Below are 70,086 nucleotides of genomic sequence, written 5' to 3'. Positions count from 1 at the left end.
GAACCATGGTGAAAAGTTATCATAAACATTTATCACCTCAGTTATGATTCCAACTGTGGTGAGAAGCACGTCTTGTAAATTCCAAAATGTTGTCATTCTGTTTCAAACCCATGATCAATCATTTTTCTCCTCGATCGGTATTCCTAGCATGGTGAATAGTAGCACGCTTTCTATCATACCATTCATGTTGAAATCCTTATTTCAATTGTGGTGATAATAAGGGCATAAATGTTATATGGTTTATTAAAATATTTGGAACATGTTAAACTATAGGATTACTTCTTCATTTTAGTTTGTTATTCCAGTTACCATATTTTTCTCATTAGTTTTCTTACATGTGTATAAATAAGTGGTTGATCAAGTTTTCAATTTAATCCAATTAGAATAATTGAAATTTATTTATTTCATCTTCTGTTTTACTCATGGAAGACGTGATAATGAAATTCACATCTTAACATGGTATCTAGAGATGGCCCCACCATTTTACACTTCTATTTAGCAGTCTTCCACCACTGTCCTTATTTATGCATGTTCCCTTATCCTATAGCCTTTCAAATTACACTATACTCATTCTCCTTAAAATTATCATCTTCGTTCAAATTATCAAATGTGTGTCAGCGCATCATTGGCTAATTCCTAATTTTCCTTTATCTCTTTCATTCTTGAGATACGCAAAATTGCTGATATTCTATTTATTTTTTACAAACTTTATCTATCTACATTTTCATTTTTCTCTCGGCTCTCTCTTAACACTCATACCACCCATTCCACCACATTCTTACATTCAACCATTTTTTCCAGAAACCTTCATATCTTCATATCGATACAAATACCAATATTCCTAGAAACCCACTTTCATTTATACATTCAACTTTTTTTCCAAAAAAATTTATATATTCATATCAACACCAAGAATAATATTCCTAGAAATCCACCTTCATTCATACATTCATACCGAATATTACCTCTCACCCAGAAAAACCCATATCCTCATACTACATTCAAGAACATCATCATCAAATACCTAGATTAACTCGTATCTTCATAATATCACCATACACCAGAAAAATAATTATCTTCATAAAAGTGTTTTACATACTTGAACTTTCATTGTGAATTTTCTGCACATTGTCTCATATCAATTTCTCATATTGTGAAGTACATACCCATTCAAATGTTGCTTGCCATGGTGGAACTGCAACAGATGGATGTGAAGACTGCGTTCTGGTATGATGATATAAATGAAACGATCTTGATGAGACAACATGAAGGGTCTGTCAAAAAGCGGAAGGAATATTATGTGTGCAAGCTGAATATATCCTTATATGGACTGAAAAAATCTCCTCGACAGTGGAATAAGAGATTCGACAAGTTCATGACACACATAAGTTTCGTTAGAAGCCGGTTCGGCCAATGTGTTTACTTTCGACTTCGACCTAGTAATTCATTTGTTATTTTGTTGCTTTATGTGGATGATATTCTTATAGCAAGCAACAATGTAGAAGGTGTAATAAGGGTGAAGGCTAAACTCAATAAGGAGTTTGATATGAAAGATTTGGGTGCTTCTTCCAAGATTCTTGGGATTGACATTCGAAGAGATATAAAGCTGTCGAAATTATGCTTATCTCAAGAGGCATACCTACGGAAGATTCTCAAAAAGTTTGGTATGTCGAATTCAAAGCCTGTTGTGACTCCAACAAACCCTCAATTCAAGTTGAGTATTGATCAGTGTCCCAGTGTTGATGTCGAAAGAACTTATATGAATAAAATCTCATATGCTAATACAGTAGGTTCTTTGATGTATGCTATGGTCTGTACTAGACCAGACATAACATATGCAGTAAGTCTTGTAAGCAGGTACATGGAGAATCCTAGAAAGGCTCACTGGAAAGCATTGAAGTGGATTCTAAGGTACATAAATGGATCTCTAAACAGAGTTCTAATTTATGGTGGAGCCTTGGGTGAAGATAGTAAAGCAATAATTGAAGGATATGTTGACTCTGACTATGCAGGTTGTGTGGATTCCAGAAAATCTATTTCTAGAAATGTTTTCACTATGTGTGGCACAACAATTAGTTGGAAAACAACACTTCTGAAGGTTGTTGATTTATCAACCACTGAAGCGGAGTATATTGTCCTAATTGAAGCTTTGAAAGAAGCATTGTGGCTTGAAGGTTTTGTGAAGGAGCTGAAACTTCAAGGTTGTGGTATCATTGTTAAATGTGATAGTCAAAGTGCATTACACATGTCGAAGAACTCAGTATATCATGAACGAACTAAGCACAATGATGTGAGTTTGCATTTCGTCAGAAGGGTAATCGGCCGTGGAGAGTCCAAGTGCTGAAGGTTTCAACAAATCACAATGTTGTTGATATGATCACCAAAACATTACAAAGTTGTAAGTTTTTCCACTCTATGCAGTTGATAAAGCTGCATGAAGAAAGCTAGTTTGTTCTTTGATGTTATAGAGTTTGACCCAAGGTAGAGATTTGTGATAATTGAGTCGAACTCTAGTGGGTCGAAGAGTAGTTTCGTGTTTCGATAGAGAATGTGTCAAAGCTCTACATACTATAGTCGAAGTGTGTTCTAGTATGTGGGTGTAGAAATGCTAGGGTTATTAGTATTTCGAACTGGGACTGTTTGTTATGTCCAATTGTTTAAGTTAACTTGTACCCTAAGTTGGCTTGTAATGGATATTTTTGAAAAAACCCATTAGTTTAGTATGTTAGGTTTTATTATAAATAACATACTAGTCTCTCATCATTGCATACTGTAAATCTTAATTTAGAGTGAGAGGGTTAGTTGTTATCCTTGTAATCTTGATTGAAAGAGAAAGGAATGAATAACAGTTATAATCAATCCTTGTTGTTCTTCTTATTTATCATCTTTTCTGTCCTTGTGTGCTTCTTGATCACAAAGAAATTTTTTATCGTTTGTTCATCGAGATATCCTTTTCACAACAACCTCATATATATATATATATATATATATATATATTAGAAAGGTTTTTATACTAATATTAAAAAAAGTTAAATATGTTTGAAATCTTTATAAATATCTTATAATTCAATTTTAATTTCTATAAAAATTTTCTTGAAAGAATAGTTCTCATAAAAAAAATTTGTCCAAAATTATTAGATTATGAAAGTTACAAACCTCCTAAAATTTAGTGATTTTATTAATGTTCATCGTGCTCTTCTTCTTTTTTTCATACACATTCCCTCTTACAATCATTTCATCAAACAATTGGTGTGCACTACGAATTAAACTGAAACCATAGCTTTGGCATTATCCATCCACAAATTTCCGATAAGCTCAGCCATGAAACACATCTTACAACTCCGATTTGTTCAAGTCAATCAACAAGCTCTTCCAAACTACTTTATTGTACTCTTCCATGATTAAAGCTACGAGAATTTTGTTTGGGTACTCATCTTTCAGTTGCTTAAATTCTTGTACATGGTTTCAAGTGGTCTATCACTGATAAGTTCACAAGAAAGAAATCAGCCCAATAAGTCACGGTATTGAAACAAGGTAAGTTAACAACTTTGAAACTAGGTACGTTAGCTGGAAACGAAGTAACGAGTTGTAAATTCTTTAAGTGACTAGCTTTGTATATATAATTTCAAAATATACGTTTCAATGTTTATTGAAAATTTCATGTTCTGCTTATATTGGACCTTATAGATTGCATGGAACTAGTCAGAGGCTACCATACACATTTGGTGTGATCAAAAAAATCATTTAATTTTATACTTGAACCTGCATTTGGATTTTTCTCCCTTATCTTTTTCAAAACTTTTATTCATCCCCTTTTAAAAATTAACTTTTTCTATAACCAAGAGTAGTGTTCAGATCCATTTTTCTCCTTTTTTTTTTCTTCAAAAAATCACAACAGAGTTAATAACTGTCCATATTTTAAGTATTTCAAACATAATAAATTTCTCATCATGTTTAAAAATACGCCATAGTGTTGACAAGAAAAATTAGAGGAGGTCTTAAATTTTTTTTTAGAGGATTGAAGTTATAAACAACTTTTAGAAGCTAATCATGAAACTTCAACGACACAATTTTTCTCTCTGCGGCAATGTTATGGTATGACTTTGTAAAAGCCTTTCACTTTATTTGTCCCTTTTGATGTTTAATCTTAAAAAGATAAGTTTGCTTAAATGTTATCTTATGGGCTGAACATTGCTGTTGGAAATTCCACTCTTATTTTGATCAAACTAAGATAGCCAGAGCTGTGTAATACTAGTTTTTTATGAGTGCAGAAATATTGTGAACATTGTATTTGATGCAAAATCTTTTGACCATTGTTGTTGGAAATTCATACTTTATTTGCCTTTATCATTGGCACTCAACTTAGAAGATACATTGCATAATCCGTGTGAAAAGCATAAAGTAGAGAATCTGATTCTTATTTTCAGTAGGAAGAAAGAGGTACCGAATTTGTGCTTGTGAAGGAGTTTCCTATTGTTAGGAAATATGAGGATGAGACCATATAGTCATTGTTTGAGATAGAGAAAGAGATGCAGTTTGTGTGAGATAGGGAAAGAGATGCAGTTTGTTCCTTTGAGGCATTTTGCCAAACAGTTTACGTTCACGTTTAAACTAAGAGAACCAAAAAGAAAAAGTCATGGTGAGAAGGCAAAGAACCTTTCCATTCACTTTCAAAGAATTCTAAAATCTAAATTCATGGTAAGGATGCAAAGAATCTGTTAAGTTTTTTAGTTTTTATTGTTTTTCAGCTATTTAACGAGGTTCAAACCCCCGCAATCTACCTATTTTTGTAGTGTTGATTTTAAGTGATATGACGTATCACTTCAGCTTCATTGTACTAAATAGAGACAAAATCAAAAATATGGATAGAAAAATTTATGGAAAATGACTAAAATTGAATTTTAGATTATTATAGGGAAGAAAAACATATTTAATCTTAATAAAAAAATGTAACAAAAGAAAAGAATTGTTCTTTGAATAAAAGAAGGGAAAATATTTTTAAATACAAAAATCAAGGAAAAATATTTGGATCTAATCAAAGAAGCAATGAATCAGGACAGTTTCTAGGACCAAGTTCATGGAAAATTAAAAATAAATATAAAAATCTAGCAATGAAGTTTGAAAGTATGAAACCTCTTTAATAGGTGGAACCAGAAGTTGAAACAATCCTTTAAACATTCAAAATTAAATTATAAAATACATATAATATAATTAAAGAAAAGTATTTTATTTTGAATGAAAGAAGGAAACGTTTTTTGTAATAAAGAACCAAGGAAAAGTATTTGGACCTACAATGAATGGGGTCAGTTTCTAGGACCAAGTTCATGGAAAATATCTAGCAATGAAGTTTGAAAGTACGAAACCGGTAGTTGAAACAAACCTTCAAAAATTCAAAATTAAATTAAATTATATATAATTGCCTAGTTTAGACATTGTTCTTTCTCACAATACAGAGAGAAAGAAATGGTTCCATGGAATTCATTTGCATTAGAAATAATCTATCAAGTATTTGGTTGGTTAGCATTTCTTTCATGGTCTCTTGCTGGTTACCCTCAACTCATTTCCAATTTTCGTAGAAAAAGGTAACAATTATTGTATTTTTCATGTTTTTATTTTAATTTCATTTTGTATTTTCTTGTTTCTAACTTATAAGTGATTTTGGAAACAGTGTGGTTGGTTTAAGCTTAGATTTTACAATCTTGAACTTCACAAAGTTCTGGTCATATCTCATTTACAATGCTTCCCTCTTCTTTAGCCCTGTCATTCAGAAACAATATTTTGAGAAATATGGCTATGGACAGGTAAATATATTTTTCTTTTTTACTTATGGTTTTTAATTTTATGCAACATTGAAAAAAAAAAAGTGATTTTATATTTGTGATACCGGCTGCGATAACAGTTTTGGTCGGTAGCATCTAGAATGCTGGCGTTCAAATCTGCGCTCTTGTATCTAATGTATCTCAGATGCAAGCCTTAATCACTACGCTAACCCGTGGGAGTTGAAATGTTTTGTATTGATTCAATTATAAGATATTTATTACAATAAATATATGATACATTATATAAAATAACCACGGCCTATTAACAAATCTTAACTAATTTGTCACAAAATTAACTACCTTATAATTAACTATAACCGAATATAACAACTGATACAACTAACTCTAACAGATCTAGTTTAATTAACAGATACTGATATTGTTAGGCTGAATATTTTGATTTGTTAATTGCAGATGATTCCTGTAGCTGCTAATGATGTTGCTTTCTCTACTCATGCAGTTATAATCAATTTGATTGTATTGTTTCAATTTGCAATTTATGGAGTAAGTTTAATCATCTTCTTGTTGAGTGCTTATAATTCGAAGTTATAGCGTTTGTTTTCAATTTTGAGTACACTTTGGTTCAGGGCTTGTTCTGTTTTCTTGAACCAAACAAAACCTAATAGAAAATAAGTTGCTGATTTTTGTGGCTGACTTATGCAGAAGGGAAACCTGAAGTTATCCAAGTATACAATTGCGATATTTGTTGGTGTGTGGTTCATTGCTGCTGTTTGTTTTTTCATAGCATTGCCTACCAAATCTTGGCTTTGGCTTATCTCCATTTTCAAGCAAGTTTCTTTCTTATCACTCAATTTTTTAAAATTACCTGTGTTAACATCTTAGATTGATGAAATCAAACTTTGTTTCGGTGAACCTCAATTCCGCCACTGCGGCTATTAGGTATTGTCTGTTTTACTATGTAAGCACCCTCACGGTTTTGTCTTTGAGAAAAAACATCTCGTTGGATTGAAGTGTATGAGTATTTCTAAGCAATGTGAGACTATTTTGTCCAGCTCAAGCAGTTGACCTTAATTCCGCGTCACTGTGGGTACGAGGTATTTTCTGCTTTGAGTGTGAGAACCTTCACGGCTTTGTTCTTTAGAAAAGGTGCTTCGTTGAGTTGAGGTGTATGGATGTTGTATATAAAATATTCTTAATCGCGATTCTTAAACAATGTGAGACTATTTTGTTCAGTCCAGAACAAATTTCATGACTTTGCATCAGCACTCTAATTTTGATATAATTGTTAATATTATCGTAGCTGTCATTTGTACTATGCTATGATTACTTCTAATAACATGTGGAAATCATTGTATTGCAGTTCAATTCAAGTGTTTATGACCCTCATCAAATACTTTCCCCAGGTTTTAAGCCTTACCCTATATATTCTTTTATATCATCATCTTCAATTTTTACTATACATATCTTCACAATTTCATACTTATTTATTTGATAATAAACTCATGTATTAATTGTGTTTTCATATAAAAAAAATCGACACAAACAGAGACACAACACTTACAATAGACTAGATGCATATACTAGTTATCATGTGCTATGATCAATTAGATTGAATGACACGAAAATTTCTATGTCATGTACGTCATCTTTGAATACTGACACGTATCAGACATGAATTGCTGGTATATATCGATTCTACTTAATTTACTTTACAAAAGATTTGTTCCTTAATTCTGGAAATGTTTGTTATGAAATGTAGGCATTAATGAACTTCATGAGAAAGAGCACAGATGGATTTAGCATTGGCAGCATTCTGCTTGATTTTTCAGGAGGTGTCTTAAATTATTCACAAATGGTTGTGCAATCTATAGGTCAAGGTTTGTAATTTTAATTACTAGTAAAATTAATCAAATTATTATTTCGCCATTAATATTAGTACTAATTTATGACTTATGACTTTCAATTTTTTTTACATATTTAGATTCATGGATGAATTTCTATGGTAACATTGGTAAAGTAATGATATCTTTGGTATGTAATTTTCTTTACCTCATCATTTTAACGTTGTTGTTGTTGTTGTTGTTGTTATTATTATTATTATTATTATTATTATTATTATTATTATTATTATTATTATTAGATTCAGATAATAATAATTATGTTTTTTAATCACCATTGCAGGTATCTATAGTCTATGATACAATTTTAATGTGTCAACATTATGTACTATATCCTCACAAGAAAGTGCTTACTACTTCTGAAAATTCTGAAGAAATCAAGAAACCATTGATTAGTTCAAGTCCAATAGATGAACAAATTAATGATTCTGTATGAATCTTATCATTCTTTTGTAGAGGTTGGAGGTTCTTTGAGTATATAGTGTGCAAAACCAAAATCAGTCAATTCATGTATCATATGTATAAATGCTTTTTGAATACTACTTTCAAATATGACCACTATGTATATAGTTTTGTATAATTTTGATTCTAATTAATTTTAATATTTTGTATGATAAACAATCTTCTTCTTTTTTTTTTTGTTAAAGACAAAATATATATTAAAATATGGAGAACAGAAAACAAAAATTGGGAAATTAGGCCAAAATCTAAAGTAAAGATATAGAGGCATATACAATATATGGCTTTGCTCGCGGTGCGGTTTGGGCGGTTTTGACGAAAAAAATCATCCGAACCGCAAGAGAAAAAATAGTGCGGTTTGGTTTGGTTCGGTTGGCTTTTAAAAAAAAATCCAAACCAAACCAAACCAAACTAATGCGGTTTGGTTCGGTTTGGTTGGTTCGGTTTTTTACAAATATTTTATTGAGCCATACATACACATATAGATGACAACATAATTTTGTAATTAGACATTCATACACTATCAAATAACAACAAAACTCGTCATATTTTGACAATAATTTTCCATTTAATATGTAAAAATTAAATTAGACAAAAGTGGAATATTAAACATAAAATAATAGCATAAAATAATATAAAAATTATTATAATGAAACAAAAAATAAAAGAGACGAAAGATTAGTGAAGGTGAAAAAGAAGAAAAAAAAGTGTTGAGAGATTAGAGAAGAAGATGTGCGATAAAAACGAAACTGAAATACGGAACATTTACATAAAAATGAGAAAGTGAAAAAGAAAGAATATAAGAGAGTAGAGATTATAGAAGAGGAGGGAAAATGTATGTGGCAAAGAAGGTGCGATAATGTTATTAGATATTTGAGAAGATCGGGACTGAAATTATATGTGTAAGGATGAAAAAATTGTTCGTAATCATAAGGCTAATGTATAATAGGTTTAAGTTTGGGTTGGATGTGAGTTAAGTAAAATTTAGGTTGTAACATAATGCGGTTTGATTCGGTTTGGTTCGGTTTATAAAATACAAACCGCAAACTGAACCGAACTGTGCGGTTTTGTTAAAAAATGACTCAAACTAATCCGAACCAAATGCGGTTTTTTGCGGTTTCGGTTTGGTTTGGTTTGGTTTGCGGTTTTCTATTGGGTTGGTTTGGTTTTGATCACCCCTAGGCTTATTATTAGAAAAACTAGTAACTAACTCGTGCGTGTGCACGGGTTCTGGTATGTGACGCGCATTTGTTTCAGATATATATTTTTTAATAGAAAAATGTCTGGTACCCATTAAAAAATAATAATTGAATGTATAGAAATATGTCTGGTACCCGTGAAAAAATAATAATTAAATGTATAGAAAAGTGTCTGGTACCCGTGAAAAAATAATAATTGAATGTATAGAAAAATGTCTGGTACCCGTAAAAAAAATTAGTTAAATGTATAGAAAAATATCAGGTACTCGTAAAAACATTTAGATCAATAAAAAATTGTAATATAAAATATGTGAATAATAGAAGATAAAAAAATATAATAAAAAATAAAAGCTAAAAAAATTATGAAGAAAAATTAAAGAGAAATCTTATGAAATCTTACCCGTGAAAAATAATAATTGAATGTATAGTTAAAAAAAAATATTTTGAACAGTAACTTCATGTCCCGTTAATAATCAATATTTTGATCAATAACTTCATGTTCTCATGTACAAATATTAGTTTTATCAATAACTTCATGTACTCGTGTACCTTAAAAAATATTTTGATCAGTAACTTCATGTCCCGTTAACAATCAATATTTTGATCTGTAATTTCATGTCCCATTAATAATCAATATTTTGATCAATAACTTCATGTTTCATGTACAAAAGGTTTAGTAAAACATTATCTTATTTTTGCATCACATTTTATACACAAAAACTAACTTAAAAATATTATTAATTTTATTTTAGAAGCATAAACTTTCTTATTTAATTGATTATTAATTTGATTTATTTAATTGATTATAAGTCTTTGAAAGTAATATCTTTTCAATCTTTATTTTTAAAATTATTAAATTTTATTGCATTGGAATGTGTTTTGAACCTTAAAATAAACTTTAACATTAAAATTATTTACTACCAAAATCATTAAAATGACTATTATGATAGTAAATGATATTGAATAATAAGAAATTAAATGATAATTAAATTAATCAAATTAATTGAAATTCATTAGCTACCATAAATTAATACAAAATAATTGAAATTTATTGTCATCTCATCTCATCAAATTCTCCTAATCAATCTTTTTTACGGATGCGAGGAATATGAAAATTAAAATTTCTAACTATACTTACATAAATTGTAATAAGAAGAAAAAAACTAAACTACAAATATAAAATAAAATACATTTACATCAACTACAATGATCCAAGAAATACTGAACATAGTGATTTACGCATGATTTATTTACATTCATATCCTATCTCTCTCCATGACATAGATGCATCTCATATAATTTGCAACATAATGTTCATCCAAGACATTGTGTCTTTGCTAAAAGGAGAGACAGATACAAAAAGAAGTTTTCTACATCACCATATTAAGAGTCATCCACTATTTTAAAAATTGTTTTCTTTTCTATAATTTCTTATATCAATATTTAAATATATATAAATAAATTTTTTTAAAAATAGTTTTATTTCATTAAAAGATTTTTATATTGCCTTAACTATATTCGTATGATTTAGAATTTAGAAAATAAAATCAAGATATTTTCTCTTTTCATATAATGTCATGCCTTAGAATTTATAAACTAAAATCAAGGTATTTTCTATTTATTATCAAAATGGTTTTATATGAATAATATATAGTTCAACATGAATAAGATATGAATGTTCTCCTGTTAAAATCATTTATTTTATTTTTTAATACATTAAAAAATTCTTTTTAGATTTTTTTAGTATTAGTGATATAAAAACTAACTAAAAAAAGAAATCATAAATACTGAGATTCACTATTAATAAAATCCTAAATTTTAATTAAACATTATATTTTTGTTCCTATCATGACTTTTATATTTTCAAATACTTTTAAAAATGGTCAATAAATTTCAAATTTTTTCCATAAATTAAAAGATTGATTAATTAGTAACGATCAATAAATTTCAAATATCAAAATTTTTAATATTAAATATGTCTCACATAGTTTAAGGGTGTTTATAGAAGTCTATCACATATGTAGTTTATTTACTATTATAGTACATAGTTACTTCTTTAAAAATAAAAATATCAAAAAAATATACTTAAAGTTTAAATTGTATATACAATTTTTATAAAATTATTACTTATAAAATTTCCAGTGTGATTAAAAGTGTAAAAGTGTGACTAATGATCATTTATTATCTCTTATCCGGTGCTCCGGGGCACTGGTTAGCAGCTCCCAAATATATATAGTATTATCATTAATACTGATATCATAAAATATTAAAATAAACACAAACAAAAAAATTCAAAAAAAAACAATTAAACAAATATGAAAACTTGAAATTAAAATTAATAAAAAAGTTAAATAATCAAATTTTAATTTTTGTGATAATTTTGAAGACACTGTCTTCATTGTAACAATTAATATAAAAAAGTTAATTTTCAAATTTTGTATTTTTGTGTCTCATCTTTAATTAAAATGGTATTTAATTGAATTGAAATGTTTTCCAATTATAACACTCTCATTACATTACATTACATTACATTAAAATGCTTTTAAATTTTTCTAACATCTTTGTGTAACTGATATATTAAAAAATATTATGTTGTTTATCTTTGTAGATAATAATTGATATGATTCAATAATTTAGATTGTGGTGTTAATATTCCAATTAGCAAATGCAGTGTAAAGAAGGCATTTGTTATATTATTTTTCAATAGTTCTGGAATATTGTGAAATGGTGTCTATAGCTCAATTGTGCACCAAAATTCAAAGAAACTAAAAATTCATGAGATCTGCAATGTATCCATCTCAGTATCAGGCTGGTATCCACCACCTCAGTCAAACAATCAGATCTGAACAAATTTACATTGATATGATTATTGTTACAGACTCCACAGTTGTTATAGAAGCCAATTCCACAGCTGAAGTAAAAAATGAAGAAAACTCAAACATGAATTTACAAATTTTCAATATGTTTCAAAGGAAACAACTAAATCCACCATAATCGTATGCATGAAATTTGTGCTTTAGGAATTAACAGGAGAACATAATAAAGGGAATTCATAATTACTTGTCTCCTGCAACTTTCTTTGAATCTGTATAACCAATATAAAATATCAAAACATGTGAAACCATACAAACTCATTGGTGTTTGGCGAATCCGTAATGTACCTCAAGCTGTTCGTGAAGCCTTTTTTGGAGTTCCAGCTGAAATATGTACTTCAGCCGCATTATCGCGCAACAGCCGTTCTCGAGAAACCAGACCATTATCGCGCAACAACCGTGAACAGTCGAGCACCAGGCCAAACACTTTTATTAAACCTCTTAACATCACATACCATTGGCCCTGCATATAACCAAATCACCCTTAAACAATAAAACAACAAAAACACAAACCGACAATTAGAAAAACCACTTTCATAAAACTCAAAAGTGTAGTAAAAATGAAAACTTTATGTTGAAATATGCAGTCCAAATATTATACCAACCAACTAAAACATAGATCTAAAAAAATCAAATAAATAATGCAAATTTAAAGAGGAGTTACTCAAACCCAACCAACCTGTTTTTCAGTTTTCTAAAAGAAATGCAACAGCTACACAAAAGCTTGTGATGCTTTTGGATGACGGGTTACAACCACAACAGTTTTGCAGAAAAAAGAGTAACTCACGGTGGATCTAGGCGGATCTAAAACAGGAGCTTCGGTGATTAACGGTAATAAAAAGTGGTGAGCAAACTGCCAAGAGGATGGTGATGATGTGACTGAAAACGAAATCCCATTGATAGCGGCGATTGTGGAATCCCGTTGATATCATTCAACATTGATCTCCAAAGGAATAAAGAAAACCCATGATTCAAAATCCAAAAAGATTGAATTTTTCCAACAATGATACGAAAATAAAGAAAACCCTAAAATCAAAATCTAAACTTAAAGGGATGTAGTTAAGAACATGTGTAACTCACATTTTTTCCGAAAACCACCATCTCAAAATACTCTTTCATAGTTATCATAACCTTCTATTTGTGATGTAGTTTTACAGCAATCTTTCAAAACTCTTTTAGGTCGGTGATGTCGTTACTTCCTGAAAGAACAACAAAAAAAAGTCAGATACAAAAAGTCATTACGATTTGTAAAAATGAGGAAGAAGAATAGGAAGAATAAAGAAATTTGGGTGTGAGATGAAGGAGGAGGAGGGAGGAAGGTGGAAGGAGGAGATAATAGACAGACTAAGATAGGAAAGACATGGGAAAGAGGAAGGTGCAATGATAAGACAGGTTGAGTAAAGCAAACAGTAAATTTGGATTTTCAAGAAAGATAGGAAATGAAACAGATTTGGGTTTGTTCAACACTGCAAGTAAGATACGTTTTGAAAAAGAAAAATGAGATGGTGGAAGTCGTTTGCTGTAGCATAGAATAGAAAGAGTAGGTATTCAAAGAATTGCAAAGAACACACCCACGTGGCAAGCCATATAACCAAAGGGGCATTCTGGTCCTTTCCAGAACATCTAACTTTCTTATATTGTAGATTTAATAGGATAACATTCCAGAAAAGTAAAGAAAAAAAAAAGAGATAAGACAATAACACAAACATCTATGGTATCATCTATGTTGTATTAGATCAAGATTCGAGATGAGAATGTCATAAACCTCTTTAATCATGGGAGCATTAGAAGTGTGGATTAAAACTAAAAAGGTTTTATCAATTATTAGTTGATCTAGAAGTGATCGCTAGATTTGGTAGGGAGAACCACAGTTTCATCTCTCACAACTACGATCGGAAGAAGACTGAAACCACTTGATATCAAAATTGACCCCCAAACTGGCCTAAATCGGTGGTGAAAAACTAAAAAGGTTTTTAGAATCACAAACTCTTTCATAAATGAAAATGAGTTTTTTGTATAGTGGTTGTCAACAAGAGAAGTATTAGGGATCATCATATAAGTGAGTGACTTCTATGTGATGGACTTGTTATCAATCCTCTTACTTTTACAAAATCAAATCACATCAATTTAATTGATAATAAAAACAATAATAGCATTTTAATATTAAGGTGACTGAGATTTTCTACAAATATCAAAATCAATAAAAGAAGTGTCAGTAGAAATTATAATATCAAGGTGGGGCGTTGCGATAAGCCTGTTTGGAGGGATTCACAATCCCTCAGGCAAGTTTATATGCTGATCCTTAATTGACAAAACTCTCACTCTCTAGGGCAAGGCATTGAGCCTCTTGGACGGGACTTCTATCAAGTCTTTTAACAAGATTTTACTTAAAGTCTCTTGAGCCAAATTTTGGTTGCACCCCTAGAGCTAAACGTTTAAGTTAAACCCCGTCCAAGAAAACTCCAAATTACTCATGTTGACATTGAGATAAGTCTATTTCGGGAGACTCTCGGTCCTTCGGTCGAGTTTACACTGAGCCTTAACTGATGAGGTTTCCAGCCCCTCACACAAATATAAATAAACCTATTAATTTACTATACAAGCTCTATTCATAATTTTGATAGTAATAATTTTTTTAAATAGCTTAACTAGCTTAACTAAAGAAAAGTAATTTTGATTGAATGAAAGAAGGAAAGAAAGATTTTGAATAAAGAAATCAAGGAAAAGTATTTGGACATTAGCAACTAACGAAAGAAAGAAGCAACTAATCGGGTCAGTTTCTTAGACTAAGTTCATCCAAACTAAAGTCCAACAAAAAATCTACCAATGAAGTTTGAAAAAATATAACTTAGTACGTGGAACCGGAGATTGAAACACCCCATAAAATATCAAATAATTAAATTATAAAATAACAAAGAGAAAATAAAACATGCACGCAAAATAATTCTACCCGATTAATTTTATAATATTAATTAATAATTATCGTGTATTTTATCAAATCACACAAATATTTTTTAAACAATATTATGATATAACTAAATAGTAAATTTTTATTAAAATTAATGTAAAATAATTTTACATGGTCTCCGTGGGGCATATCATTAAACTCAGTAATAAAACTATTAATATAAATAAATTAAAGTTGTGAATAAAGGTGAATAAAAAAAGTAAATATAATTTATTTAGTCAGAGTTTGTTAATTTAGACATAGTTGTTTCTCACAAAACAGAGAGAGAAATGGTTCCATGGAATTCATTTCCACTAGAAATAGTCTATCAAGTATTTGGTTGGTTAGCATTTCTTTCATGGTCTCTTGCTGGTTACCCTCAACTCATCTCCAATTTCCGAAGAAAAAGGTAACAATTATTTTATTTTTCATGTTTTTAATTAATTTCATTCTGTATTTTTCTGGTTTCTTACTTATTATAAGTGATTTTGAAAGCAGTGTGGTTGGTTTAAGCTTAGATTATACAATCTTGAACTTCACAAAACATTGGTCATATCTCATTTACAACGCTTCCCTCTTCTTTAGTCCTGTTATTCAGAAACAGTACTTTCAAAAGTATGGTTATGAACAGGTAATATTTTTTTCTTTTTTACATTATGGTTTTTAACTTTATGCAACAATGATCGATTTTGTTTAGTAGTATCACGATTTTTGATATTGTAAAATTGGTATGTTTGATTAGTCTTGAGAAAGAGAGAAATAAAATAAGAGATAATTGAACTGTTTTAGAGTGATTCAATGATAAGACGGACATTACAATGAATACACTATACATTTTATACAGTGATTATGATTAATTAACAAATTTAGATTTATTTGTAATAAAATTAACTAAATGATAATAACTACCTATAAGCGAATATAACGATTAATACAGCTAATTCTAACATATTTAATTTAATTAACGAATGCAGATATTGTTAGGCCGAATATTTTGATCAAGTTCACATGATGAGATTATGATTTGTTAATTGCAGATGATTCCTGTAGCTGCTAATGACGTCGCTTTCTCTACTCATGCAGTCATAATCAATTTCATTGTTTTGTTTCAATTTGCAATCTATGGAGTAAGTTCGATCAACTTGTTGAGTTCTTGATAATTCAAAGAGAGAGTGCACTTTGCTTCGGATCAAAAGTCGGTTTCAAAGTGCGCTCCAACATGAAAACAAACACACCGCGTGTTGGTTTGATTTTAAAATCATTCATGATGATTCTCATAATTTTTCTTCCGCTTGTAATTAAAAGTGAGAATGGAAAATATTCTCTCAAACCAAAAAAGTTGCTGATTTTTCAAAATGAGTTGTGCAGGATGGAAGTGCAAAGTTATCAAAGTATGCAATTGCAATATTTGCTGGTGTGTGGTTCAGTGGTGCTGTTTGTTTTTTCATAGCATTGCCTACCCACTCTTGGCTTTGGTTAATCTCCATCTTCAAGTAAGTTTCTTTCTTATCACTCAATTCCTTAACCATTTTATATGTATTAGTTAAAACCTTAGGTTTTAGAACAACAGACCTCTCTGAAAAAATTGTGTGTCCGTATCAGAGTCGTACATAACATCGACATTTGTAATTTACTTATTTATTTGTTTTTAAATTATTATTGATGCCAACGTGTCAGTATTGATGTCTTGTCCGGTATTCGTGTCGGTACTTCATACACCTTGGCTGATGAAATTGAATTTCATGACTTTGTAGCAGCACTTAAATTTTGATACAATTGTTAATACTTTTGTAGCTATCTTTTGTATTGTATTGTGATTACTTCTAATAACATGTGGAAATCAATTATATTGCAATTTGCAGCTCAATTCAAGTGTGTATGACCCTCATCAAATATTTTCCCCAGGTTTTAATGCCTTACCCTATAGTATATTGTCTTATATCATCATCTTCAATTTTTTACTATACATATCTTCTTCACAGTTTCTTACTTGTTTAGTTGTTAATAGGCTCGTATATTTAATGTGTTTTCATAAAAAAACTAGTAAGTAACCCGTGCTATCGCACGGGTATGGACTGTACTTATATTACATGTATCAGAACACACTAAATTGTTTAATACAACACCATATAAACAGTTGGATAATATTAATAGAGTTATATAACTTATAATCATTTATCTAATTAGAATATCATGTGTTTGGAATGTAAAACGCAACATAATATAATTCAAATAAGTTAAAAAATTCCAAAATAAATTTCTTAAAAAAAACAATGAACTTGAATACAAATAATAATAAGATTCAGATGGCACCATTTTAACATCTTTAGTGAGTATATCTTTGTTTTTCAGATATTGTATTTATCTTCATTGTTGAACCAACCATCTCATATCAACAAAATAACATCCTAAAAGAATGAAAAGATTATGTTAGAATATGTATTACTTATTCGAGTTTGGAAACAAAACAAATTGAAGTTTCTACCAATTATATAGTAAGTTTAAATTGGATATTAAACTTGTATCACAAAGTAAAAGATAAAAGGTTTACCAACTAACAAAGTCCTTGGAAGACCTCCTTGTATACAACATTTGTAGTAGTCGAACACGGTGCATTCTCCTTGTCATGAATTAATATTTTCAGGCCACTTTTGGTCTTAACTCTTGAAATTGCAACATATAATTGTCCATGACTAAAGACAGGAGTAGGCAAGTACAATCCAACACTATCAAGAGACTGGCCTTGAGATTTATTAATAGTCATTGCATAGGAAACAATTATCGGAAATTGTCTCCTAATCAACTTGAATGGCCAAGGTGAATCAGAAGGTGACATAGACATTCGTGGAATGTAAAAAATGTTACCTATGTTCTTACCAGACATGATTTTTGCCTCTATGACATGATTTGCAAACCTTGTGACAATTAGTCTTGTTCCATTGCACAATCCATCAGCTTGGTCCAAATTTCTCATCAGCATAATAGGGGTACCAACCTTCAATTTGATTTTATGATTTGGAAGGCCTGATGTTCTTAACTTACTTAGAAATTCAGGAGTTAGAACTTCATAAGCTTCATTATAACTTGTATCTGTTCTATCAATGGAGTCAAAACTCAAAAACTCCTTCTCTTCTCCTAAAAGTAGAAGAATAAAAACAACAATATGGAGAAGAAGTAAAAATATGTTCTTAAGCGTATTGTTTCATATATATATATATATATATAAATGGTAAAGTTAAGGGATATATACCTGGTAGCAAGTCTAATACATAATTATTGATTTTGTCGACAACTTCAATTGTTGAAGCAAGAATAGCCTTTCCTTGTAAGAATTCAACATCTTGAAATTTTTCCAACAAATTGGGATATGTGTTATCAACAATTGCCCTTATAGGATCATCAAAATTTGTTATTAATAACTCTGGAGGTATTTCTATTTCAACCAATCCATCATTTGGTTCACAAATCTTACCATCCCCCACATCTAAAATCCATTTTGAAAATTCTGCAAGTTCATGGGCACTTGTACTGTCTCTTCCTTGTTGGAGTCTCATATTTTTGGTCAGTGTTAAAACCTGACAATAATCCCACACATAAGATGAGCTAATTGAAGCATGGACAATATCAGAACGCCCTGCTCTTGGAACCACTGGAAGAATCTGCCTGAAATCACCTCCAAAAATAACAACTTTTCCACCAAAAATAGTATTCTCGAGACCATATTTGCTCATGACATCTTTAAGAGTTTTATCCAATGCTTCGAAACAATTTTTATGAGACATAGGAGCTTCGTCCCATATGATGACATCTGTTGCCTCAAATAGTTTTGAATGTTCGGTGTCTTTATCAATGTTGCATGTTGAGTTGTCAAGTGTTGGGACGGGTATTTTAAACTTTGAGTGGGCTGTCCTTCCACCTGGCAATAATAAAGAAGCAATCCCGCTTGAAGCAACAGTAAGAACAATTTTTTTTTGCGAACGAAGTGCACTTGACAGTGTTCTCCACATGAAAGTTTTGCCGGTACCTCCATAACCATGTAAAAAGAACACACCTCCCTTCCGGTTGTTAACAGCCTCCATGATTTTATTAAAAATTGAACGTTGTTCATCTATAAAATATAAAAATATAATTAAAACTTTAAAAAACATAAAGGTACATCCAAATTTAATATAATCAATCAAATATATAACCTGTAAGCGCCCGAAAAAGTTCTTCAAAATTTTGTTTTTCGGTTTCGGCATTATAATCAAGTTCGTCGTAAATCAGCCGATTCCCAACATGCTTTGTAACATAGGATTCTGGATAAGGCATGCCTTTAAATTCATGCAAACTTCTTCGATTTGATTGCAACATATTCTCAATCTCAATGAGTGTCAAATTCTTTAACTCAGTGTCTGAAAGTTGCAAATCTGTGAAAAAAAGTATGTAGAGATGTTAATATAATGATAATTATTATTTTAATGCACCATTTGTTGCAGCATGTGTCACAAAATTAGAAGGGATACGTTTGTGAAAGCAGCATGAACAAATTAAAAGGACTATGACTCCAAGGCATGAGCAACTTGAATTCAGCATGAACTAAATTGAAAGAAGCATGTAGCAGCAAAAAAAGGCACAAATTTGTGAAAGTTGTGTATTGTTGTGTATCAAACAGCACATGATCTTATTTTGCAGCAAAGAGTTATTGAAACAATACAAAAATTTATACAGTTTATCGATTAATGACATAATGATTCAGTAGCAACAGGAGACGAAACATTGTGTTGTATGAACTAAACATAGAACATAAGCTTCAAATTCTGCCAACGTAAATGTCGATTAATAAATTGAATTATAATTTGACAGTATCAAAATATAATATAATTGAATAGTTCAGAATACAACCAATATGTGATAATAACAAAGTATGTAAGCTTTAAACTAATATTCATATCAACAACTTAGACTTTATATATATATATATATATATATATTTAAATTTACCTCTTCTATTTGTATTCTGCCTTTGTTGGTGGAGAATACCATCAGCTAATATCTTCCATGTTTTTGACCATACATGATGCGGTCTATTGACAGTTCCGGAAAGTAGCATAGTAACAAATAGCTTTCTCAAAAAATGACCGGAACCCCAATTCTTAGCCTCATTTATGGCTGCAACATATTCCTTGTCATCATTAAGAAATCCCATTTCGAAGCATGCATCTCTAAAACTATCTTGAACCTTTCCACCCACAAATTTAATATCCTCATAGCATGTAGGTCCTTTGACCACTGTTAGCATCATTCTCAGGTAGTACAACTCACCGGTACTCGGAGGGACCCAAATTAGTCTGCCAATGGTACGGCCTCTTTTACGCGGTTTCCATCGTCGGTATCTTTTATCATAAACAAATTTGGAAAGAAATTGGGAGTAAGTTAAATTTCTTGCCTCTTCATAAGTTTTGTTCGCTTGCATCCACGCTGTAAACATAGATTCTTTCACACTTGGTTTTTCTAGTACCTGATCAATCATTTCATGATCGGTATAATAAACACAATTATCACCCTCAAGATGGAAAAATAACCTTTCAACTGCAGGGGACCTACCATGAATAGGAAATGAAAAAAGCCTCCAGCATGCCTCGCTTGGTGACACATATCGGCAATCAAGATATTGCTTAATTTCGTCAACACTTCTAATTGCAGAAGATCCTTCGCTATCATTTTGAACAACAGCAGCTGTAATTCTATCATAACCTTTGTTAATATACTTGAATAAGTACTTAACTGAAGTACTTTGATTACACCACTCCATATTGATATGTGCTTGAAACTTCTTCAACAAATATGTATTATAAGGAACAACATATCTGTTATCAAGGAGAATGTGTTTTTTCATCACTGTATTACCGGTATCCCGTCTTCGGTACACTGGATATCCATCCTGATCAACAACGGTTTCATTTTGAAATTTCTTGGGAAAGTATTTTGAGCACTTTCCATTTTTCATGCAAGGGGAATTTTTGTTTGCTAAACCACATGGACCATGAATCATATGTGTCCTAACCAACTGATACAGTTGTGGATCATCTTGTTCTATTGGTATCTCTGCTGAAATGATCTTGTTTATATCATCTGGAGTTGGATATTTGCTTGAAGGATGCATGAACAACAGAACATGGGCATGCGGTAAACCCCGCTTTTGAAATTCAATCGTGTATATATCTGCAAATTAGCAACAAAGTATAAAGTGTTACATATTACATGTATAATAAGAATAACGAAACTAAATAAAAGCTTTATATTAAGGCATGATATTAACTTACATGCAATAACTCTACCCAAAACGTGTTTTTTTGTTAGATCGGCCAAAAACTCATCAAACTTTATTTTGAAGACTCTTGAGATGATGTCTGGGCGATCTTGAGAATTCAAGTTAATTTTGCTAAGCAACCTTTGTAATTCAGGCCAGTTTGGATTGCAAGTAAAAGTAATAAAAAGGTCTGGAAAACCAAGTTGGCTACAAATAGCCATTCCATCAAAATATAGTTGATCCATAAACCTGCGACTTCCAACATAAGTAGACGGTAAAACCACTCGTTTACCTTTGTTTGATCCTTCATTGTTTTCGTTGTGTTCTAATCCGGTCAAATTGGCATATTTAGACACACGAAGCTTTTTTTGATGCTTTCGAATATAATTTAATCTCTGTGACTCCATCATCGAAAAACCGTCAACCAAAAACTGTTGAAACAATCTTCTTGATCGCAACAGCGTATGTGCTTCATTATGTCTGCATTGAATTCTAAAAGCAAGCCATTCTCTAATGGTAAGCTTATTCCTCTTCATCTTTCCTTTTGTGTTGGATTCCCTAAGAAGCACACCAAGTCTAAAACCATCTTCCCCGTACGGAAACAATAATGGATACTGATACGCCAAATAACTTGGATGAAACTCACTTATTCTTTTCAGCCGTCCACTTTGTCTCTCAAGAATAATATCCCTTTTAGTACCTGTATCAACGTCACCAACGATAAGAGCGGCTACCTCCGATACAGTAGGATGATTATAAATCCTTCCATCTGTTGATCTATCAGATATTAACTTCAGCTTAAGATCAGGTACAGAACTATCCTTTAATCGATCGGCTGCAATCCTAAAAGTCTTAGCATGTGTGTTGAACTCGTCCAACATGATTTTCAATTTGTTAACTGTCTCGGGAATAATATTTGGGTTGCTCCTACATATAATAATAAAACATGGTATAGCTGTAAGAGGTATGGAAAATAAAGTGAGCAACTATGAAATAAGTATTCTACAAATAAATGTAAAGATTAAAATGTAACAAAGTTTTAGAATAATTACCCTATTCCTGCAATTCTATGATGTATCTCATTTTCGGTGTCGTAAATGTAAAGTTGAGCAAATTTTGGAGATTGTCCAGATAAAGGTAGCATGCTCCCAATTCTATGGCATGACTGTCCATGAATTCTTATGTTAGGTGGACCTCTCCCCCCTTGAAATCTGTTATCAACTTTTAAACCCGGCGACGTAAAAGCAAACATCATGTTGTACAATCTACAAAATTGTTGGTAATTTTTACTTTCGACTTCATTATTCTCAAACAATAGACGCTGCAGTAATAATGGCGGGGGTTTCAGAAGTGGTAACACAACTTTACCCTTTCCACAACATAGCTGGAACTTAGGCATCGCACTATGTTTTCGTTTATCCGTTTTTTCTTGATACCACATAAGTGCTCCACAATATGTGCACTCAACCATAGGATCACCAATATCAGAATAACCTTTTCAAACAAAAAATGGGATTAAGCGATTGATTTTTATACCTTAGTTTAATTGAAACGTATAAGCGAGATCATAATGTAACAGCAATGAAACTTGTGGTTTTTATAAATATATATTGACATGAAAACGATGAAATATTAACATATTTAAGGACACATACCTGTGACAGAAGAATCAAGGGATATAGAATTGTTGTCATTTGGTTCTACATCATCATAGCTGGAAGATGAGTCATAATTTTCATCTGCGACATTGAATTCACACGAGCTATCGCTGACTGAATCATCTGTCGATGTCTCATCACGAGAGTGATCACTGTCAACCATAACATTTGAAGTAGAACTGAATGTTGTAGGTTCTTGTATATTTATATTGCTTGTAGATGAAGAACCTGAATTATGGTTATTGTTACCAAAATAATTGAACAGTTTGACAGTCATCTCTTTAATAACACCCACATTTAATTGTTTTTTTGATTTGTGCCCTGAAGTAGTTGCCTGTTCAAAATAGTTCCTGTTTGCTTGATTAGACAATGAGTTGGTTATATCAGATAATGGTATATTGAAATGTGAAGATGATGCGGTATCAATCCCGGTCAGATTTTCTCTGTTTTCATCATAGTTCTCACGAAGTTTGTAAGCTTGTGACATCTTTCTTTGCATAATCACTTTTCTTCTACGGCGTGCCGACGCTGCAATATCTTTTGTTCCAACAGTATTGAAACCCTTAATTGTATGTGAGTTGTCCCTTGTAGATCCTGGTGTTTGGAAACTAATTTTTCTTTCATTAAAGAAAGAAGAAGTTGCATTTGACATTGGTGTTCTGATATTAATCCATGATGGATTATTAAGGGTTGTTGATGTTATATCAGACAATGGTGTTTTGTTATGAATCCTTGATGGAACAGCGAGTGGTGTTCTGATATCAGTGATTGGTGAAGGAACATGCATTTGATAGGATTCAATGGGGTTGATACCATTGTCACGAACTCTGAGTTTTTTCATCCTTCTATCTTTTAGTACTTCCATTCTCTTACGACGTGCTAACGCCGAGTATTGTTTTTTGGATGAGGAATCTTGCTGCATCTTGTTGGAGTTCTTCTATAACAAAACTTCTTGAAATCAGTTTACCTTATGATTAAATGAATATCCTCAAATAATCTTTAAAATTATTCTTGAATGTTGTTGATACCTGCTAATAATTTGTTTGATATTTTATCATGTGTATCCGTGTGATGTTAGCATTGGAATATTAAAAAGCACACATTCCAAAAGTATATTGATGATATATTAGATATGCATTAATATTTTTGGATGCTAATCACGTGCCTTGAAAGACAAATAGAAATATGAAGTGGTATGCCTATAAATTTATTGTATCACATTTTCCAAAAGTGTGTCCCACAGTTTCATAATGTCATTTGACAACTATTAATGATAGACTTGTCAATGGTGCAGCATAAAAGTGTATTTTAATAGCTATGTTATCAACCTATTTATCAATGAATTAAATATGATAAAATTAACTTTGGAAACTGAATGCAAACAGAGCCATGAATAGTAACATCTAATGCATGCAAATGGAGTAACTTACACGTTTTGACAATACCATGTCATAAAGATTTCTTCAATCTTTATATATCACATGATATTGAAAGAAAGTAACAACTACATTGGTCCACTAAAATATAATAGAAATGGAGTAACTTACGTGTTGTTTTCCCTATTTCTTTACAAATCCAAGTAAACAAAAGTGATTCAATACTCCATCAACTCATTGAACTGCTTATTTTTCCATCCAACAATGTCTTCTTCTACTTCAAATACTCATGGGTAACATATAGCCGTGCATTTACCATGTTTTTTTTATTTGTTTTACGTTGGTATGAAAGATTTGAATTAAAACTTCATAATATATACTGATGTAAAACTGCATGTACTACATAACAGGTTCTTGTCATCTGATAGTGAGGAAGCTTACGTTGTAATAGATGCATTTGTTAGAGAAGAGAAGCAACCAAGGAACATCATTGACGTTGAACGGTTGTTTCCAGAAATTAACACGAATCAGACGGATGTCCAGACAGATGAGGTGAATCAGGAGGTGGTAAGCAACAATCCTATTGTGATGAAAGAAGTCAAAGTGGAAAGCGATATTGGTGAATATTCACAGGCCTCGAAAAATGATGGAGGTATTTTGAAAGAAATATTTTTGGAAAAGGATATCACGCGTTCACAGAAACGTGGGGACCAAGTGTTGGTAAGATTAAAACCCTTTCTTATTGAGAAAAAAATACAACTTCATGTACGTAAAATGGTATTTATTCTTTTATTATAATGTTAACTTATGTATGAAAATTTGTGATTATGAAGCAATTTCCTCAAGAAGTTATCAAGAAGGCTTTAAGACCTGACATCACTCAATGCTTACTGATCGACCTGGATACACATGTTGTTTATGAATGTAAGATAATTAAATCAAAGAGAAAATATGTAGAGATGTATGTGGGAGATGGATGGTACGCATATGCGAAAGAAAAAAAGCTAATGGTGGGAGATAAGATGTTCTTTCACTATAACTCTGAAAAAGAAATATTGTATGTGAGGTTGTCTCGTCGTCGCCGAAAGAACAACGTTTGAAGGCCATAGGAATGTAATGCGTATTGTTTGTGATATTTACTTTCCTTGTTATGAGTTGTACGTTCTTCATTTGGTTTGTAATGTTATCCAGCTTGTTATTAATATAATGAAGCCAACTTTGTTTCCAAATGTTTTGATTATGGTTATTAGTTAAGTATGTTTGAAGTTCTGCAGTTCATAAGTGTTATTCATATTCTATTTTTAGATGTTATATGTGAAATAAAAAAAAGGTGTGTATAAGTAGAAGTAACATTGTAAAATCCAGAGGTTTAGTTTGGTTATAAAATACAGAAATCCAGATATTCAGTTAGGTTGAGTATGAGTTTTCAATGAAGAACAATATAATTAAATTGTTTGCTAAGTGAAACAATTATAAAGCAGTGTAACATATTGTCCTTTGATATAGACCGACAACATGCATAAATATTAATAATAAAATTATTAAGAGTAAGATTATTACATTGAGTACATGCATACATATTTTAGAATAAAGTTCTTAATTTAAGAAGAGGAATATAAAGTTAAGAAGAGATACAATGTAACAAAGATAACTGAAAATCAAAGATGAGAAATTATATTGAAGTAGGAATTGATAATAAATAGTAATTCTGAAACATAAATCTTAAACAGCCTCAGCATAACATGTCTGCATCAACGTGAATGAAATGAAAATAAAGACACTAAATAAAGATGACATAAAATAATGCAAATGAAAATATATAGCTTCAGTCAGCAGTTTCATCGACGTTCCTACTTCTCCTGTTTGATTGATTTGGTCATCTTGGTTGAGGACAGTTGCACACTTTCAACATCTTCTACAGCATCAGGTAATGTCCTTTTCGACGGAGTGATTGCCGAATTCTCGGCTGAAGGATCGTAATCTGCAGATGCAGAAAATGGTTCCTGCAACCATAATTTGAATAATTCACTGACTTATATATACATATATCAGGGTGAAATATTAAACTGAGTCTAATTTGAAATAGAAACAATGTACGTACAGAAAAACTCCGGTTATCGTCTTGTGACGAAGTCTCCGAAACTCCAAGCTTCGATGTATGCTGCCAATAGTTTCCCGTTCAATTAAAATCAGCCATTTGTCATAAGGTAATGTTTTCAATGAAAAAACTAAAATAGAATGCAAATAAAACACACCTCTTCACATTTGAAGTTGTCACGTATTTTGTTACGTGTTTCATCATCATCTTTGAAACCAATTACTGATAGCCTGTTAAACTTTGGCTGAAAAACAGCTCTAATAGCCAACTTTTTTGTCAACATTGCATCAAGTTGAATCGGGAATTCAAAGGGATTGTCTTCACCGGCCTAAAATAAATAATCGATTTTAATAACAGGTATCAAGCCAACTAAAAAATTGTAGGCTGAATAAACTATACCTCAATTAGTTCAGTTTTAATTTCTAAAGCAGATTTTCCAATTAACTTCACACAATCAACGTCCCAAAAGACAAATCGTGCCTTGAACTTCCCATCAGTTCCCATTACTTCAAGCTTAAACCTATAACAAATGTGGTTTAAAGAACATAGTTTCAAGCAGCACATAAACAAAATAATTTTTTGGAAAAAGCTATAAAAAAATGTAATTTTGATACCTGGGAACCGGTTTGTAGGTTATGTGATTCGCATAGCACTTCAATTTTCCATCTTTAAGAGATACACTCTTTGTACACTCACCACACCCATCGTAATACCACCCAGCCTGGCCAACCTCAAATTTTTCCAACTCAGCAACAGTTACACAGGTTGCCTCCTATGGAATGAAGAATTGAAAAATTGTTAAAATAATGAAGATATCAAATAAAGAAAATAAATTCCAAGGTTATTTTACATGTTGAAGAGTGTTGATTTCAGCAAGACTAAGAATATCAGCCTTCCATATGAACTTATCAAAGTCAGAATACTGTGAATTCTGAGTCGTTTCAACTTGCAAGCTTGACGAAGACAACTTTGGTAATATTTCCTTCAGACTGTAATATATATAATGAACGAAAATCAATGATGTTTGAGATTGAAATAGTTTCTAAAGCATGATGAATGAAAAATAGTTCAGATAATAGGTTTGTATTGATTATAAACACACCTACCTTTCTTTTAGTTTACTTATCTCAGGAAAGCTAACATCATTTATAGTTAGCTTAGTGCCATTCCATGCATTAGAGACATTCAACGGATAACCCCCTGCCACATGTTAATATTTTTACTATCAATATATAACAGTTATGTAATATTGTGATCAGTATACAACAAACCTTAAATTTTAAGATTACCTGTTGCGCCCTTTATCCTTGCATTCTCTATAAGGACAACAACGTTTCCTTCATCGTTTAATGTCTTGTAATAGTCATTAAACTGAATAGCTAGCTGGCCCCATAGGGTACATTGAACCAAAGACTTGCTGCAATGAAACAAATTTCAGCAATTAAAGGAAATAAAACGTGAAAAGGAAAACAGAGCCTGGATTCTCAAATGTCACTACAGTTATACATTTAATAAAACAGAGCACATACCTAACGTCTGTTATTATAAATACAACCTTACTTTTGATGTTATCAACATTGACTTGAGTCTGAATAATTTCAGTAACTCCTCCAACAACATCTGAAAACAAAGAAATTGCAACAGATACTCAAACAACTCATGGTAAAAAAAAAAGTTAACGGATAATTTAGGAATAAACTTACCAACTAACAAATTAGATTGAAACTTCCCATCAACTATAGAAGCCAAATCGAGAACTTTAACATAATTCAAAGGAATGTTGGACAACTCTGATTTTTTGACAAAAGTTGAACCACAAAAGACTAATTTGAAAGCATGTGTTGTAGCTTTAAAAGAAAAATCGTTAGTTGAAACCTTGAAATTCTGCATGACATATGAACCTCCAACAGCAAGCTCAGCCTGATATTTTGACACCAAATGGGGTGGGATAATGGCTTGAATCATGTCAAGCTAAATGTGAAAAATCAACAACATGAAAATGAACAACAAACACGTTAACACAGATAAACATTTTATCATATATGTAAACAAAGAAAAAATTAAACTTTGTTGGAATTTATCTTACATTGGAATCAACCAAAATCAGCTCCAAATGAACTTTGTTGGAAGCACTTGTCACAGTCCACATGTGCTTACAACGAACAGCAACCTTCCACAAATCTTTTGAATCGTTGATGTCCTTGACTGCTTCAATTGGCCGAGCCATTGGAAGGATCGAATTTTGGTACCTGAAAAGCGACATGAAATACAGTCAATGGGTATTTTTCAGTAGCAAAAATAGTTACAGAAGCTATGAAAAGAATTAGGGTTTCATAATTTTTTGACCAAACCTAAGAGATATTTGAATGCAAAAAGAGATGAACTGGAAATTTCTCGTTGAAGTCTGAATAGTTCAGCCCCAACCATTTTCTTATATAACATGAGAAGAAGAAAGGGTTATGAATAGGGTTTTGAATGCAGAGTTAATGGAAGATGGAAAGGGTTTTGAAATGATGAATGAACATCGTTGGAAAATGTTTCAATTTTGAAAATAATTATTGAATTTGTGGGAGAGAATATGGAAGGCTGCATATCAGAAAGAGAGTGAATTATTCGTGCATTTAAGTTTAGGGCCGGTTGCATTATCATATGAAAGAGAAGGAATAGGGTAATCAATTAGTGGGGTTGAAAAATGTGTATTTAAGTTAATGCTGATTAATAATTAATAATTAATTATAAAATAAATAAAATTGCTATCAGTTTTTTTAGGAGAAGCTACGTATATGAAAGAGAAGGAATAGGGTAATTAGTTAGTGGGGTTGAAAAAGGTGTATTTAAGTTAATGCTGATTAATAATTAATAATATTATAAAATAAATAAAATTGCTATCAGTTTTTTTAGGAGAAGCCACGTAAGCAATATTAAATGCCAAAACAATGTGGTGTTAGTATGGTGCAAAAAAGTCAGATTTATCCTTTTAATTAGTGTAATTAAATTTGGATTAGAGGGGTATAATTTTGATTTCCAGGTACTTAGTTTTTAATAGTTAGATATTAGATATTGAAATAAACACGCACACAAGACTTAAAATAGATTAGACGCATAAAGTAGTTATTATCGGATATGATTAATTAGATTGAATGACACGTGTCATCTTTAGACACGGACATTTATTAGACACTAATCGCTTGTATATTATCAATTCTACTTAGTTATCTTAATGAATGATTTGTAGTTTAAATCTGGACATTTTTGTTATGAAATGTAGGCATTCATGAACTTCATGAGAAAGAGCACAGATGGATTTAGCATTGGCAGTATTCTCCTTGATTTTTCAGGAGGTGTCTTTAATTATTCACAAATGGTTGTGCAATCTATAGACCAAGGTTTGTGATTTTAATTACTAGTAAAACTAATCAAATTATTTGACCATTAATACTAGTACTAATTATGACTTATGAATTTCAACCTTTTTTATATATTTAGATTCATGGGTGAATTTCTATGGCAACATTGGTAAAGTAATGATATCCTTGGTATGTAATTTTCTTTACGTCACAATTTTAACTTTATTATTATTATATTCTAAAAAATAATAATTATAGTAATAAAAAAAATTATATTTTTTTAATCACTATTGCAGGTAACTATATTCTATGATTCAATTTTAATGTGTCAACATTATGTACTATATCCTCACAAGAAAGTGCTTATTACTTGTGAAAATTCAGAAGAAATCAAGAAACCATTGATTAGTTCAAGTCCATTAGATGAACAAATTCATGATTCTGTGTGAATATTATCATTCTCTAGCTGAAGTTTGAGGTTCTTTGAGTATATTTGTACAAAATCAAAATCAATCAAGTTATGTATCATGTATAAATGCTTGATTGAATGCTACTGTAAAATATGACCATTGTGTATATATAATATAATAGTTTTCATTCTAATCTTAATATGTCATATGATAAATAATTTTTTTTTAAGTTAAAGACAGAATATATATCATGTCTTCTAAAGAGGAAGTCATTTTTACAAACAAAAAACTCTTCAAAGATTTGATAATTTGGAGAATGAGGCGGTTTTTTATTGTTGACGCACGTCTTTGCTTTGCCATGAAGCAACCTAATTTTATCGCCCCCGTTGCCTAAATCATCCCTGATCATCATGTCGATATACAATATTTTGTGACCTTACTTGAGTGACACCCCCAACGCCCTCCCTAAACAGCTTAGATCAATCAAATAATACCAAATCTTTTGCTCATGCATTCTCTAATGTGTGTGATATACTCTTGTCACAATTACCTTCGACATGTGTCAAGGGTGATAGATTAGCCATTGAAATCCTTAGAGATGAATGTGTCGCAGGTGTGGAGGCTTGTAAGTACAATTTGCATGGAAGAATCATTTGATCCAAAGGGGTACGCCATTGACGGTGGTTGTCTTGAAGAACAAGTTAGCATCTAAGTGGAAGGATCATGCAAGATGGGGCATCCCTTCCTTAGGTGAATGTTTTTATGAGTTTTTATTCATAGAAGACGCGAGGAGACTGAGGTCTTCTCCATCGTGGAATCTGGATATGGGATACTTGAAACTTTTTGTTTGGACTAACGACTTCAATCCTAGTTTGTAGAAGAATACGTCGACACGAGTCTAGGTGAGACTATATGGTCTATCTCAAGAGTATTGGAGACTTTAAATCTTATTTGCTATGACTAGTAGCACTGGCACCCAATTTGCATTGATGTCATTGCTTCTAAGCCGATGTATGACAGAACCTTTGGTCCCTTTCTCAGAGTTTTAGTTAAAATGGACCTAACACCTAACACGACAACTAAGGCTTAAGGTGCTCTTGCATTCTTTGTCGAGCTTGACTATAAAAATATCCCTATGTTTTGCACTCATTGCAAGATGTAAGGAAATGGATTGGATATTTGCAACAAAGTGAATGTTACAGAAGGAGATGAGAACAATAGGAATAAGAGTAAGCAACAAGTGGCAGCAATAAAAATATTCATCTAAGTTAATGATGGAAGTTAATGATAAAAGGGTGGAAGTAATTAATGTGGAAAAGGCTAGTCATTCAAGTTTGAAGAGTGTATCCATAAGGATCCTGTGATACACAATGTGAAAGATATTAGCCAGCCAGGTTCGTTGAATGGTGTCCAACAAAGAAGCTTGAGAAGATAACATCGGAAAAAACATGGTCCAGATTTAAATCGAATCTGAACCATTTAAGATTTTTCGGTTCTATAGCGTATCGACATGTTCTGGGGTAGCTTAGAAAAAAGATAGGCGATAAGGGAGAATTGATGATACATCTTTGGTATCACTCTACCAGAGATTACAAGTTGTATGATGCAACAAATAGAAGGGTTGTGTCAGCCGAGACCTCGTTTTCGACGAAATTAAAGAGCTGCAACAGTCTATAATCGGTTACGTAAAAGCTGTAACCGGTTACAACAATGAAAATTGTGTTCCAATAGAATTTGATAGTGCTAAAAAGCCCCTCGTCAAAGTTCAAATTATAGAAAATGTGAGAAGACCAACAAGGAAAAGAGGTTTGCCTCCAAAACTCCAAGATTGTGAGAAGTTCAAAGACAACGAAGTCAATGGTGATGGTGATTTCGTCCATTTTTCACTTATGACCGAATCCGAATTTGTTAAGACGAAAAAGACCTTGAGTTATCCAAAATGGTTTTGTGCTATAAAGGAGGAGCTGAAATCAATTGAGGAAAACAATACTTGAGAGTTACCTTATCTACCAGAAGGAAAGAAGTCGATTGGTGTAAGATTGGTCTATAAGGTGAAGGCAAATTCTAATGGTGAAATAATCAAGCATAAGGCTCGATTAGTTGCAAAAGGATTTTTGCAAAGAGAATGCATAGACTTTGAAGAGGTATTTGCAGCGGTTGCGAGAATTGAAACCATAAGGCTAGTTGTTGGTATTGCGAATAAAAATAATTGGTCCATCTATCAAATGAATGTGAAATCTATGTTTTTGAACGGACCACTTGAAGAGGAGATTTATGTAGAGTAGCCCCCTTATTTTGTTATGAAGAACCAAAAGTTAATGTTCTACAAGTTGAAGAAAGCGTTGCACGATTTGAAACAAGTTCCAAGAGATTGGAACAAGAGGATAAATAGTTTCTTAAAGGATATTGGCTTCAAGAAGTGTGTATCCGAGCATGGTGTGTATATGAAAATGGATACAAGTGAGGGGTGATCATCCTTTGTCTATACATACACAATCTGTTGATCATAGGCAGCGACAAAAAGTGCATTTCTAAGCTAGTGAGCTTTTGAAAGAATTTGAGACGACCAACCTTGTTCTCATGACATACTTCCTTGGTATTGAGTTTTACAAATTCAAAAGGGACTACTCATGCACCAAAGAAGGTATGCTCTTGAGATATTGAAGAAGTTTGAAATGAAACATTGTAATGCTTCCATTACTCCAGCTGAACCAATGTTAAAATTGTCTAAGAATAAGGATGAGCAAGAGGTAAATCCAACTCATTATAGGAGGCTGAATTGATCCTTGTGTTACTTGTGCAATACACGGCCAAATTTGGCGTTTAGTGTCAGTATTGTGAGTCGATTATTGGAGAGACCGAAAGTGTCTCACTTGGCAGCATTCAAGAGGATTCTAAGATACGTCAAATGATCTATTAGATACGGATTTCTATACCTGCGGTGGACACAAGCAGAAAATGCAATTTACTCGGTTTTACCGATTCCAATTGCTGCGATGATTGAAAGTCTATAGTTAGATACATCTTTATGTTCGATGGAACACCAATCTCATGGTGTTTGAAGAAGAAACTTGTAGTAGCCCTCTCATCTTGTGAAGCCGAGTATATTGTCGCTTCGTTGTATATATGTCAGACCCGCAGACCATGTTGTTGATGAATCTATTGAAGGAGCTAGGCGGCGATGAGGGTGATGTTGTAACGCTCATGGTTGATAACGTTTTCGTTATTAATATTGTTAAGAACTCAATTACATGTGGGAGAAACAAGCATATTAAGACGAGGTTTCACTACTTGAAGGAACTTGTTAGTGAAGGAAATTTGATATTGAGATATTTTAGAAATGAAGACCAAGTGGCTGATTTACTAACTAATGGAGTCACAATTGAAGTGTTCAAAAGGTTGAAGATGAACATATGTATGAAAGACTTGGAGAATTTAAATTAAAGTGGTGTGTTAAGAGTTTTTTATAATTCAAGTTGGTGTAACCGGTTAACACGAGTGTGTAACCGCTTACATGTATCAAAATAAGTCAAATAAATCGTAGAAAAGTGCTTGTCCTCTAGAATTTCAAAATGATCCACCATAAAAAAGTTAATCCAATATTAAAACCTAATAAATTAACAATTCAAAATTTCCTTCCGGGTGTAAATGTAATAGAACTAACACAAATAGTAGATTTTGGTTTATTGATAATCTAACTATAAACATCTCTATAGTCCAAAAAAAAATAAAAAATTTTAAGGGTTGTTACCTGTTCGGTGCGTACTATTAGAACAGCACTCTTTGTTGTCTCTCCGTCCGGTTCACTATTCATGTCTCTGCAACCAAAACAACAGTTCCGAATATCACAAATTTTACGGTTCTTCCAATTCCCCCTCACATTCCAGGTTCTCTTCTCACTCTCTTCCCTTTCCATTTTCTGAAAATCAATCAATCTATTTACTTAATTAATTCATTCGTTAAATTTATCATTTTTAATTTCCCTCTGAACTCTGTTATGTAATATTCTCGTTAATTTTTCACAATAATGAAATTATGTGTAATTCTTTTGATTAATTATATGTTATTAGGAAATCCTAACCCTAATACCTTGTTCATATTTTTTATGATTTTCATGAGCTGTTTATGGGAACTGCACTTTTCAATCTGTAGTTTTTTTTGGTTAAAAAGTGTGTTCTGAGATTCTTATTAATGCGACAGAATCATGGTCAAGTACAGCTGATGTAACTACAATCACGGTTGTAGAGATATCAATAACCTTGATAGATACTGCTGTGTTCCCAATCGTTGTCGCGTTGAGGTTGCAAAGTCATTAAAATATTTGATGTTGTAACCACAATTGTTGTCGCATTGAGGTTGGGTAACCATAAAAAATCTTGATGTCATGACCATAACTGTCGCCATGTTATACAAAACCTAAATGCCTCGGCCACAATCGCTACGGGATTATTTAAAACTTTTACGCATTTGTTCATATCAAAGATACACAATCTGTTTTAGCTTTTAACTTGTGGGAGTTTCTCAATTGTAACAAGTATATAATTCTTCTCAATTAAAATAAACATGTAGAAAGATAGATGCTCATGAAGGGTTGAAGAACAAATTTTAGAGTGATGTATATTGTTCAAATGCAATGATTACTCCATTTTCCCAGAATTTTGTACCGCTTTTAGTTTCTTATACATTGCCCTATTAAATACTGTTTTAAGTTATTTCTTTCCATCATATTCTGCAACAGAGATATTGTGTGTGCTTCTTTTTAATATAATTATCCCTTGTCGTATTTATTTCCGTTGTCTTCTGTCACTATTGTATTTTCCCCTGATTTGTTTGCCTTTTTGTATATTTAGGACACAAGTTTCAAAGGATGTTGAACCTGATACAAAAGGCACCTTAAGGAAAATGATGCAGAAACTAAATGTCTTATAGCACCACTTCGGATAGTGGTTGATATGGGGCAGGAGAGTCTGAGCCCCGAGGATTCATCTGTTGCAGACAGTAACGTGGTTGTCGGTAAAGAAAATGATTGTCTAAGCGCAAATGCTTCTCCTGTTGGCCCTACTCAGATGGAAATTAATGATGAATGTCAGACCTCAAATATTTCCAATGAAGACCATTTTCGTATTGACGTTGGTAGAGGACAGCAGTGTCAGAACCCCGACTCAACCTCTATATCCGTGACCAATACTGATGTAACGAACGAGGAGGAAACATACGTGGCACCAAATATCGACATGGAGTTTGAATCAGAAGACCATGCTTACAAATGTTATAACAAGTACGCTATTCTGAAAGGTTTCAGCGTAAGAAAGGATTTCATCAACAAGAGTCGGATAGATGGTTCTGTGGTGTCCAGAAGATTCACCTGCCATAGACAGGGTTTTCGTCCTAACAAAGATTATATAAATCCAAAGAAATCTCAACAAGAAACAAGGACCGGTTGCTTGGCACACATGACTATTTCTCGTCAAACAAATGGCAAGTTTCGTGTCACGAGTTTCGAAGCAGAACACAATCACGAGTTTGTAACACCCGGTATTGCTTATATGCTGCCATCACAGAAAAAACTGAGTTTTTCTCACGCTGTTGAAGTGAACGTAACCGAGTCCAGGTTGGATGGAGTACCGAAACTGGGAATGGGATTTTATTCAGAGGAGCATGCTTATGAATTTTATAATTCATATGCTGCACAAGTAGGTTTCAGTGTGAGAAAAGATTATGTAAATAGGAGTAAAGTTGATGGTGCTGTGGCATCGAGAAGATTTACTTGCTTCAGAGAAGGTTTCCGGCAGAAAGAGAAGCGAGTCATGAATGGAAAGAGACCTCGGAAGGATACAAGGATTGGATGTTTAGCACAGATGATTATTTCTCGTCAGCCGGATGGCAAGTATCATATAACTCATTTTGAAGAAAAACACAATCACGAGCTTGTTGCTGCGTGTAGAGTTCATACGTTAAGATCACAGAAGAGACTAGCTGCAACTCGAGTTGAAGACAGTATTGTCAATGGATGCAACGTGCTGCCCAAGCCGGTTGAAGGTTTTCATGATCGGGATTACGATCCTGTGGATAGTGAATATCAACTACCTTTCAAATGCAAACGAGAAATAAAAGAGGAAGAAATCGAAAAGATTAGGCACTACTTTCAAAACAAGCAATCAAAGAATCCTCCTTTCTTTTATGCTTTCCAGCTTGATGCTGAGAATCGAATAACAAATATATTTTGGGCTGATGCAAAGATGATAGTTGATTACAGTGACTTTGGTGATGTTGTTTGTTTTGATACGAGTTATAAATTTTATAATGACTCGCGCCCGTTTGCTCCATTTCTTGGTATAAATAATCACAGGCAAATGATTATCTTTGGGGCTGCACTTCTATACGACGAATCTGTCGAATCTTTTAAGTGGCTGTTTCATGTTTTCATTGAGGCTATGTCTGGAACCAAGCCGAAGACAATCTTAAGAGATCAAGATCCAATAATAGCTGAAGCTATTAATTCCGTGTTTCCTCAAACAAATCAGCGAGTTTGTGTGTGGCATGTCTATCAAGACGCGCTCAAGCAACTTAATCATGTGTCTGTTAAATCCGATTCTTTCGTAAATGATTTGAGCAGCTGCTTTTTTAATCATGAGGAAGAGGATTTTGTTATTGCATGGAATGCTTTCATGGACAAGTATAATCTGTCAGAAAACGAATGGTTGCGTCAAATATACGAAAGCAGAAACCAATGGGCCATTGCTTACGGACGGCATATTTTTTGTGCCGACATAGTAAGCTTGCTTGTGCGAGAAAATCTTATCGGAAACCTGAAAAAACACCTCAAGAATAACGACTCTGGAGTTCTTCCATTTCTCAAGCATCTTGGGAAGCTTGTGGCTGATTGGCACTACAAAGAATTAGAAGCTAATTATGACACGAGCCGGCAAATGCCAGCTCTAATGGGCGATATCGTTACATTAAAGCGTGCAAGAGAACCATACACACCAAAGGTATTCGAGTTATTCCAGAAAGAATATGAAGCATGCTTAAACCTAGTGCTAAAGCTTTGTAGTGAGAATGGATCATTGTATAATTATAAAGTTAGTATATACGAACAAGTCCGAGAGTATACGGTTAGTTTCGATTCGTCTGATGCGACAATCTGTTGCAGCTGTATGAAGTTTGAGTGTGTGGGAGTCTTGTGCTGCCATGCATTAAAGGTTCTTGATTATAGGAACATAAGGATAGTTCCATCCAAGTATATCTTAAAGAGATGGACAAAAGATGCTAGAAGATAGAGTTTGAGCTTCTAGTTTTTGTAGGTAAATCTGATTGTATCATTAGAAAGCTTTTAATTTATAAAAGACACACAAGTCTTGTCTTTTTTTTTTCTTTTTGTAATTTATTGTAATCTCATACTGTAATACAAGGCAGCATTTTATTAGCTGAAAAACTTCAAGGTTAAGTGAAAAATCATGTGTATTATTTTCATTTGGATAATGTATATATTTTTTAATTTGAACTTCAACTTTTTCTCTCCTATCATATCACTCAAGATATGTTTAAATTACTCTTAAGTTTTTAGAGGTCCTGTGCTGGTTACCTATGGTTCAACTGTGACACTCTCAAAGATGGCTTTGGTTCAAATGACAGAAATTATATTTTTGACATTTTAAATTACAATATTAGGCTATTTGAATATATTGAGAGGGTGCAAAGTGAAAGGTACCCTGAAATGATGAAAAGAAAAATAGACAAAAGGGTTAGGAGGCTGCCAATGTGTTGCTATAGCAACTTTGGTGCCTAGTTAATGTGGTACAGCTTCATTTCTGTGAAGCTACATTTACAAGATTCTTTCTGCTCTCAACATGGTCCTTATTTGTAAATTCTACCATTTTTGTTCCAATATTGAACATTTGGTGATGTATTCTCATGAGTTGTAATCTTCATGGAGTTTGAAGTCAGAGGATGATGATGAGTCAAGGTATGATGATGACCACTCTTTCCCATGAAATTCTTGGTGCCATTGTTTTTCAGAGAAGGTTTGTTTGGAGTTGGAGAAGTTTTGCACTCTGCCATACTTGGAGTGAGATATCTTCCCATATTAGGTAGTTCGGAATGTGTTAGTGGAACCTGCGAGACAAACAAAAGACGGACTTTTACCAAATTTTTACTATTACATTTATAGACACCGAACAAGACACTAACACGTCGACATCAGTAATAATTTGATGTAATTGAATTTGTCAGTAACGTGTCAATATCCGATAATGACATGTGTCAGACACCAGATAGAGCTTCAATTTGAATTATCGGCGCTATATCGATTATTGACTTCATGATATTTACCTTTCTTGTCTCAATATTTGATGCTTTCCTTTCCTTATAAAAATCAGGTAATGGTCTGGCTTGGAAGCAAAAGCTTTGGCGTAGTTTTCTAATCTCAGTCCCCGCTTTCGCCTGCAAATAAGAGGATTGGTCATTATTTTTGTCACAATAATATACTCTCTTGTCATGTTAGTTTCTATAAAAATTTCATCCAATTTTAGTTTTTAAGTTGGTGATTTTCAGTGAAATTTTAATCTATGTTAGTCTCTGAAATCACCAAATTAGAGACTAAATATCGATTTAAGTTTTTGTAGAAACTAAACTTGAAAAAAGTGCATTTTAAAATGACTTAAAATATATATTTAACTTCATTAATTGTGAGAAACCAACCTTGAGTTTTGTATGCAGCTGCACTTTTTGTACTTCATTTGCATTGAACTTTTCTTCAAGTTTCTATAATTGAAAAAGATTAGTTGACATAATATGAAGCAAACCTCAAAATCAATTGATAGAAGAGAAACTTGAGGACTTTAGTTATACCTTCTTTCTTGATGCAGCCCTTTCTTCTGTCCTTAAGCTGAAAGGAGATGATATAATTGGTGATCTCATTTTTTTTCTGCACGCAGATAGAACATTGAATATTTTAGTGAGATCATAATGTGTTGGTTGATAATGCTTGTGTATGCATATGTAGAATCGGTGTCTTTCAGAGTGAGTTTGACGTAAAGTGATTCGTGTTTGGATTTCATCCACTCAAACATTGAATTGTTTTAGGTAGAACCGTTTCTATCAAAACTATGTTTCAAACATAAATGTTTTCAAACATCACAAAATCGCGTTTAGAGCTTTGGAATCGTAGTTTGAGTGCAATAAACATTGATGTCTTTCAGAGTGAGTTTGACGTAAAGTGATTAGTGTTTGGATTTCGTCCACTCAAACATTGAAATGTTTTAGCCTTTTAGGTAGAACGGTTTCTATCGAAACTATGTTTCAACTAGATATATTTCTAAGCATCACAAAACCGCGTTTAGAGCTTTGAAATCGTAGTTTGAGTGCAACAAACGCAATTCCAAGCAACTAATTAATCAGATACCAAGAGTTTCTATTATGGATTTTAACAAATATTCTGAAAATTCCATGACTCGTGTGATCAGAGTGAAAAATGACTTACTCTCCAGAGAGCAGGCGCCATTTCGGACCGGATGTATGGTTGCGCGATGCCGATGAATCAATGGGTGTTTTGTTCCTATGATTTTACAAAATTTATAAGCACAATATCATGATGAAAACAGCTAGAGAAAACAATTCTGCATTATAAATTATAATTAATAACTGTTGAAATCTGATACCTTCTATTTTCTGTTAATGGAGTCAACGAAGAATGCTTTTGCATCTCCTTAGAAGCCTGCAATTGGTAAAAATGACCTACTTTAGCATTGTTGACAACAATTGCAACTTCAAAGATCACACGAAATTGAAGTTGAAGGACTATTAACAGGGCCGTCTAAAGTTTTTGAAGGTGTCGGTTAGCTATGATTCAACTATGACAACACAATTGAGGGTCCTTTTTAGTCATGATTTAACCATGACAGCCCTATTATGAGGCCCTATGTTGTAATTCATCTTACACAATCTCATAGACGGTCCTGACTATTAAATAGATAGGACTCGTATGTAACATAAGAACTAATAGTAAGAAATTGAAGAAAAAAAAGCAAAGAAGCGGAATGAATACCGTGGTTGGAGTTCTCAGAGGAGTCGAGCTATCCTTCGAAACCTTGGAAGAAGAAGAACCAACTTTTGTACTTTCGAATCTCCTCATAACCGATGCAGTCAATCGATTAAATTCTCTAATTGGTGTAAAATTAACTTTCTTTGGAGTTGATCTCTTTTTATCTGCATTGCTTAATGTAGAAGGCTTGTTGCTCATTGTTGGAGTAGCAAAGTTATCTATTTTGGATGAAATAGGAGTAACAGGAATACTGGATTTAACCGGTGTAGTAGTTGTGAACTTTGAGGTTCCATGATTAGATTTTAACAACTTATAAGAAGAAACTGGTGGTTTCTTTTTGCTAGTTGATGCCAAAACTTCTTGATCATAGTTAGAGACATGCTGCAATAAAAATCACTTTGTTAGTAAATACAGTTTTGATCTCTCTAATTTATCTCATTTACAATTTTGGTTCCCTAAGAAAGGGACGAGCAAGATAATTATGTCATCAATTTAGCTTCTGTAGGGTTTGCATTCTCTGCGGACACAAATTCCATGCATTCATATTTTCGCCATATTGGTAGCCGTTGGATCAAGATTAAACAATCTAGATTTCAAGCCCGATATTTAAGAGTAAACAAATACTTGTTTTCTGACTGTCTGCTATCAATCTGCGGCCACAAATGTACTAACGGCATGAATGCATGGAATTTGTGCTTGGACTAGTCCAGATCAAATCCACATATGTTACTTGTCACATCATCAACAATCAACACCAAATGCATTGATCAGGATCGGGACAATGTCAGACATTTTGGTATCTTGGAAACTAGAATCGTGAATTTAAAAATGAAGGTACCCAAACCGAAAATAAAGCAACCCAGGAGAGAAAAACTGCAAAAATGCATTTAAGATAAAAACCTTCAATGTTGGTGTCATGATTGGAGTTGTTGCACCAAGCTTTTCACTTGGCTCTTTAAGTGTATCAACATTTTCAATCTTTTTTCGCAATTCAACCATCATTGAATCCCTTAAAACAGCTTCTTTTTCCATTTGTGCTTCAGATTCTTCTAACTTGTTACTTTCAGAAACCTTTGTGTCTTGTTCTTCCTTAACATCATAACTCAAAACCTTTGTGTCTTGTTCTTCGTTAACAACAATTTCATACTTTGGACTTCCATCGATCTTTTCATCATTTTCTTGTTTTTCTGTAACATTATTTTGCGCAGCAGCATTGTTTGCTTCTTGCGCAAGCAATGCAGCAGCTGCTTTTTGAGCTGCAAGTTTCTTGTAATGAGCTTCAAAGAAAGCTTTCTTCTGGGCAACTGAACCCGGTTTCGAATACATTTCCGCTTCTTCTACGTAGCGGTTTTGAGTGAAACTAGACCATTTTTCCCATGCTAGTGTCTCTGTCATGAACCTCCCAAATGAGATTGATTGTCCAAGTGCATGATTTGTGTTGTTCTGTCAAATTCACAAGTTTCATAAAACATAATATGTAACTTGTGGAAAATATTTCTGATGTAATTTAAAGTTGTAAAAGAAAACGCTAATTCGTCTATATAAACATAAACTACTTTAAATCTAAACCTACTTCAAATGAGCTAAATACAATTACTACATAATATAATCTATTTTCAACATAACCCAATCAAGCATCAAAGATTAACATAGAAAAATAAGTTATTGAAGTTATCAAGTCCATGAAAAATCAGTTACAAGGGTTTCCAAAAGTAGACTTCAAAAAAATAGGCAAAAATAATATTTAAAAAAAGTATTCTTATTATTATTTGCACCCCCAAAAAAACTTCAAAGATTCACAAGCATTTAATAAGCAAAATCTCAACTTCATGAAAATCACTTAAAAGGGTTCTACACATTTAAGAGATTATAGTAATTTAATGTTACCAAATCATAAATAAACACCAAATTAGGAAATTTCATTTCTCTTTACTCATATTCTTTTCATAAACTACATGCATAACTAAGCAAGGAAAATACAAAGAAAAAATCAGAAGAAAACAAATTAAAATAAAAGTGGAAGTTAAAACTTAAAGGTGACTAATGAATGAACTTTACCTCATTGACTTCATTGGAAATTCCAGAAGCATAACAAAACGGTTGCATGAGACAAGCTGAGTCTCCCATGTTGTTGCTGTTTTTTTTTTTTCACTCCAACGTTAAAAAACTTGACAAGATCCAAACTTTGTGACAATTATTATGACCCAGTTTATTTAGTTGCATTATTTTATTAGTGGGGGTATATTCATTTTATGTAGCCGTTTCATAGTGCTACAGTACACATTCAAATTTGAAATTTGAAATGTAATGAAAGACATGTGTGTGAATGATGTGGAAAACAGAACCTTTAACAGAATTCTTAAAAAGTGTGATGTTGTTGGTGGTGCTGTGTGTATCTTGTCTTGTTTCCAAAGTGTGTGGGGTCCACCAACAACAAATTGTTCAAAGGAGCCTTACTCCCTTTAATTAAATTGTTTAACTACTGTTAAATTAGTTGACTAATAGATAATTACAATTAAGATTATTAAAAAATCAAGAGAGTAAAAAAAAATTGAACATCGATCCCCGCAACTGCGATCGGGAGGAGGCTGAAATCACTTGATGTCAGAACTGACCCCTGAATCAGACTTTACCGGTGTTGATAAACTAAAAAAAAGTTGAACAACATGATATACAAATTTTTTAAGAGATGATATTTTATAAATATTAAGGACTTATTTATATTAATACATAAATATAAATAGATACTGATATGAGAGATTAAACATTGAACCAACATTGTGTGGGAAAAAAACTATTTTTAAAATTTTTACAAAATTGATTATAGAATTTTTTTTTTAACAATTTTTTTATCTCATTAACATGCGGAGTACTTAAGTTAGCATTTGTCATTTTTTTAATATTGGTTTGAGCCCACATTGTGAAAAGTGTTTGAAAAAATCTTATCACTTTTAGTTGTCGATTTGTTATGTTGGCTTGTTTGAATTGTTGAACCATCCATTTAAATTGATGTTTGTTCTTGTTGAACAACGTGGAAGAAGTTTCTTTAATAGAATTAATAGTTCTATTAATAAATAGGAGTAAAGATGAAAACAATAAGGAAGGTATGCACATGTTTTTAAAGTATATTTTCAGTGTTCAAGTGTTAAATGTTGATTAGATATCAAATAGGATCGAATTGGTCAGTCAGACTAGTTGAATTGAGAATCGAAAGTTTAATTGGTCTGGTCTGATTGTTGGATTGAATAAACTATTAAATCAATGAGAACAGGCCAGAACCAACTAAAATCGTTAAAACCGATGAAACGACCGTTTTAAAAAATCGACGGGTTAAATGCTTATTTTTCTTAAAGATAAAACGACGTGTTTTGATAATTTTTTAAAAAAAATTAAAATATGAATAGACTTTGTTCAAAACTTATTTAGAACAATTTTTCTTTCGGATTTATATTTTGTCCTATTTTATTGTGTATAATGATTATATATAAAATTTAAATTTAAGTGTAATGATTATGTCTAGAATTTAAATTTAAAAAATTACTGATATTTTGTATATGTTGTAGGTGTTATAATATTTTTTAGAGACAGAGTCTTCCGATTTGACCGATTTAATAATTATATAGCTGTTATTCACGCAGTCGAATTCGACTAATAACTTAATATTTAACCAAAAAATCAGTGACGCAATATTCTTACCGGTTTGATGACGGTCCAATTTTGTTGTGCTTTATATCCTTCGTCGGTTTTGCTCTTGTCCATCATTAAGGTGAAATCATCCCACAGACTTATATATGAACTATGAAGTAATAATAACGTGATTTGAGATATTTTCTTTCAATTATTAACTTGTTTCTTCAAAATCATAAATGTTGATCTATGACCTATCAGCTCACAACTAACACTTTGTCTTCATAACAACTTTAGGGGAAGAGTTCAATTCTCCTCAAGACCATTTAAAATCTCCAAGTTCACATGTTTTACTTTTAAGACATTCTAATAAAGTTAAAGCTCTGGTAAACAGAAAAACAAAAGCAGGATTATATGGATTGAATAGAGTAACACTATGAATTACAAATTATATTACACTTTCAAGATCAACATCCAAAGCATCACTTTTGTCTTTATGAACCATATTGTACAAAGAAATTGATGGCTTTAGTCCCAAATTTACCATATGTTGTAAAACAATCTCAGCTTCCTTCAACTTTTCATCCTTGCAAAGAAGACCTATGGTAGAACAAAAACTTGCCACATTTGGAACCATTCCTTTCCCAATCATTTCTTTAAGTAACCTAAGAGCCCTATAAGAGCTTCCTTCTTTGCAATAACCATGAATCATTATATCATATATGACACTACTTGGTTCCAAGTTTATTTCATCCAATGATTTAAACAGTTTAGATGCTTCTTTCATGCTACCATTCGTGCACAATCCATGTATTAGTACACCATATGTGTAAACATCGGAAACCAAACCAGATTTCTCCATTAAAGAATGTATCTCAAATGCTTTTTCCATATGATTTATTCTCACAAACCCATTAAGTAGAATTGTATATGTCACTTTTGTAGGAGGAATGTTTCTCTCTTCCATTTCCTTGATCACGTTAAGAGCTCCTGCTAAATTTCCAACTTTCGAGTATCCGGCGATCAGAGTATTATATGTCACAACCGTTGGCGATAGTCCGTTTGACTTTAATTCATTATATAATCTAACAGCAGTGTCAATCTTTCCAACATCACAATAACCTTTGATCAATGTGTTATATGTAAATATGTTAGGCCTTAGGCCAATCCGGCTAACACGATACACCAACTTGACTGCTTCTCCAAGCTTCTTCGTTTGACACAACCCGTTTATCAGAAGGTTGTATGTCATAATACTACATGCTATACCTTTCTCACGCATTTCTTCAAACACGTTAAAAGCTTTATCTATGTTCCCATGATTGCAATATTCACCAATCACACAACTGTAAGTATAAACATTAGGCACAATTCCACTTTGCTTCATGTTTTCATACATTTGAAATCCTTCCTCTTGAAGGCCTTGTTTGAAAAACCCATTTATTAATACGCTGTAAGTATGCTGATTGGCAACTAAATCCAATTGTTCCATCTTGCAAAACAACTTCTTTGCTAAATGAACATCACCGTTCTTGCAACAACCATCAATTATTGTAGTGTATATGACAACATTAGGAGACAAACCCATTACTTCCATCATAGCAAGAAGCTGGAAACTTTTCATTAGGTCACCGGCTTCGCAACAACCCTTGATCATGATTCCAAAACTGTAAACATCTAGAACAACCTTGTTTTTTAGCTCGTTGAAAACTAACCATGATTTGGCAAAACAATTTGATCTGATAAGTAAGTTCAAAAGATTGTTGAATGTGTTTGATATAGGAGCATGGCCCATGTGAATCATCTGGTGCAAGAAATGGAGGGCTTCATCAGGTGACTGAGAATGAACATAAGCATTTACAATTGATTCATAGAGAAGACGGCAGGTTGAACTAGAGGTGAAATGGGTTTGTGTTAGTTGGTCCATAAGTCCAGTGGTGGAGAACATAGAAGAAGAGATTTGACCTGAAATTATGCGCACAAGTACAGATTGAGCTTGGGTTTGCATGCCAGAGGAGAGGAGATGATTTAAGATGAACGACACAGATTGGGAGGTGTGTTGAAAGCTTTGACATGTTGAGGAAATGAAGAATGAGAATGCTTTTTCTGGAGGAACTTTCACCATCTTCTGAATCAAAACCAGTGCTTCGTGAGAAGGAGTCATATTTCTCTTATCGGTTCAATACTGTCACCTCTGGCATATAAATAAGTGTGTGTTGCGTTTTGCATGGTTCTTAGTCAAAGAAACCCCAACAGCAGGTTCCAAATGGTAAACCATAATTCAGTTGAAGGTTATTGGAAAACAAATTTCACACGAAGGGCTAAATACCAACCAAATCAGTTTTCCATAAAGCAAGTCGTAAATCTCATCCATCCATTAAAGTAACGATGTATTCTTCGTTTATATCACAGTAATCCACTGGGGGACCATTTCCTAACCAGTCCCCTTATTCTGAGCATACTAACTTGTTTCATTTCCTTGAAGTTTGCTTGAGAATACTTTTGTGATATGTGAGTTTCTCTATGTCAGCAGTACTTTATTCTAATCTGCACAAAAAGGTAAAGATGACGTTTTAAGAAAGGTTCCAGAGGAAATAATCAAAGTAATTAACTAGTCATTAATTACAGTTTGTTGCAAATTTGAAACCCACAAAGTACAATAACTGATGGTGGAAAATAAAACATAGTCATGAGTAAAAATAAAATGAAGCCATTAATACAGCACAAAGCAAAGAAAATGGCAGTGGTGTCTCCTCCAGCTACTTTATTAAGAATCCAAGCAATTTTAAACAACATAGATAGAATAGAACTATACTTCTAATTTGAAAAATCCAAGGAGATCCCTCAAATCAACAACATATGCATTCTACTAAAGAATAAACCCCATATTCGATCTTAAGTGATTACTATAGCATCATCAAACCCCATAAATTGGCATCACATTAACTAACCTGCCAATTTTTCAAATCCCTACTACTAAAGAATAAACTCCCGCAAATTTAAATCGAGCAAATGATACATACACATCTAAACGAATAATAAACTAATCCTTGAAGCACCTTGACTCAGAACTTGTTAAGATGAACTTTTACTCGACCAAACAAAAATAATATATTCTCAACAAACAGTATCTATTTGCAAACATGTTACAACAATTATAAACGAGTTATGCTCAAAATCAACATAAGCAAACTCACTGGCATTTCAACAAACACCTTGTTTGCAAACTCAAACCTACGCCATAAGTGTAATTCTCATCAATGGTATCAACAGAAACAAGTCAAGAAAAGAAATTAGTTGGGCATTAACAAAATTTAATTACCATTGAATTTTTACCGGGAAAATTAACATCGCTCAAACAATGAAAAAAAAAGGAGTTATAACAAGAATTCAGCAATGAATGGGTATGAGAGTTACCTTACCGTGAGGAAGATAGATATAGAGAAGTACAATGGCTTTGGTTCTATGAAGAATCTGGATGGCGGCGATTTATCGGAGTTTAACGGCTTTGAGTCGGCGAGCTTTGTTGCGCGGTTGGTGCTGCCACTGGAGGTGGGAAAATTACAGAAATCATCTAAGTTGGATTTTGAAAAATATTATTAATTAAAATAAATTAAAACCATTTTACAACGTTTTGGCCAATTTTTGATTTTATATTTGGAGCAGAATTAATTTTGAGCGAGTAAAATTGATTTTTCACTCAAATTTCTTTTTTAAGTCACTTTTGTAGAGTTTTACTAAGACTGTTTATTCAGTAACTCTGCAAAGATATAAGATACAGAGACGCAGATTCAAATTCACAACATTTCACCTATACATCTTTTTCAAGTCACTTTGTAGAGTTTTATTAAGATAGTTCATTTAGTAACTGTGCAGAGATATTAAATACAGAGACGCAAATTCAAACTCACAACATCTCACTTATACTCCTTTTTCAAATCACTCTTGTAGAGTTTTAATAAGACAGTTCATTTCAGTAACTATGCAGAGACATTAGATACAAAGACGCAGATTCAAACTCACAACATCTCACTTTTACACCTTTTTCAAGTCACTTTTGTAAAGTTTTATTAAGACAGATCATTCAGTGTGCAGAGACATTAGATACAAAGACACAGATTCAAACTCACCACATCTCACTTATACACCTTTTTCAAGTAACTTTTGTAGAGTTTTATTAAGACAGTACATTCAATAACTGTGCAGAGATATTAGATACTTATACACCTTTTTCAAGTCACTTTTGTAGAGTTTTATTAAGACAGTACATTCAATAACTGTGCAGAGATATTAGATACAGAGACGCAAATTCAAACTCGCAAAATCTCATCTATACACCTTTAAAGATTGAAATTAAGACTGAAGATCACTAAGCTACTTGATCAATAAAAACTCTAAATTAATTTTTTTCGCTATATAACCAATTGTATAACCAAACACAACCTTCAAATATGAATTTTATTCTTTGAACTCTTATCACCGAGTGACACATGAATGCAATATTTATCTGTTGTAAGAAAATCCAACACATTTAACTGTTGTGTTGTAAGAAAATAAACGTCTGCAAATCCTACATCAACGGACAAAAGACGATATTACTAACACCAAAATTCGAACACTAGAATTTGAATTTCTATTGGTTATTAACACTTCGTCTGTCTTCTTAGATGAAAAAAAGTTGAGTTTGAACTTGTAGGTATCAGCTTCTTGTTCTACATTGTTAAGACCTTATGATTCTTTGGTACAAAATAATACAAACACTCTGAAACAAAGAAAAAAAGATACATATATTCCCTTTACAAATTTCTGAATCAAGAACTCTCAAAATTACTTGCTTTGTAGAATGATGTCACACACATGCTCACTCACTCAAGAAACATGCTCTCTAAGCTCTAACCTTGTGACCTTCCATGGCAGTCGTAAAATTTGGACCAACTCGCTTTACGCCGCTAGAACGAAAAAAAAGAGCAGGACATTATTTATAAATCAACATCACGGCCGTGCCGATCGCGTCCACTGATATCCATGAATGCTGAATTTGAGCTTCTTCTCCTTCTATTATGATGTTTCATCCTTGTTCTCCCTCTTCTATGACCCGAAAACACTACATAAACTACAACTAAGAAACCGAATCCAGAGAATGCCCATAAGAACACCACCCAAAACCTGAAAGAACTCGGAATCTCATCTTTCTGAACACTTGCTAATTCCTCTGAATGGTTTGTCGAGGTGATGAGGTTAGTTTTTGAAATAATACTTGCATCGGTGTTGCCGGTTTCACTTGAAGTTCCACTTTCTTCTGTTTTCTCATCGCCTTTTGTTGTCAATAACAAATCAGCAGTAGGACACTTCTTCTTGTGATGAATTTCGAGTGCTTCGTTAAGGGTTTTTCCACATTCTATGCTGAGCATGTCTCGTCGGAAATTCTCGTTATTAGCTTGATCGACAGTTGAGGGATCTGGTGGATCTGGGAATTTGGCCCAGCATCTGTTGACCATGTCAACCTCTCGCCATTCTGCTTTGTCGAAACTCCAGTTCCCGACACTGAATCGCAATCCGTAATGAAAAACTCGATATTTGACATTCAGTGCGGGAACATATCCCGGATATATCAGTATCTCACTGCTTATAGTATGCTTTAGTTTCAACTGCATCAAATCAATAAAATCACTCGTTACAGCAACAATTTTTTTTTCATATTTCAAGTATGCATCGTGACAAGAATGTAAAAACAAAATACCTCGGCCGCACCGAACGAGTAACCATACATCTCACTGATCCACCCAGACTCGTATATGTCTCCTGTTATATTTCTTGCATAATGAGCTCTATCAGCTCGAACCTCCTCAGTTTTATGCAGCCATAGCATCGCGAATTTTCGGAGATCGTCTATATGCATAATGATCACACCACCAACTTTGTCGCAAGCCTCAGGATGGCTAGTATGTAATTTTGCAAGTTCGTTGTCACAGCCGATAAGGTAACTGGCACGTAAGATTATTGAAAAACAGATTAGTCGTCAAATCAAAAAATAAAACGATAAAACAAACATCAAAATAGTGACCTATATGTTTGCAACCATGAAAACTGGAGTCATCAACACTGCGTTTAAATCAGCGTTGTCAATCATGGAATTCCGCTAAGCAACAGTGCCATATAGCTGCTATAGTCAATATTTGACAACATTTAACACTAAATAGTGTATCGCGGAACAAAAGCAGTTTTCTCATATTCTACCACGAAACACTCTAACGCCGCTACCCCCCTCTATTTAACAACATCAATTTAAATTAGGGGTGGTAAACGGCCATGCCCACCCCTCAAAAGCCCGGAAAAAAAGGGGCGGGCAGACATAATCGAGCGTGCGGGCCTAAAACCTTGGGCCGCACTATGAAAAAATGATGGCGGGGCGGGGCCACGGGTACTGTACCCTCCTAAAGCCCAAATATTAATCTTGATGCGCGCGCCCGCAAAAAAATGGGGCGGGACGGGCGGACATATTAGAAGGTGCGGGCCTAAAACATAAGTCCGCCCAGTGAAAAAATGTGGGCAAAACAGGCATGTCTGGCGGGTCAGGTCCGTTTTGCCACCCCTAGTTTAAACCAACATTAGTAGGCCTCATAAACATAAATCCAAGTCACATGAAGCTTACTCGTAAGGAGTTGAAACAGGATGGCCACGGGAAGCTTTGAATTCCCACGGTGTGATTGGGCCTCTCAAGATCATATCAGCATCAAGTATCACTATGTACTCTGCATCGATTTTTACATGATTAAGCCAATGAAGAACAGCAGCTGGCTTATTAATTGCTGGATACCTAAAATGAAACAGAAGAACTATCAGTTTATATCCTTTTCAAAATTAACATTAAATCTCTATAATAAAATGATTTTGACATTCAATAATTTAGATCCTATTTTTAGATATTGTTAAGAAATGCAGAAACTATTTCGAGTTTGTTTACCATAATGAAAATCACTTTAAAAAAAATCATCCATCAATAGTGATTTTTAAGAGAAGCTACTCAAAAGAACTTAACAATTACCAATCTCCTGTTAATGGATGACGATTCATGGAAGGAACATAATGAGTAGGAGCCAGATCATGGCCTTTATAATTCCTCAAATCCTCGTCGGAGCAGCTAAGTAGTCTGGTTACATTTCCGGGCTGTCCACTCAAACGAAAACTGTGCATAAATCCTACAGTTTGCCAATCGAAGTACTTTGTGCATTCCGTGGAAAAAAGTGTATGGATTTTGGGATGCGGCTTTCCATCATCGTGATCAACGGGTGCTTTGACGATTTGTTCATCCATCATTTTTAAAGTAGCAGGAGTCACATATTTTGGCTTAGTTAGTTCGGCAAAAGATTTGCTTTTTAAAAAGCTCAAGTATTTCGACCATGCTGGCTTAGGGCAACCGTTTGCTCCGTGCAGTAATACAAGACCTTCGTTTATAGTGTTTATGCACTCTATGCTTATAAATAGTCCTCGCCTTCGGTTAGCGTCAAGTTCCAACTGTAATAACTGCAATAAAATGCTTTCTATTAATAGAAAAACTTAGCAAATCTCGATGCCATATGTATGTACACTTACAACCTCAGTAGCGCCGACACATGTGAAAAAAGGCGTGTCGAGGTCATATGTATGTTCAGGGTCGATGTCCGAAACCAACACCGACACTTGTGATTACGTTTAATTTATTCATTTTTTCAAATTATTATCGATGTCAACGTGTCAGTGTCGGTGTCGTGTTTCATAGCTTACAACAAACTGAGCATTAGCGAATTACAAATATAACGCGGGGTTTTCTTCTCCTACAAGACAAGTAGACCATGTTGGAAAACAAAAAATCTTTATAAACAACATGTTGCATACCTCTTTCGGATAAGGAGGTTCCGGAAAGAGCCGGTTACATTCATAAACAATTCCATCATCATGGTGAGCCAGTTTATTAAATGACCAATTCCCGACACTAAAAGGAAGCCCATAATGAAGAAGAACTGGCTCAATTCCCTCTTGGGGAATATAACCCGGGTAGAGCATCAAGTTATCATTGATCTTGTGTCGAAGTCCTATCTGCAAACACACAAAACAATTAGTGAAAGCTGAATATAGTCAATCACAATAACGAAATTGATAATTTACGGTATTTTACTCACTTCTGCAGCACCAAAAGAGTATCCATACATCTCACTGATCCATCCTTTTCCATATATATCTCCAGTTATGTTTGTTGCCCAATGTTCCTTATCTTCCCGTACTTCTTCCGTTTTGGAAAGCCACAACGGGGCAAATTTTCGCAGGTCGCTTATATGATAGGCCAAAAGCCCGCCAACTTTGTCACACAGCTCCGGGTTTTTAGTATGCAGTTTAGCCAAAATATTGTCACAACCTTTTAAGTACCTGAACATTTTTTTTCCGTATATGAAATGAAATACCGAACATCACGCACGCACACATAGTCAATATGAAACAAGTAAGAAATTATTGAATACCCATAATATGCTGCAACGGGTTTTCCTTTCTCGGCGCCAAGTTCCCAAGGTAAAATTGGGCCACGGATAATCATGTCTGCGTCAAGAATGAGAACCCAATCAACATTTAATGCATCTTTACTATGTTTAAGCCAGTGTACTACCCCAGCAGGTTTGTTTATTGCAGGGTACCTGCATAGATGACAGAAAATTCTTTCATTTCGGGATATTGGGAAAACAATTCGATATATAAAAGAGTCATTATTTAATTACTAGGACATCAGAGCTACCCTATTTATCGTAATTACATAGAACTAGCGCATAATTACCCTATTTACATTATATTTAACAATTGAATCACACAAATCTAGATCAAAGTTCACATGAATAGTTTCACCACTGCCACATAAACCCAACAACATTTGCAGCTATAGTTTCAAGAAATAACAAACACTAACCCCAAGCATGCCTAGGAAGAACAACAATACTAGCTACTATAAATAACTACACACAATCAAACAAACACATCATGCAGACTTCAAGCATAATTAAAACAAACCACCAAAGTCAATCACATTAATGATTAATGAACTTCATTTAAGATCAGAATCAGACCGATCAGAGAAACAGGAACTCGAATTTATGCTGAAACAATAGTCACACACTTATTGATCAAACTTTAATTACCTCTAGAAATAATTTTGGATTACCAAGGTCCCTTCCCCTAGGAAAGAGAGATTAAGACAAAAAGTCAACCACATTAACATCACTTCACGATTAACCACACAAACCAATCTACATTTCATAATCCAAATTCCAAAACATTCACTTTCAACACTAATAACAATAATTATAACAACACATACCCCAGACACGATACTAACATCTAAATTCTACCTATAAAACACGGTAGATAACTGACACATGTCAAATACCAGACACACTTTTCATGTGAACTATCAGAGCTATATAGATTAGCATTAGTAATTCAATATTAGTATCTTACCAATCACCAGTTTTGGGATGTCTACTCATAGAAGGAACCTCAAAAGTAGGAGCCAAATGCATCCCTTTATAATTCTTCTTCTCTTCATCAGTACAACTAAGAAGACGGGTAATAGGCCCGGGTTGTTTAGCTTTCCTATAACTATTCATCAACCCAACCGTTTGCCAATCAAAGTAATTCTGACATTCAACAGAAAACAGTGTGTGTACCCTCCAAGACACCTTCCTTGCCCCTTCTGTAAAATCAATACCCAACATCATTAACAACATCAAAATCAAAACTTTCTTCATTGTAGCTCGATTTCAAGGCTAGATGCAAAATGGGTGTCGCTTAAAAGATCGGAATTTTACTTCATGTTGGTGTTTGATCTACATCGACATGCATAAGAAGTAGTTGTTTTGTTGAGTCAAAATTTGGGGGTTTTGTGAAAGATAATTTATTGGGTGATAGAAGAAGAAGATGGTGATGATTTATTGTATTAAATTGAATTCAATGAACTGTGAGTTTAATAATTAATAATAATTGTAATTATTATTATCATGATTATGATCTGAATCTTGAAATTGGGAGTGTAGAGTTGGTAATGGTAGTGTCGTGTATAATCTTCAACGCTTTGGAATTTTCTGTCCCTTCTTATTATATCCTCATCATAATTAGCATATTTGTTACAACAAAAATTGAATTGTCACTTTTAATTTTATAAATTTCAATTGCAAAAGAATCACTTCATTTATTTATCTTTAAATAATTGAAAGTATTATATTATGTTAGAAAATTTCTTTACCCACCTCCCTATGGGGGTCACCCCAGCGAAATCCCAAAATTACCCTTGCTTCGGAGATGCATTTCCGAAGTTATTTTTTTTAAGATTTTTCATATATTTCGGAAATGAATCTCCGAAAACACCAAAAAATTGGTGTTTTCGGAGATGCATTTCCGAATTCAGGTAAAATTCAAAAACCGTAAATATTTCGGAAGTTCATTTCCGAAAACATTTCGGAATATACATTTTTCCCTCCTTCACTATTTCATCATTTTTTCTCCAAAACTTCTCCAAACCCTCTCCAAAACTCAATCAATCTCCATCCATTTTTCGTCTCAAAATCAAGTTTAAAACCGTTGATCACGTTAAAGGGAGCATAGAAAGCTACAATTTGAGGTAAACATCTCCCATTTCACCCCCTATTTCACTACATTGATTCAACAAAATTCTGATGAAATCTGCGATGGTTCGGAAGTTCATTTCCGAAATATATTACCTAACAAATTTCGGAAATGAACTTCCGAAATATGCCCTGGCAGTTAAAAAAAACAGTTTTGGCCAATTTTGCTAATTTTTGCATATGTTAGGTATGGTGCATCCGGACAACATTGTGCAAGTCGATGACGCAGTAGTTCCGGAAGTTGTCAACGTTAATAACGATTCGGTTATCGACGTTCGACCTATGATCAATGCGGTTGATGTTCGGCAACAATTTACAAATGATCGGAGCTTCGGTAGTCGCGAGCATTTGATTGATTGGGTTCGGAACGAAGCTAGTAAACTTGGATTTGGAATTGTAATTTTAAGGTCCGACAATGAAAATAGTAGGCGGAAAGCTTTCGTTGTTTTGAATTGCGAACGGGGTGGGTGTTATGCACAATCAAACCGGGTGCTAAAACACGAAGACACGGGATCGAGAAAGTGCGGGTGTCCGTTTAAGTTGCGGGCGACTCGGAGGGTTGATTATTTGTGGCGTTTAATCGTAATTTGTGGAATTCATAATCATGCCTTGAATTCCAAGTTACACGGACATCCAATGGCGTGTCGTTTGTCCCACGAAGAGAAGAATGTGTTCGAATTTAACGATAGTCAAAGTGGCGCCTCGCAACATACTTGCCGATTTGAAGCGTAAAAAACCGGATAGCGTTTCAAATATCAAGCAAGTTTACAATGAACGACATAATCTCAAATTTTTGAAAATGGGCCCTCGCTCGAAAATGCAACAACTTTTGAAACTATTAGGCGATAACAAATATGTGTCAAGCTTCCGAACGTCCGAGGACAAAGTTACGGTGCGTGATATTTTTTGGACTCATCCGGAAAGTATCAAATTATTCAACACATTTCCAACCGTTCTTGTCATGGATTCGACATACAAGACAAACAAGTATAGGCTTCCTCTTCTAGAGATAGTTGGTGTGACCTCGACGGACAAGACTAATTCGGTCGGGTTTGCTTTTTTGGAGTGTGAAAAAGAAGAAAACTTTACATGGGCTTTGGGAATATGCAAGTCTTTGATGGTTGATCAAAAGGTTATGCCAGAAGTCATTGTGACCGACCGGGACAATGCTTTGATGAATGTGGTTGATACCGTCTTCCCGACATCGACCGTGTTACTTTGTCGGTATCACATAACTTGCAACGTGAGAAGTAAGTTGAAACCCGCGGTTGGGACAAAAGATAGGCCGGATGAAAACGGTAAAGTTATCAAAGCCGGTGTTGTGGTTGAGAGGATAATGGCGGCATGGAGGGAAATTTTAGATGCATACTCCGAAGAGGTGTATACCGAGAAATTGGTACACTTTAGGTCTTTGTGTGGTTCCATTAAGACTTTTTGTCATTACGTCGAATCCACCATTCTTGACAAAGTCAGAGAAAAAGTCGTGTGCGCTTGGACAAATCGAGTTAGACATCTTGGTTGCACCACGACTAACCGAGTTGAATCCGCATATGCGGTCTTCAAGAGGTGGTTGGGTGATAGCAAGGGAGATTTGTGTTGGGGATGGGACACCGTGAACCAGATGCTTGAAAATCAACATAATGAAATTCAAACATCGTTCGGTCGGAGCAAGACGGTTATGGAACACCGGTATAAGGGCAAAATTTTATTCTCCCAATTGATTTACAACATATCCCGAACGAGTTTGAATTTTTTTTTCATGAAGCGAAGCGGTCGGAGACCACGGGGCCGGATAGTTCTTTATGTGGGTGTATCATTAGAAAGACATACGGCCTTCCATGTGCTTGTATACTTTCAAAAAAGAAGAAGTTGAATTCACCAATACGCATGGATGAGGTAGCCGACCATTGGAAGAAGCTTCGTTTTGATGATTTTGACCCGCCGAAAGAAAATGACTCCAAAATCACCATCTCCGACGAGTTGGAAGTGATAATGGAGAAGTTTGCTAAAGCGGATGACACAACGAAAATGCATATAAAAGAACAATTGCGAAAAATTGCATTTCCGGAGACCACCGATTTGAAACCGCCATCTCAACCGGTTAAAACGAAAGGCGCACCGAAAAAGTCCAAAGTTACACAAGAATACACATCAACAAAATGATCTCCTTCCTACTTTGAACATGTTGATGCATCATTCCCGGATTCACCGACACCGAAGTCCAAGTGTAGTGGTAACAAAGGAGCCCGTATTTCGAAGCCACCTCGCACATCGCCGATCAAAAAATCACCCATTGTCTACATTGATGAGATGCCACTTTTTATGCACAAATATATTGATAACATCGTTGATGTTGGAGGCGACGACAATTGTGGATATCGGGCCGTTGCGGGTTTGCTCGGTAAAGGGGAAAATAATCACACTTTAGTCCGACGGGAACTTATTGCGGAGTTGACTTCGTATCGGGACATCTACGGCCGACTATATGAAAATCAAGAAACGTTTACGAAAATTCATGATTCACTTGTTCCATCACTTACCGGTATCGCTCCGGTTTCGAAGTGGATGTCATTCCCCGATATGGGTCATCTAATAGCAAGTGCATATGATATGGTGTGTGTCGATTTGACGAGGTTTTGACTAAGTGAGACTTTCTTTCCACTTCATAGTCGACCGCCATTGGACGCGTCGAGCCGCATCATATGCATCGGGTATCTACGATCGCGGCACTTCGTCCAAATGTTTTTGAAACCGGGGTGTCCTATACCGGCTACTTCTTGTCAATGGACGGCACATCGTTCAAATGAGGCGGAGACTTGGCCGGATCCGTTCGTTTCAAGAATGGCGGAGTTTGAAGAAATGATGAGCCAAGAGCGCGGGAAAAATAGAGAGCGGTCGAAGAACGTACCTATTTTGGACTTAGGATCCACCGATTGGTTCGGTGAATTTTAGTTTGTTCCGGATTGTTTTTTGTTTGTAATGACCATTTTTGTATGTATTGTTGTTTATCATGTAAAATCAGACTGATTCAATACATATATAATATAAGTATGTTTTATGTCATCATTGTCTAATTTATGTCTATTTTGAATTCCTTTTGTATTTTTTACACAAAACACTAAGCAATCAACAAAATGCAAAATTTATGCCTGTTTCTGCAGAATTCGGAAATGAACTTCCGAAATATACTAGTCTGCCTCCAATTTTCGGAAGTTCATTTCCGAAACATCCACTGAATGCAAGATAAGGTTTGTTGGGCCATTATTACTCCAATAAGTCTATAAATATAACACACTCTTCTTCATCCTCTTCACACCTAGAAACACAAATGTCACAAACCTACCCCCACCTAGCATTCGTCTACTTCACCACCGACTACCCGATGCCATTCCAATTTCGCTTCTCGCGCGACACGCCGTTTGCGGAGTTGATAACGTCGCTCCACACGCCATTGCAATATCTCGAAAATCGAAAGGTTGTCAAGCTCGAGTACCGCTCGCCATCGCTTAACGACGAGGGAGACATTGAGTTCACACCTTTTGAGATCAAGAACGACGAAGATTTAGCGGTTTTGTGGACAACGTTCGACCGATTTTCTTCGAAGGGTCCGATCGAGTTGGACGCGAAACTTCAAAGATCGGGGGACGATGTTATCAAAATGTTGACTCATCCTCACCTACCCGTGTTTAACAATATGTAACTTTAATCTTATGTAATGTGATCGATGTAAGCTTCATCCGATTAAATAAAGCGAATCGTTCGTGTTTGTTATTTTTCTTCTGTCCAGACCTTTTTTCGGAAGTGCATTTCCGAATTCCTCCAAGGGGGATGAATTCGGAGATGAACTTCCGAATTCACCAATTTTCTAAAAAACAACTTTATTTCGGAGATGCATCTCCGAAATCAATATTTTCCATTAAAATATTCACCTTTTCGGAGATGCATTTCCGAAAACACCTTTTTTTTCAATAAAAGTACGTTTTCGGAAATGAACTTCCGAAACAAGGGGTATTTTCATAAATTCGCCAGAGGTGACCAAGAAGGTTAGGAGGTGGGTAAAGAAATTTTCTTATGTTATTAGACAAATGCTTATAAGAAAGTTAGAGATGTGAAAGAGACATCTTCAATGCTAATGAATTTTAACAATCGTGAAGAAATCAACGCATATTACTCATCAGAGACAAGACAACGTTCAAGCAAAGTGGAAAATTCACTGAGACCTTCACGTCTCTAAACACACAATAGGAACAGATATGCGAGAAGTCATCCACATGCATAACATCCTTTAACAAATAGCCCCAAAGACAAGCGTTTTGGGGCCTAGGCCTAGAAGTTGGTGCAAGTTTCACAAGCTCAAGGGACATCATCCTGAAGATTGCAATTAGTTTAAGAAGGAGATAGAGCACATGCTTCGAGAGGGGCGCTTGAAGAAGTATGTCAAGAGCGAATCTGCTCAAGGGTCGGGAGAATATAACTTTATAGGGCAAGATGCATCAGGGAGTCCTGGATCTAAGAAAAGGAAAGAACCAAGCAATGGTGGCGATCGAGTTGTCCGCCATACTCTCAATATCAGGAGGATTAGTCGAGGGAAGAGAGACCAGTTTTGCCCGTAAAAGATATGATCGCCAAATCCTAACCATATAAGGCTTGCCCACCAGTTCTGATACGGGCAAGTTAGAAACTCTAGAAGCTGAGATAACCTTTTTTGAGAAAGACGCTGCAGGCACTCACCCACCCACATAAAGATGATCCAATGGTTATCACCATAAGATGTGATGATTAGGAAATAAATATGGTATTGATTAATCAAGGAAGTTATGCAAATATCCTCTAATAGGATGCATTTTAGAGGCCTCGCCTGGATTTAGATTACCTCAAGCCCTTCTAAGGATCGTTGGTGGAAATTTTGGGTGAACAAGTGCAAATGCATTATATAACATTGAAGACTACCTTTGGAGCATAAGAAAATACTAGGCAGATTAAGGTAAAGTAACATGTCATTGATATGCTTTCCTCATATAACACGATTATAGGCCACCCTTCCTCTAACCATCTAGGAATTACCTTATCTACATTGTATTTGTGTATTAAGCACATGCTCTCAAGTGGGAAAGTAAGGGGTTATCCAGGGAGATTGCAAAGAATTGCTACCTGTAGAGCCTAAAATCGAATAAGGTCATGACTGTGGGCATGAACACCATTGGCATGAAGATGGAAGCCAAACCACTAGGTGAAGCTCTCATGGATGAGGGTCTGGCCACTCCAGGCCAAGAGGACACAAAAGTTGCGGGAAAGGATTTCTTGTTAAATGATGATAATTGTTAAGGAGTTGAGCCTTATTTAATTCATTTTATTTTTTCGTTTTCTCTTATTTAGGTGACTTTCTTCCGCTTGTAAGAATAATTTGGTGACATTCTTTCTCTTTGTAGAGAATATTTTTCCCATGTGTCGCCAATGTGACATGATGTTTTTAATGAAGCCTATCACTTTATTATATGAATTTAGACTATTGTTGATTTGTTTATAGGGAATTAAGGATCAAAAGGATATTATCTAGATTGCCCGATGCAGTGGATCCTTATGCATGTGTCTTTGCCGCCTGTCGAGGAAATTATACATGTTGGACCCTTATATGAGAATCTTTACCGCCCTTTGAGGCTATTAAACATGTTGGATCCTATGAAGGAATCCTTGCCGCCCCTCGAGGCGATTACACACACTAGATACTTACGAAGGAATCTTTACCACTCATCGAGGAAATCATAGATGTTGGATCCCCATGAAAGAATCCTTGCCACCCTTTGAGCAATATTGGTATTTCCAAGTGAAAGCCCTTGTTACCATGAATAGGAGCTAAGGTCACGTTATGAAGTAACCCACGAAGATAGATTTGAAGTATACAAATATTTCATTCAATTAATACACATAGAGGGTAAAGGAGTATAAAAGTGTTAAGGAAAAATAATTAAAGAACCTCTCTATTTTACATTGTTACAAAAAGGGCGCTAGAGACACAAACAAATAAGCCATGAACTTATAGATCCTCTAAAGAATCCTCAGAACAAAGAGCATCTTCTATCACCTGGGAATCATTCAAGGAAATTTCCCTAACAGGCAGGACTTCCTCGTCGTCCACTGATTGGCCTTTATGGACTTCCTCGTCGTCAGCTTAGGCAATAAGCCAAGGTTTGCTACAATGTTCTTATCATGCCTGACCCTGTGCAGAAGCAGCATGCTCTACAGCACAGGGCCCCAAATTTTGGAGGACCCCAAAATTTTAAAAAGTTTAATTTTTTATATTAAAATTAATAAATATAAAAAATGTTATAAAAAAAATTTAATAAATCAAAATAATGTTATGATAAAAACCCAATAGATTAAAAAAATGAGATTGATCAAAGTCAAAATAATTATAATTAAATATTTTTTAAATATATAATTATATTTTTTATGTAATATTTTAAATTATTATAATTATATATATTTTTTTAAAAAAAATTAGCTTCGGGACCTCCAATTTAATTGGATGGGTCCTGTTTCTTATCACTAGAGACATTTTTTATGAGAAAAAAACTTCTAAAAATGACCACTCAATTTTTATTTATTATGGATGAATTTTTCAGAATCAACACCACTTAATCGTCTTTTTTAACTAAAATTTGGATGAAAACAAAATATTTTTATCATTGAAATGAAATTTAAAAGAAAAAGTTAGAAGAAATAATAAGAATGAAAAAAGAAGAATGTTTATCATAATGGAATTAAAGTAAAAAATTATTAATTATAATTAGACTCAATTGTAAATGGAATGATTCATTTGTTAGATACTTATGGTCTTATTTGTTACTGTTTTTTTATAAAATAATTATAATATATTATGTATGAGAATAATATTTATACACTATCAGTGTAAAGTTATTTTACACATTCAACTAATAAAAAATTAATAAAATGCCATGTCATTAAAAGTCTTTTAAAATAAAAGTGGGGTGTAATTAGATGCATGGTTGTTATTGGTTGACAGTCTAAAATTATTTTACACTGTCAGTGCATGACTTCTTTTCATGTATATGTTTTAGATTAAAAAATAAAGAGAATGTAATAAAAACTTGCTCAATTGACTTAAATATCTTTTCATAAAAATATTTTTAAAGTTTATTTTTCTAGATAATAAAAATTCAAAAATAATCAAAATTATTACTTGAATGAAATAATATGTAATTTTTCGTAAAACTCATTTTTAAGAAATTTTATTTTTAAAAATATGTAATTTTTATTATGTTAAGATCTTTAGTAATAAATATTTATATTGATTTTTTAATTTATAATAATAAATTCAAAAAAACATTTCTTATTTTAAATAAGTATTTTTAAAATTTAATAAAAATTTAAAAATAATTTTTAAAAAGTACATAACTAGCCGACCTTTATTCCATTGATGAGATATTTAAAATCAATTGCAAATTTATAGTATGATTTATGCAATTTAAAAAATATTTACTTCAGATTTAAATAGCAGATATATAGTATATCAATTGTTAGGATATTTAATACTACTAAGATGCAAGATTTATAATATATCAATTGATAGGCTATTTAAAAAAGAGATTAATTAGAATATACGGTGTAAAACAATTTTATACTATCATTCAATTACAATGAAGCATTTTAACACATTAAAAGAGAATTATGAAAAAAATAAATATTAAAATAATTTAAAATAATTTATTTATTTTTATTTTTAATTATATACTCATGTGTCAAAATTATTGATACTAATTGGATGTCAATGTAAAATTATTTTATATCAATTGATAGTGTATTTAAATTTTTATTTTAGTCATTTATCTTTCTTTATTCATTTTAAATTTTATTTTTTAAAATATTGAACATTAATATTTATATTATTCATCCACAAAAGGAAAAAATTATAGAAAAAGTTAACGATAAAGTAATATAAAAGTAAAAAGTTATTGATTGAAATATTAATACAATTATCTGATATGAATTTATCAGATAATTTAAAAAGAAACTCATGGCATTCAGGTGCAGATTTTGAGTTGAGATGAGACGTCTCCCTCTCTTATGATTCTGGAGCGTTAGTCCTATTGGTGTTCTCAACTTTCTCGGACTCCCAAGAGTGGTATCAGAGCTGCGATTCGGCTTGCTGGGAGAGCGGGAGCTGGATCCGAAGTAGGATCCTGTTATAGAATGTGGAGAACTCACACTTATAGGGGAGAATGTTGAGTGCAAGTGTGAGTGATTAAAGTCTCATATTACCTATGAATGGGTGTAATGTTGAATTTATAAGAGAGATGATCCATTTACCTAACACCTTAAGATTTTTGGTTGAGATGTGGCGTCTCCCTCTCTTGTGGTCCTGGAGCATTAGTCTCGTTGGTGCTCTCGACTTTCTCAGACTCCCCAAAAGTAGTATCAGAGCCGTGGTTCGGCTTGGTGGGGGAGCGGGAGCTGAATCCGGTGTAAGATCCTGTTATAGGATATGAGGGACTAACACTTGTGGGGGAGAGTGTTGAGTGCAAGTGTGAGTGATTAAAGTTCCACATTGTCTCTGAATGAGTGTAATGTTGGATTTATAAGAGAGCGGACCCATTTACCTAACACCTTAGGCTATGTTTGGGAGTTTGGAGGAAAAGGAAGGGGAGAGCTTTGAAAAATAGGAAAGATTGGGAGAAAAGAATAGAAAGATTAGTTTGGAGGTTTTTTGAGGATTTGATTTTCTTCGTAACACCAAAATCCCTCTAATTTGGGGGAACTCAAAATTTGTATTAAAAGAAAGTTTTGGAGAGCTTGGACAAAATATTCAAATATAATTTTTGTTGTTATAGTATTTCAAAAAGTAAATATACATTAACGATAAACATTACTTTATCATTCTAAACAAATTTTTTTTCAAAAAGTGTTAAAATTTTCTCTATATTTAAAAATAAAAAAATCGAAGCCCTCCTTCCCCTCCCCTCCAAACTCCCAAACATAGCCTTAAGGTTTTGGGTTGAGATGTGGCGTTTCCCTCTCTTGTGATCCTGGAACATTAGTCCCGTTGGTGCTCTCGGCTTTCACAGACTCCCCAATTGGTATCAGAATCGTGGTTTGACTTGGTGGGAGAGCGAGAACTGGATCCGGTGTAGGATCCTGTTATAGGATGTGGAAGAATCACACTTGTGTGGAAGAATGTTCGGTGTAGGATCCTGTTATAGGATATGGAGGACTCACACTTGTGGGGGAGAATGTTCGGTGTAGGATCGTGTTATAGGATTTGAGAGAATGTTCGGTGTAGGATACTGTTATAGGATCCTGTTATAGGATTTGTGAGTGATTAAAGTCCCATAATGCCTATGAATGAGTGCAATGTTGAATTTATAAGAGATATGACACATGTACCTAACACCTTAAGATTTTGCGTTGAGAAGTGGCGTCTCCCTCTCTTGTGATCCTGGAGCATTAGTCTCGTTGGTACTCTCGACTTTCTCGAACTCCCCAAGAGTGGACCTAAGTGATAGTGTGTCTTCCACAAAGGTGTATTGCTCAAAAGGAATATCCCTTAAAGAAGTAAGAATACTCATCGCTCGACCCTCGTGCTAACAAAATTAACACTTTATATATATATATATATATATATATATATATATATATATATATATATATATATATATATATATATATATATATATATATATATATATATATATATATATATATATATATATCAAGTGAGAGCATTTTTAAATGAGAGGAATAAATATCAACCATTGAATTCATCAAGAGAGAATGTTAATACATTAATGTGGCTATTAATGCATATTGGTACTAATCTTTGTACATTAACTGATGGAACAAAATCGATAACATGTTTACCTAATTTTTTTAATAGCAAAAAGATCAAAATACATTAACACAAAAGAACAAGAGTACGATATAAATAAGGAACACTAGAATTACTCAAAATCAAACCAAAACAAACTAAAATGAATCAAACCAAAACAAACTAAAAAGAAAGGAAGGTGGTTGATCATACATTATACCCTAATTTGGTTAGAATCTTTTTACAAACATTGAAATTAGATACATGATTAGCGTCACATATTGAAACAAACCCTAAGATCACAATGTTTTATTGAGAATTTTTGTTTAGCTATACGTCCAAGTCCAACCATCTATCCTATTAAACTTGAAAATTTCTTAAAAACATGCATGCTTCCATCTCTACAAATTTCATTACGCAAATCCATCATAACCTTAGCACAAGAACTTAAATTCTCTTCGGAGTATCCACAACACAACTTCAACTCATTACTCCATAGAGGATATCTTCCAATAACATTTCTCGCACAATACACCGCAGAAGCAACAATTACAGAAGGCTTATAATCACACACAATTTGATAATGCGTCAAACTCAGCTCAGAGAAGAAAAGCACCATGTTTTCCATGATCTTGTCTTTATCAGATAAAAGACACGTTCTTAAGTTTATACCAAGAAACATATAACATGTTGGAACCGTTAAAATCCAACCGAGCTCTTTTAATATAAGATTCTCCATTTCACATATTTCATCCAGAGTAAAAGAGTATTCTACTAGGTCGCTAACACCAATCTCACTTCTTTGTTCATATTTAGAAGCTAACAACAATGACGTGATACCAATGAGTTTAAATTCATTCATGGTTGACACTTCAAAATTATTTTTTGAGAGAAACCGATCAAGGATGTTGACACTAAGATATAGGGTTTCCGACACGAGTTCCAAATCATAATGTAAGTATATCAACCAATCTACCACATTCCTTCTCATCTCACTATCAACTTTGTACCCTTTTGAGTTGGGAATAATTTGACACTCTTCTTGGTGATAGAATTGGTAGAGATCATCATCGTAATCACTCAATTTGTCTTCAATGTGGATAGAGTTTTTTGTATCATGATCCCTTAAATTTTCGTTAACAATTTCAGAGTTGCGGTGAAAACAAAGTATCTTCATCACTGAAATAGAGCAAGAAAAGTGTTAATAAAGTAAAGAATGAGAAAGAGTGAATTATGGTTCGGTATATATGCATAGCATAGATCATCATCGTTTCCACTTAATTAGCAAAAATATTAGATTCTAAATCAATTCCGTTGAGATATTTTTGCTAACCCTTTCTATCTTATATTATTTGTGGTAATTTGAAATCTTTTATAAAAAGATTTGCGCAGTTAATATCTCAACAGTTATACAAAGATATGCAAACCAGTTTAGATATTAATTAATTATTTATTTATTTCAAAGATACTCCTATATTCTATCCCTTTAATAATTATGATGTTTAAAATGTTTTTTAAATCAATTCCGTTGAGATATTTTTGCTAAGCCTTCTATTTTATATTATTTATGGTAACTAGAAATCTTTTAAAGAAAGATTTGCGCAATTAATATCTTAACGGTTACAAAAAAATGTGGTAACCAATTTAGATATTAAGTTTTGATTGATTTATTTATAAAATATTCATATTTAATCCCTTGTAATATTTAACCAAGCCCTGTTAGTTTTTATATTAATATTTTTTTAAATCGATTTTTTTTTACTTATAAAGTATAACTGGATTCCGTGTATTATTTTTAGACGAATTTATTATTTTTATTTTTAATTAATTTTTTATTTATGTTAATTTTATTTATTTATCAAAGAAAGATGCAAACAAATTAATTGAAAATAAAAAATAATAAGTTTAAATAAGTAAAAATAATAAACATAGATAGTCCAATTACAGTTCAAAAGCGGAAAAAATTGATTTAAAAAATATTAATATATTAACTAATACGACTCGGTTAAATTTTGCATGGAGACTCTTTTTCTCAGGGATTAATTTGGCCTCTTCAATTTTTATGAGGGACTAAAATAGATCTTCACGCTAATAGTTATATAAAAAATTAATTTGTTAGATGAATGATAATCAATAGTTAAGATTTGGAGTAACTCTTCAACACTTACTCTTGCAGTAAATATATTCCTCCTTATATATATATATATATATATATATATATATATATATATATATATATATATATATATATATATATATATATATATATATATATATATATATATATATATATATATATATATATATATATATATATATATATATATATATATATATGAGGAGGGATATATTTAATCTAAGAGTAAGTGTAGAAGACTTACTTCAAATCTTAACCATTAATTTTCATTAATCTAACGGTTTTAATTGATCATTTAATCTAATTATTTATTTTTGGAAATATTTTTTTATATAAAAAATTAACTAAATTATTAGATTAATAATAATCAATAGTTAAGATTTGGAGTAAGTCTTCAACACTTACTCTTAGAATATAGAATGGTTTTAATTTTAATTTTGGTCCACTTATTTAATTGATTCGTAAGACTAATTTTCTAATGAAATTAAATGTTATGCATTATCCTTGTAGTAAATCCATCAACCATCTATTTGTAATATTATACATGTAATTATAATTAAAGTCAATTTTCTCTAACAAATTAATGGTTGTAAATAACTTACAGCGTAAAATATCTATAGTTCCATTGACAATGCATTTTAATTAAATTCTTTTCTTATTTTAAATTTGAAGAGTTGTGATCTCTTCTCACAATTTTACACTTAAAATTTATGATGTGCCACTTTTTAAATAATCTGTCCAACAAATTATAGTATAGAAATCTTTGGCAAGATTTATTTCAAAGATTCATAAATGATTCACATGAATAAAAATATCAAAATTTAGTTTTTGGGTATTTTTTTTATAAAAAAATATTTAACCTAAAGAATTGAGACTATTAATATGGATAGATCGATTAACATCTCACAAATCAGTGATAAAAAAGTTATCATGTCTTCACATAAGTATAAATATTAGCAATAAAAAAATTACTTAAAATTATTAATGCTACAGTCAAGGTTCAAACACGTGACCCCATCTTGTAGCAAAATCTACCTTTCATTGTGTTGCAGATGTAATATATATTAATTTTTTTTCACAAAGGCATATATAATCATATTATTATTAAATTTACAAACCCATCTTTTAAAGTTTTGAGGTCACGTTTTTTTTAGGTATTGGGTTGTGGACCTGGTTGCCTTGGCTCAAGGGCGACCCTACATACCCCTCACTGTTTATTATATTAAATGTATGATTTAGTATAATTGTCAACGTCACTAGAATCTATAGAGTCACACACATAAAGGTAGATTGACGAGAGATAAAATAAATAAATAAATGAAGTTTATTTGATTGTGCGATCTTGCTATGCACTAGTGTTACTTAGAGAAACGTCGTATGATATAAGGTATTCTGTACTTAAGTAAAATATATAACACTATAAAATACAATGTGCTTAAGTGGAATATAGAATACTATAAGGTACAATACGCTTAAGTAAAATAAGGAACATCGTAAGATACAGTGTGTTTAAGTAGCCTTGTTCTTCCTGCAGCCAACACAAATAGTTATATAAATATAACTCTTGTGTTGAAGTATTCATATTTGATTAAAAAAATCAATTTTTGAAATCTAATTAGTAAATAAACTTAGAGTTGCACTTCTCTCTCTTTCAAAGCTTTTATTAAGATCAGATTAACATTGAGATTGAAGACGTTATGTTTGTGGAGATTAAATTGAGGTTATCTCGGTCGTGCAGTTCTCATGATCGTTCTCTAGATTCAACATCAAGAGTTAATCGCTACAAGAGGTACAATCCTATAGGTATACGAGATATATTAGTTATTAATAGGCTTAATTATAATTTGTTGTTTTTTTAGTATATTAATTAATTGATAGAGTATTGATTAATACTAACAGTGTAACAATCCAAACGAGATATGTTTAGAATTATCATATTTAAACTGCTAATATTAGTATTGAAATATAATATAATTACACAAGATTACATAAGTACAAAATTTTACATACTTAAATTCGGTTTTTGTCTGGTTCAGACCAACGTCAAATTCGGTTTTCAATTCAACCGACCGGTTCAATTCAATTTTTATAAGCTTAAATATAAATAATTTTTAAACAATAGCTACAAAAGAATCAGTAAGAAGTACATATTTTAAAATTTAATGTCATTAAATAAACAAAAAAAATGAACATTATCCTTAAAAAAACAATAATCTAAAGATAAAATCAGTCTGAAGTAGATGCTGCCTATATGTGAAGACATCATTTGTTGTATTTTACTAACATCATTAAAAAAAAGTAAACATTATTCCAAATATTCTTTAGAATAGTATATATAAACCAAAAGATAATCCAAAAATATAGAAGCTTCAACACATGAATAATGATCTTTAAGATAGAATGTATATTCCAAAGATTCCTTGCAGCTCAATTAACTGATGCCATGTGTCGGATCAAGTCAACCACACGTGAACTGTATTTGAGACCAAAAAAGAAAAACAACATTAAAATTTAAAAACCAAATTAAGGATTAATTCAAAGTATACATAATAACTGCATGAATCTGTGTCATACTCATACCTATAGCCCCATTCATTGTCATACCAAGAAACAAGTTTCACAAAATTGTTATTCAAAGAAATTCCTGCCTTTGCATCAAATATGCTTGACCTGCTGTCACCAACAAAATCAGTAGACACAACATCATCCTCGGTGTAACCTAGGATGCCCTTCAATTCTCCTTCAGATGCTTCCCTATGAAAATTTTTTAGACAAGAGAAAATTAGCAGCAACTTCATTATATATTGTAGCTTAAAGCAAAAGTTTATTGATTATTACTTAATTGCAGCTTTGATTTCATCATAGCTTGCTCCTTTTTCAAGCCTGACTGTAAGATCAACAACCGAAACATCTACGGTCGGAACTCTGAATGACATTCCTGTTAACTTGTTGTTCAATGATGGCAGTACCTTACCAACAGCCTGCAAAAAATGATTAAGAAACAATATATGATATATGCCTTTGTTTGGCAGAAATAGCTGATAGATGATAAGCTAGCTGATAGTTTATAGCTGATGACTGATAGTCGATAGCTTATCACAGAACTATAACGATTTGTTTGAATTCCGCTACGTTAAAGCGTTAATGCACTATAGTGCTACTATATAGTCAGAGGGATACCTTTGCAGCTCCAGTACTGCTAGGAATGATGTTAACAGAAGCAGCTCTACCACCTCTCCAATCCTTCATTGATGGTCCATCCACAGTTTTTTGAGTGGCTGTATGATAAATAAAAAGTCAGTTAACAACGTGTTTAGAATCACTTATTTCAGATTATATTTGTGAGATTTTTCAGATAAACAGCGTAAAGCTTATATAAAACGGATTGTGTTATTTAAGAAATAGCTTATACATAAGTACTTTTTTGATAAATATTTATGTTGTAAGTGCTTAATTTAGATGTTTATCCAATCAGAA

The 70,086-nt window shown here is 33.0% G+C and overlaps 10 protein-coding genes across 12 annotated transcripts in view; 4 read left to right on the top strand and 6 right to left on the bottom strand.

The window, feature by feature from the left end:
• Window positions 1–3,207: 3,207 nt before the first annotated feature.
• On the top strand, window positions 3,208–8,228 carry LOC131652949 (cystinosin homolog). The gene is made up of 8 exons (XM_058922945.1): window positions 3,208–5,582; window positions 5,669–5,801; window positions 6,234–6,323; window positions 6,483–6,607; window positions 7,141–7,183; window positions 7,540–7,657; window positions 7,762–7,811; window positions 7,962–8,228. Exons 1-8 carry the CDS (start codon window positions 5,464–5,466, stop codon window positions 8,112–8,114), a joined length of 831 nt encoding a protein of 276 aa, XP_058778928.1. The 5' UTR covers window positions 3,208–5,463; the 3' UTR covers window positions 8,115–8,228.
• A 7,197-nt stretch (window positions 8,229–15,425) lies between these two features.
• Window positions 15,426–30,486, top strand: LOC131652947 (cystinosin homolog). Its single transcript, XM_058922943.1, has 8 exons — window positions 15,426–15,565; window positions 15,655–15,787; window positions 16,194–16,283; window positions 16,525–16,649; window positions 17,019–17,061; window positions 29,849–29,966; window positions 30,067–30,116; window positions 30,224–30,486. The coding sequence occupies exons 1-8, from the start codon at window positions 15,447–15,449 to the stop codon at window positions 30,374–30,376; spliced, it is 831 nt and encodes a 276-aa protein (XP_058778926.1). The 5' UTR covers window positions 15,426–15,446; the 3' UTR covers window positions 30,377–30,486.
• On the top strand, window positions 24,630–25,817 carry LOC131652948 (uncharacterized). Its single transcript, XM_058922944.1, has 3 exons — window positions 24,630–24,775; window positions 24,893–25,202; window positions 25,316–25,817. The coding sequence occupies exons 1-3, from the start codon at window positions 24,747–24,749 to the stop codon at window positions 25,580–25,582; spliced, it is 606 nt and encodes a 201-aa protein (XP_058778927.1). The 5' UTR covers window positions 24,630–24,746; the 3' UTR covers window positions 25,583–25,817.
• Window positions 26,135–29,236, bottom strand: LOC131652943 (uncharacterized). Its single transcript, XM_058922942.1, has 12 exons — window positions 28,932–29,236; window positions 28,667–28,829; window positions 28,284–28,551; window positions 28,110–28,200; window positions 27,870–27,997; window positions 27,687–27,780; window positions 27,431–27,569; window positions 27,195–27,352; window positions 26,980–27,100; window positions 26,738–26,908; window positions 26,584–26,643; window positions 26,135–26,485 (listed from the first exon to the last, which is right to left on the bottom strand). The coding sequence occupies exons 2-12, from the start codon at window positions 28,805–28,807 to the stop codon at window positions 26,333–26,335; spliced, it is 1,524 nt and encodes a 507-aa protein (XP_058778925.1). The 5' UTR covers window positions 28,808–28,829; window positions 28,932–29,236; the 3' UTR covers window positions 26,135–26,332.
• A 3,594-nt stretch (window positions 30,487–34,080) lies between the features above and the next one.
• Window positions 34,081–37,854, top strand: LOC131652941 (protein FAR1-RELATED SEQUENCE 5-like). Its single transcript, XM_058922940.1, has 2 exons — window positions 34,081–34,224; window positions 35,188–37,854. Exon 2 carries the CDS (start codon window positions 35,290–35,292, stop codon window positions 37,615–37,617), a length of 2,328 nt encoding a protein of 775 aa, XP_058778923.1. The 5' UTR covers window positions 34,081–34,224; window positions 35,188–35,289; the 3' UTR covers window positions 37,618–37,854.
• A 112-nt stretch (window positions 37,855–37,966) lies between these two features.
• LOC131652942 (protein WVD2-like 7) lies at window positions 37,967–42,644 on the bottom strand. The gene is made up of 9 exons (XM_058922941.1): window positions 42,438–42,644; window positions 41,280–41,822; window positions 40,383–40,760; window positions 39,997–40,052; window positions 39,819–39,893; window positions 39,188–39,263; window positions 39,038–39,100; window positions 38,669–38,779; window positions 37,967–38,452 (listed from the first exon to the last, which is right to left on the bottom strand). Exons 1-9 carry the CDS (start codon window positions 42,504–42,506, stop codon window positions 38,195–38,197), a joined length of 1,629 nt encoding a protein of 542 aa, XP_058778924.1. The 5' UTR covers window positions 42,507–42,644; the 3' UTR covers window positions 37,967–38,194.
• A 1,393-nt stretch (window positions 42,645–44,037) lies between these two features.
• LOC131647417 (pentatricopeptide repeat-containing protein At4g11690-like) lies at window positions 44,038–47,680 on the bottom strand. 3 transcript variants are annotated; one of them, XM_058917306.1, is made up of 2 exons: window positions 45,972–46,085; window positions 44,038–45,810 (listed from the first exon to the last, which is right to left on the bottom strand). In XM_058917306.1, the coding sequence occupies exon 2, from the start codon at window positions 45,808–45,810 to the stop codon at window positions 44,455–44,457; it is 1,356 nt and encodes a 451-aa protein (XP_058773289.1). In that variant the 5' UTR covers window positions 45,972–46,085; the 3' UTR covers window positions 44,038–44,454. The 3 variants fall into 3 exon arrangements, with proteins under 3 accessions (XP_058773289.1, XP_058773287.1, XP_058773288.1); XM_058917304.1 differs by adding an exon at window positions 47,424–47,680 and having other exon boundaries at window positions 44,052–46,553; XM_058917305.1 differs by adding an exon at window positions 47,429–47,680 and having other exon boundaries at window positions 44,052–46,553.
• A 924-nt stretch (window positions 47,681–48,604) lies between these two features.
• LOC131652940 (peptidyl serine alpha-galactosyltransferase-like) lies at window positions 48,605–54,094 on the bottom strand. The gene is made up of 8 exons (XM_058922939.1): window positions 53,487–54,094; window positions 52,502–52,672; window positions 52,166–52,409; window positions 51,882–52,082; window positions 51,052–51,530; window positions 50,659–50,823; window positions 49,747–49,990; window positions 48,605–49,654 (listed from the first exon to the last, which is right to left on the bottom strand). The coding sequence occupies exons 1-8, from the start codon at window positions 53,774–53,776 to the stop codon at window positions 48,986–48,988; spliced, it is 2,463 nt and encodes an 820-aa protein (XP_058778922.1). The 5' UTR covers window positions 53,777–54,094; the 3' UTR covers window positions 48,605–48,985.
• Window positions 54,095–64,824: 10,730 nt separating this feature from the next.
• LOC131650627 (G2/mitotic-specific cyclin S13-7-like) lies at window positions 64,825–65,649 on the bottom strand. Its single transcript, XM_058920331.1, has one exon. The coding sequence runs from the start codon at window positions 65,647–65,649 to the stop codon at window positions 64,825–64,827; it is 825 nt and encodes a 274-aa protein (XP_058776314.1).
• Window positions 65,650–68,846: 3,197 nt separating this feature from the next.
• The window catches only part of LOC131647416 (glyceraldehyde-3-phosphate dehydrogenase 2, cytosolic-like), a 2,623-nt gene continuing 1,383 nt past the window's right edge, over window positions 68,847–70,086 (bottom strand). Inside the window, exons 7-10 of the mRNA XM_058917302.1 lie at window positions 69,790–69,887; window positions 69,448–69,590; window positions 69,190–69,363; window positions 68,847–69,082 (exon numbers count right to left, since the gene is read on the bottom strand). Of these exons, the coding sequence (XP_058773285.1) occupies window positions 69,037–69,082; window positions 69,190–69,363; window positions 69,448–69,590; window positions 69,790–69,887 (461 nt within the window). The 3' untranslated portion in view covers window positions 68,847–69,036. The remainder of the gene's footprint in view (window positions 69,083–69,189; window positions 69,364–69,447; window positions 69,591–69,789; window positions 69,888–70,086) is intronic.

Source organism: Vicia villosa, linkage group LG2 (assembly GCF_029867415.1).
Source record: "Vicia villosa cultivar HV-30 ecotype Madison, WI linkage group LG2, Vvil1.0, whole genome shotgun sequence".
NCBI classification, from domain to species: Eukaryota; Viridiplantae; Streptophyta; class Magnoliopsida; order Fabales; family Fabaceae; genus Vicia; species Vicia villosa.
This window is presented reverse-complemented; position numbering and strand designations above follow the sequence as displayed.

Excerpts from the sequence above, each read along its gene's own strand:
- LOC131652940 (XM_058922939.1), bottom strand. The coding sequence starts at position 53,776 with ATGAAGAAAGTTTTGATTTTGATGTTGTTAATGATGTTGGGTATTGAT. Across the intron at positions 52,083-52,165 it reads ACTCTTTTGGTGCTGCAGAA|ATAGGACTTCGACACAAGAT; the intron begins GTGAGTAAAATA and ends GTGTGTTTGCAG. Across the intron at positions 49,991-50,658 it reads CCTGTTTCAACTCCTTACGA|TTACCTTATCGGCTGTGACA; the intron begins GTAAGCTTCATG and ends CTTACGTGCCAG.
- LOC131652948 (XM_058922944.1), top strand. The coding sequence starts at position 24,747 with ATGTCTTCTTCTACTTCAAATACTCATGG. Across the intron at positions 24,776-24,892 it reads TCTACTTCAAATACTCATGG|GTTCTTGTCATCTGATAGTG; the intron begins GTAACATATAGC and ends ACTACATAACAG. Across the intron at positions 25,203-25,315 it reads AACGTGGGGACCAAGTGTTG|CAATTTCCTCAAGAAGTTAT; the intron begins GTAAGATTAAAA and ends GTGATTATGAAG.
- LOC131652947 (XM_058922943.1), top strand. The coding sequence starts at position 15,447 with ATGGTTCCATGGAATTCATTTCCACTAGAAATAGTCTATCAAGTATTT. Across the intron at positions 16,284-16,524 it reads TTCAATTTGCAATCTATGGA|GATGGAAGTGCAAAGTTATC; the intron begins GTAAGTTCGATC and ends TGAGTTGTGCAG. Across the intron at positions 30,117-30,223 it reads GTAAAGTAATGATATCCTTG|GTAACTATATTCTATGATTC; the intron begins GTATGTAATTTT and ends TCACTATTGCAG.
- LOC131652949 (XM_058922945.1), top strand. The coding sequence starts at position 5,464 with ATGGTTCCATGGAATTCATTTGCATTAGAAATAATCTATCAAGTATTT. Across the intron at positions 5,802-6,233 it reads AGAAATATGGCTATGGACAG|ATGATTCCTGTAGCTGCTAA; the intron begins GTAAATATATTT and ends TGTTAATTGCAG. Across the intron at positions 7,184-7,539 it reads TCATCAAATACTTTCCCCAG|GCATTAATGAACTTCATGAG; the intron begins GTTTTAAGCCTT and ends TATGAAATGTAG.
- LOC131652943 (XM_058922942.1), bottom strand. The coding sequence starts at position 28,807 with ATGGCTCGGCCAATTGAAGCAGTCAAGGACATCAACGATTCAAAAGAT. Across the intron at positions 27,998-28,109 it reads TTTATAATAACAGACGTTAG|CAAGTCTTTGGTTCAATGTA; the intron begins GTATGTGCTCTG and ends GTTTCATTGCAG. Across the intron at positions 27,570-27,686 it reads ATAAGTAAACTAAAAGAAAG|TCTGAAGGAAATATTACCAA; the intron begins GTAGGTGTGTTT and ends TATATATTACAG.
- LOC131650627 (XM_058920331.1), bottom strand. The coding sequence starts at position 65,649 with ATGAAGATACTTTGTTTTCACCGCAACTCTGAAATTGTTAACGAAAAT.
- LOC131647417 (XM_058917304.1), bottom strand. The coding sequence starts at position 46,170 with ATGACTCCTTCTCACGAAGCACTGGTTTTGATTCAGAAGATGGTGAAA.
- LOC131652942 (XM_058922941.1), bottom strand. The coding sequence starts at position 42,506 with ATGGGAGACTCAGCTTGTCTCATGCAACCGTTTTGTTATGCTTCTGGA. Across the intron at positions 39,264-39,818 it reads TGGCGCCTGCTCTCTGGAGA|AAAAAAAATGAGATCACCAA; the intron begins GTAAGTCATTTT and ends ATCTGCGTGCAG. Across the intron at positions 39,101-39,187 it reads GGGCTGCATCAAGAAAGAAG|AAACTTGAAGAAAAGTTCAA; the intron begins GTATAACTAAAG and ends TTTCAATTATAG.
- LOC131652941 (XM_058922940.1), top strand. The coding sequence starts at position 35,290 with ATGGGGCAGGAGAGTCTGAGCCCCGAGGATTCATCTGTTGCAGACAGT.